Here is a 71307-nt window from a genome sequence, read left to right on the forward strand (position 1 = left end):
CTGTCATTGACCTGATTAACGACCAACTGGGAATCACTAAAGATGTTGACGCTGTCAGCCCCTGAATCGATGGCGAGGAGTAGGCCGGCAATGAGTGCTTCGTATTCCGCCATGTTGTTGGAGGCTTTGAAGTTGAATTTTAGTGCGTATTCCACATTCAGCCCCCCAGGGCCTGTGAGGATGACTCCTGCGCCGCTGGCCTTGGCGCTGGCGGAGCCGTCCACATGCAGGTTCCAATCTGATTGTAGGGGAGCTGGCTCCTTAGCGGTGACCATTTCCGTCCCGGGCTCATTCTCCGTGCTGGGACTGGGCTGGCGCTCAGTGAGCTCGGCGATGAAGTCCGCTACCGCCTGACCCTTCATGGCGGTTCTTGGCTTGTAGTCTATGTCAAATTCACTGAGCTCGATGGCCCACTTGCTGAGGCGCCCTGAATGTTCAGGGTTCTGCATTACCTGTCTCAGTGGTTGATTGGTCAGCACGTGGATTGTGTGCGCTTGAAAATACTGGCGGAGGCGCCTGGCGGCAACGATGAGTGCAAGAGCTAGCTGCTCTAAGGGTGGGTACCTTGTTTCTGCCCCGTTCATGCCCCTGCCGGCGTAGAAAACTGGGAGCTCGTCCTGTCCCTCCCGCCGGACAATGGCGCAACTCACCGCTGATACCGATACCGCTAGGTATATGAACAGTGTCTCTCCTTGCACAGGGATAGAGAGTAGTGGGACTGCCGCCAGATAATCCTTCAAGCCCTGAAACGCCGCCTGACATTCTGGGTTCCAGTTGATGACTTTCTTGTGAGTTGTTTTGAGGAGTTTGAAGAATGGGGCACACCTGTCAGTGAGCCTGGAGATGAATCGAGAGAGGGCGGTTAACTTGCCTTGGAGGCACTGGACGTGTACCTTATACTCAGGGTCTGCCAGGTCGAGTATGGCCTGCACCTTGTCCGGGTTAGCCTCGATGCCTCGTTCACTGACGATATAACCCAGAAATTTGCTGGCGGTGACGCCAAAGAAGCATTTTTCTGGGTTGAGGCGCATGCCGTAGGCCAGGAGGATGGTAACTATGATCTTGAGGTTTGCCACGTGTCCGCTGGCCTTTACACTCTTGACCAACATGTCGTCCACGTAGACCTCGATTATCTTGCCCAAATGTTCAGCGAACATAGCATTCATCAGCCGCTGATAAGTTGCTCCGGCGTTCTTCAGACCGAAAGGCATAACATTGTAGCAATAGAGGCCCTTGTCGGTGGTGAAGGTGGTACACTCCTGATCGCTGGGATGCATCTTGATCTGATTGTAGCCGGAGAAAGCGTCCATCATGCTGAGGAGTTCATGCCTGGCGGTTGCGTCAACCAGCTGATCAATGCGTGGGAGAGGGAAACTGTCCTTTGGGCACGCCTTGTTGAGATTTTGAAGTCGACACACATCCGCCACTTGCCGCTAGGCTTCTTGACCATGACCAGGTTGGAGATCCATTGGGGATAGATTACCTGGCGGATGAATCCAATGCCCTGGAGTTTGGCGACCTCTTCTCCTATGGCGCGGTATTTCTCCTCGTCGAAGGCCCTTCGCCTCTGCTTGATGGGATGGAAGGATGGCTTAATGGTTAGTTTGTGTGTGATGATTTCGGGAGAGATACCTGGCATGTCCGCATATGACCATGCGAAAACGGCGGCGTTGTCCCGCAGGAATTGAGTGAGTTCTGCGGCTACTTCTGGGTCTAGCTGAGCTCCTATGCGGACTGTCCGCTCTGGGTGCTCGTCAGAGATGCTGATGACCTTCAACGATGTTTCAGGATTGACCGGTTCCTTCCTTACGTATTTCTCCTCCTCATCCCTAGGATCCTCGAAGATATCCGGTGGCGGTGCCTGATTTCCTACCGTTAGGATTTCGTGGCGGCGGGTTGACCGCGCAATGGTGGTAGAGTAGCATTCTCGTGCCAGTTGCTGACTTCCCCTGACACAGCCTGTGCCGTTGGGTGTGGGGAACTTCATGAGAAGCATGTATCCGGCGATGATGCATTTGAGCTTGTTGAGTGCCGGCCGTCCTATGATGGCGTTATACGAACTGAAACAGTCCACAATTATAAATTCGGTATGTACCTCCGCCATACATGGACTGGAGCCGATGGTTAACCGCATGTAGTCAGAGCCCAGCGGCTGAGTGATATCGCCGGAGAAGCTAAGCAACGGCTCATGGTCTTGTAGTAGTTTCTTGTTCCGCTTAAGGTTGTTGTAACAACCGCTGAATATGACATTGACAGCAGATCCGCTATCCACCAAGATTCTTCCTACTGACCATCTGTCGAGAATGGCATCGATCAGGAATGGGTCGTCATGGGGTAGATGCACCCTCGCTCCTCCTCCTCTGAGAAGGTGATGGGCTCCCAACCAGACTTTGGGAGTTTGGTGGATCTCTCGTAGCGGATGTTACAGACTTCCTTTGGGTGATTGGCGCGTGCGTAACGCTTTCTTGCCCTGTGAGACATGTTGGTGATTGGAGCCCCGCCGTCGATGGTGTTGATGCGGCCCAGTGGCTCAATGTTGGCAATCACAGGTGGCGGTTGGCGCACCTTGAATTGATCCATCTTGCCGTCCCGGTATAGGGTCTCAATGGTTGTTTTGAGAGCGTTGCAACTGTTGGTATTGTGACCGCTGTCCTCGTGGTACTTGCACCACATGCCGGTGTTTCTTGGCTTACCCTTTTTGGGGAATCTCGGCGAGGGTGGCGGTGGTATCTGATCCTTGCACTGATTGTAAATCTCCTCGTACGAGGCTGTGAGGACGGTGAACACTGCATACCGCTGAGAGGATTCCGTCTGCTTGTTGCGATTGTCCCCCTGGGATTGGCGGTTTCCCTTGTAGTGGTTGTCTTTCTGCCTCTTGCTTTGGTAACCGCCCTGCTGCCACTCCCTCTTCTTGTCAGCTGGCGGTGCAGTGGGGGCTTTGCTGGCGGTCTCTTGATGGCTGGAGGAGGGTTGAGATGACTTTGTTGGTGTTGCTGGTGGCGGTGGGGTTTCTCCATATGTGATAAACTCTGCCTGGGCATGAATGACCGCCTCACTCATAAGGTGATCATACGCCGCATTTGGATGATTGTAGTTGAGGTGATATAGGAATGGTCCCTTGAGGAGTCCCTGCTTGAAAGCCGCCGAAGCCATTGTTTTATCGAGATCGCGGCACTGAGATGCTGCCGCTCGCCATCTTGTGACGAATGCCTTCAATGATTCGTCCCCTCCCTGTCTGACGCCAAACAACTGGCTCGTGTTGTGATGACCGGCGGACAACAAGATGAATCGAGAGAGGAAAGCATGAGATAATGCGTGGAATGAGTCGATGGACCCTGGCGGACACTCGAAAAACCAACTCATTGCCTCACTATCCAGCGTTTCGCTGAACAAGTGGCACAGGGTGGCGTCATCAAATCCCTTGTTGTTGGTGACCTTCTTGAACGTGTCCATGTGGACGAAGGGATCGGTCTTACCGCTATAATGTGACATTTTTGGGGTCTTTGCAAACGCTGGTCTGACGGCTTGCAAAATTGTGGCGGTGAATGGGCCTGGCCTGGACGCGAAGAGTGGGTTTGGGGCTGGCGCCGGGGTGCCTGCCTCCGCCAGGATTAATCTCCGTTCTAACTGCTGCATCCTCTCCAAAATTTGGGTGGTTGCGTCGCCCGCGGGGCCCGCTCGGGCGTTCCGCGGAGCGAACCCCCGCCCGGGAATGGGTAGATTACCCTCAGTCCTTGTTCTAGTCCTCGAGTGGTGGGTGCGCAGCGATGACTCCGCCTCCTGCTCCGGCAGGTGTGGGATAGGGGGTGGTCCCATTCCTGCCAGCTCAGGTGGGCTTAGCGGTACCTGCATTTGCACGATGGGTCCTATACCAGCGGTAGGCCGGCTGTGTCTGGTGCTGTGTGACTGCTCACTTCGTGCAGGGTTGGCGTTTGCGTCCAGCGTTCGCCTTAGCTCGTCGAAACGTGTCATCAGCGTGGCCACTTGGTTTTGGGCCTCCGCCTTCTCCTTGCGTTCCTGCTCGCGCTCTCTGTTTGCTTTGTGGAGGTCCGCCAGCGCCAATTCATACAAGGCGGTGAGGTCCTGACCTGGGGGACGGCTGCTGCTTGGATTTGTTTCACCGCCTGGGTTGACCGGGGTGTTGAATAGTGCGCGGTTGATGCTTACCGCTGGGCGGGCGGGTTGGGGAACGGCGGACTGGTCTGCCTGCTCCCCGATATTTCCCCGCTACCGTTAGTCATGGTAACTGTGATGGGATGACCTTCCGTTCAAGGATTCCCACAGACGGCGCCAATGTTAATGTCTAAAAGTCTAGCGGTAGTTGGACCCTAGTTAACGCTGATCCGGCAGGCGGATCGATACCTTTGTTGTGAATGGTTCCCGTTACCTGTCAAATAAAATACAATGGGCGTCAGAGGGAGACCGCGCCGGGCGGTCTTCAACTCTCCGATGCCTAAGTTAGTCAATGTATTTATGTTGACAAAGTAACAGTAGGTAAGTATTGAATGCGTAATAAATGAGGAGAGAGGAGAGGACCTTTTATAGGTGAGGAAGAGGATGATCTTCTCCTTGTTTTCGATGTGGGACTGATGGTGCTTCAGTTCCCAGTTTCAGTAGCTTCTGATGCCATCTTGACACGGCGCGTGGCGGCGCGTCGGCGGTGCTTTGGGGTTGATCCGGGGCTCAGGCGGTAACCCGGCTAACTGTCTTTACGTCAGTCACTCATATGGTGGGCGTTGGTACCCCCGGTGGTACCATGAGCGTGGCTCATTATAGCTAATTATGCTTGCAAATGGACATGCATGTACACTTTGTAATTGTCTACAGAGTGAGTTATTTTATAGACGTATTAGAGGATTCTAGAATGATTATTTTGAAAATCAGTTGTCCTCATTCTATGTGCCTTAGTAGTTTTCATACTCTTATTTGGATTCAGATTTCAATTCCATATATAACTGTATTGCTTTTGAAAATTGTAAAGGAATCATTACACTTATTTTATTTATATTTTATCTATTTTACTTTATCTCTCCAAAATTTACCCTCGGTATTGCCCCACTTAATTCTTTTTCTGATTTCTATGTGTTTTTCATAAATAGGTTTTTAGTGCGGCCACCATGCCACAAGCCGGTGAGTACTTAGCAAGATATGGATGTAGCCATGTATAGGGATACATCTAGTATTCCTCCATGCAATAGAAGTGTTTTTTGGATATTTGAATATGATATGTCGCACTCTCATTGTGCATGACACGACTACTTTACACAAAATTATCTCGTTTTTCATACAAGGTTTACAATGGGTTAATTTGCACATCTCAAACATCTATCCCTTTAGTAACAAACATCATACTTTTTGTAATTTTGGTTTGCAATATTTTAGTCAAACTCTTTTATTTGATAGTCATTACCACCCAACCAATTTTTGTCTGGATTCTTATTTTTGGCCTCTAAATAAACAAAAAGAATTAAAAAAAATTGAAATTCATGAATATTAGAGTTGCTTACGTACTGGACAATTTTAAAGACAATTTTTTAGGAACTTTAAAAGACAAGTATAAATACGTTATATCTCATAATTTCTTAAAACTGTTTTTTAGATGAGTAAGTCTGCTATGAATATGTTGTGTTACAGTTTACTGAGTTTTCATCTCAAAGAAGGTCAGCAATGCTCTCAATTGAGCCATATTGTGCAGAGGAAAGGCAAGGGAAAAAAGTGCAAAGGTATACATCTAATTAAATACTACTTGATTAACAGCACCAACTACAAGGTACGTAATTGTCATAATGGCAGAAACCAGATAACACAGGAGTGGTAATCATCTGATGTAGAAGCTGCGCCCAAGATAAAAGATGCCTGTCAACACTGAGTAGAGAGCAAGAAGTCCTTTTCCGAAAGGCATAGAGAAGAACCTGGTGACGAGGTTGGTGCTCTTTTCGTCCACGGCGTTTGATCAAGAAGTCAGGTCAAGGGATTCTCCGACGACTGCACCCTATGGTGCTGGCACGCCTGCGCACACGCTCAAAAGAGACAGTTTGCACCCATACTGGTTTTGGAGCCAAACATTTTGGCACGCCCAGTGGGATGCATATCGTTTCTTTGTGACCGCAACCATTGGGAAATCAAATGCAAACCCTTACCAAAAGGTTTATGTTAACTGCCCAAACCACAAGACCTCCAGTTACAGACCGCACTCTCGTGCCGACTGTCATGGTCTTTCCGAAGAACAAGTAACACAGAAGTTCTCACTCGACCCACCACCACTAGACATGTCAACAGGACAGGGTGAAACTCTGCAGCCCGCTACTGAGGGCAACAATAATCCTCCTGTCCATCCTAATGAGGCTGGCACCGCGGCCAACACTGCTCAAGTGGCCGCGAGTAAGGGGACAATTGATTCCTTTATTGCCATTATCGCCCCGGAGAATGCGAGCATTGAGGAGCGGCTCGCCGTCTTTCAACAGAATAACGCTGCATATAATGAGAGGATGGAGAAGGCCCTCGCGGAAAAGCGCCGAAGGCTCGACGAGGTTTCAATATCACTGTGAAATCTTGAAGCAAGTTCGCGACAGACACTGGGATAGTGGCAAGATACGTACAAGAAAAGCCAGGAAAACCAAAAGGAGCTTGTGGATATGATGACTGACCAGGCCGCTTAGAGCAAGCGTATCTCTACTGACATCGCGAACCAAGCTAAGCATACTGCGTCAGAATTGGCAGTGCTTCGCAACGAAGGATCCAATCTCACGACCCAAGTCGCCATGCAGAGAGCTGAGTTGGACCAGGCTAAGGAAGTGCTGAACAAAGCGTTAGGGGATCCTAATGCCATTCTGGGCTCACTTGGACAACCTTCAGCTACTGGCAAATACATACCTCCTAATGCTCGGGAGAAGACTAGCTGTAATACCATTACCCCAGCTGCAGCCGCCTCTGCCTCAACAACAAAAAGCAAGGACAAAGCCTTGGTAATTGGGGGTAGTAAGGCCACTCCAACTCCTGCGCGAAAGAGTAAGACTCAGAAGATAGGGGAAAGCACTCCCCCCTGATCCTGCTGCATTTACGCAATACGACAGTGAAGAGCTTCCAGGGAATTATTATGGAATTGACCAGACTGGCACTCCGATCAAAATAACGGCCTTGGTAAAAGATGTGGTCGTACCCGCTATGACGTTGCTGCCATCCACTAATCCCCAGACAATTCGCCTAGGGGAAGGCACCGTAGCCACTAGCCAGGTTACACCTCTGCAGAATACTCGCCAGAACGTGGCGATACCTCCCTTTCTTCCGGGCTATGTGAGACGTGAAGAGGTAGAGGAGATGATCAGGTTGACTAATCCTAGGGCCCACCTAGATGGGGTTTATGAGGGACCTTTCCCGCTGCATATAATGCTGGCGCCTTTTCCCAGAGGCTACAAAAATATTATATTCTCTACCTTTTCAGGAGAGGATAATGAGGACGCGATAACCCATCTGGCCAGGTTTAAGGTGCAGTGCGGCCAGTACCAGAATGATGACATCCTCAAGTGCAGGATCTTTGGCACTTCTCTATCTGGCGCGGCTTTTAGATGGTTTTCTAAACTGCGGCCAGGGTCAGTGATTGATTGGCCAGCCATGGAGAAGCTCTTTCGAGAGACTTTTGGAGCTATTGAGCCTGAGGTTGACTTGACCTCTCTCACCTAGATGGCCCAACAGCCCACCGAGTCTGTTGTCTCTTATCTCCAATGCTTCCAGATCTAGAAGGCTAGACTGAGCATGATATTGCCTGAAAGAGAGTTGGTTAAATTAGTGATCAAAGGATTGGGGCCTCGCCAACGAAAGAAGCAACATGGCAGCATGATCCAGTCAATGGGAGAGCTTATCACAAAGGTCGGTAGCTTTGAGCATCTCCTCAGAGAGACCGATGCTAGGAAAAATGCATCCAAAGGGACGTATCTACCAGGAAAGCATCGTACAGTGGCTGCTTTGCACTTCCAGCCAACTTCCTATGATGCTTACTACCATCATCAGGGGGAAGAAGTTTGCCAGGAAGGAGAAGATGAAGAGGAGAATGAGATCTCCGCATTTGAACTGACAGGGAGGAAGAGCTCAACCCTCAAGCAATTGAAGATATCTAAGGAACCTGTCAAACTTAAGTCTGTGGCCTTCACCAAACCTGAGTTCGCGACGTATACATATGATGCCAATAAGGCACATGAGATTTTAGATGAAATGATCGCCGCGAAGATGGTGAAGACAGACTTCGGACCTTTTCCTCGTCCAGATCAGCTAAAAGGAAAGAAGTACTGCAAGTTCCACAATCTGTGGAACCATAACACGGCTGACTGTGTGACGCTAAAGGACCAAATTCAGGTATGGCTCAATAATGGTAGTTTACAGGTGGAAGCTCCGACGACCGCAGCAGCACTAGTAGACTTGAACCCTTTCCCGGACACAGAGATCAACATGGTTGATGTGATCTAGACCAGGAAGAACCAAAGAAAGCCAACCTTGGATCTGACTACAAAGGGCCGAGAAGAGAGGACAGAAGGGGACGAGACCCCTGCAAAGGAGAAAGCTAAACCGGTCAGCGAAACCTCACCAGTGGTTCTTTGCTCGCTATGCAAGGAAGAATGTGGCATCCAAGTGTCGCATGAAGAAGTCGAGCGGACATTTCGGTTCGGCTCTTTCCCTCCAATCAAGTGGGTCTCACCGTTGCGAAACTATCAACCGTCAAGCCCAAGAGCAAGAGACAAGATAGAGTCACCGTCATCCCCAAGGCACTCCAACTTGTTCAAGAAACTGAAAGCAGCTGCAGCAGAACAGAAGCAAGATGACAGGGCAAGGAATGAGCACAAAGATGTCTTGACCAAACCGTACATTCCAACTTCTTCAACGTCTTCCATCAAAGAAGGCAAATGGTACACCAGTGAGAAGGGAAAGCAGTGGAGATTAACCCTTCAAAGAAAAGGAAGCTGCAGCGAAGGTTCGGAGAGGCTAAGCGGACACTAGAAGCTCTCGATCAAGTCCTGATTAAACCTTCGCAACTGGTCAAATCACCTGAGCAATACCAGAAGGAGATGGAAGCGCTAGCCACTAAGCCATTGGTGGCTCCCAGCCATTTTCAGAAGCATGCACGCTCGGAGTCAGGGGTTACTAAGCCTAGTGTTTTCTGTAGGATCAAAAAAGAAAGAACACCTTTGCCAACCAGGAAGGAAAGCTCGCCTACTAGGCGGCCCCATGTCAGGCGCAGGTTGTTTCGGGAGGAGCCAGAAGCCAAACCCTCAGTTTTTGGGAGACTGGGGGGCAAGGACAACACTGTTGATGCCTTACATTGGAGACCTAAAAAGGTTCAAAGTCTGGTAGTCGCCCCCCAAAGGCGAACCCAACGGAGGAACACAGGTCAGACTCACCAAAGCAGATTTCCACGACTCAGGAGCACAAGCAGTGCTAGGTAAAAGGGCTTGTAGATGAGTCATTAGTTGCCTCGTTGGTAAAACAATTCAACACTGACATACCAGCTGATGAACCCAAACTCAACCTGGACGACACAGAAGTGCTAGATACCTCCTGCAACATGATTTATGTCCTTCCCGCGAGGTATGCGTTACCGGTTGCCGCGCAGGAGTGTGTGGAAGCTGAAGGAGGCAGCGAACAGCCTTTGCAGATTACCTCAGCAGCCGCGATACCTGTGGAAGAGGCTGCGATCGTGAAAACAAAGGATGCCGACCCCATAGAGTCCCTCATGAGCTTTACAAGACGAACACCTGCTATGGTCCAGCACATGAGACCTCTATATATCACAGCAGAAATTGGCGACACCAAAGTTAGCAAGATCATGGTCGACATGGAGCGGCAGTTAATGTCATTACTACAAGGACTATGCACTTGCTGGGAATTAAGAAAGAGAGGATTCAGTCTACATTCCTCACACTTAAGAACTTCGCAGGGACTGTAACAAAGACTTTGGGCTTATTATTCCTGAGTATCAAGGTCAGCCCGCGGAGGGGGTATATGCTTTCTTTGTTACAGACTGCGATGCAGCATATAGCACCATTCTAGGCAGAGACTGGATCCCAAGAGTTATTGTGTTCCGTCAACTCTTCTCCAGGAATTGATTATGTGGAAGAGGGCTACGAACAAGGCTGAAGTGATTAAGGCTAATCCTCACCCATTCTCTGTTTCTGCGAATTACGTAGATCCAGGTACTACTTGGAGCCAATCACTCCATTACAGGTCAGTGGCACGATGACAAAGGCTTCCCCACAGGGGTGACGGGCTCTGAATTGGCACAGTGGGGGCTTACGCTCGCGAAGGAAGGCCTGGAAAGGCCTGGCCACGCTGTGCCCAAGCCTTTAAATAATTAATGGATTACGACCTTCCAGAGGAAGGGATAGAGGCCTTCCACTCTTTGTAAGAGAGATTATCCTCGTATATGGTGGAAAAAGAGGCCTATGATCGAATCGAGACCTTGGAAATGGTTAACGAGGAACTCTCTGACCATGAGGAGGAAGAGGAAGACATTCACTCGCCCCGACGGCGTTGGACGACACAACACACCTCCCAAGGTCAGGGACCCTACTGAGAAGGTCAATCTTGGAACAAAAGACGAGCCCATGGAAGTGGCTATCAATGCATACTTAGAGCCTAGCGAGAAGGAGAGGCTCATCGACTTATTGCTGGAATTCAAGGACTGCTTTGTGGAAAAATACGAAGACATGCCAGGCCTGTCACCGGACTTGGTATGCCATCAGCTGCCAACACTCCCTGAAAAGAGGCCTGTGAAGCAAGAGCAGGAAGAATGAATTCAGAGACCCATGTTTTAGTTAAAGAAGAAGTCGAGAAGATGCATAAATGAGGCATCATCAGGGTGGCCAAGTACAATAAGTGGCTATCTAACATAGTACCTGTCCGAAAGAAGAATGGCAAGATGCAAGTCTGTGTGGATTACAGAGACCTTAATGTGGCTACACCTAAAATGTTTATCCCATGCCGGTCGCGGATATGTTGGTAGGCGCAGTAGCAGGGCATGAATTGTTATCCTTCATGGATGGAACTGCAGGGTACCACCATATTCCAGTCGCAGAAGAAGACAGACATAAGACCGCGTTTCGCTGCCCAGGCTTCGCAGGAGTTTTCGAGTATGTGGTCATACCTTTTGGTCTGAAGAATGCAGGGGCCACATATCAGAGAGCCATGAACCTGATCTTCCATGACATATTGGGGAAGATTTTGGAGGTTTATATTGATGAAGTGGTCGTGAAGTCTAAGAAGCGAGGGGACCATATCGTGGATCTCAGAAAGGTTTTTGAGCGCATGCGGCTACACAAGCTCAAGATGAATCCCGCTGAATGCGTTTTCGGAGTTCAGGCAGGTGACTTTCTGGGGTTTATAGTCCATCAGAGAGGAATCGAGGTTCCAGAAGATAATGCAAACGCGGTCATCAACGCCTCTCCCCCCGCGAACGAAGAAGGAGCTACAGCGACTGTTGGGTAAGATCAATTTTCTGCGACGATTCATCTCTAATTCTGTAGGTAAAATCTAGCCCTTTTCTCCAATACTGAAGTTGCAGGGACATAACGAGTTTGTATGGGAACTTCAACATCAAGAGGCTTTTGAAAAGATCAAGGCCTATCTGGCAAGTCCGCCGGTGCTAGTTCCCCTAGAGCTGGTTTTCCATTAAAATTATATATTTCAATGGAAGAGGCTTCCATTGGCAGCCTCCTCATAGGATGATGAAGCAGGAGTCGAACATGCTATCTTTTACCTTAGTAGGACCCTCACAGACTGCGAAACTAGGTACACTCCCATGGAAAAGTTGTACCTCACTCTATACTTCTCCGCTTGCAAGCTGCGGCTTTACATGTTATCCTTTACTACTTGCATCATCGCTCAGACCGATCTGGTAAAATATATGCTGTCGCGACCTATCCTAAGGGGACGCATCGGCAAATGGGTGCTTGCTCTGTCAGAATTTTCGCTACAATATGTCCCTCAGAAAGCAGTGAAAGGACAAGCCATAGCGGACTTTCTGGCGCATCACCCCATGCTAGACGTTCCTGCGGTAAGAGACTTAGAAGTTGCTACTGAAACTGTAGCTCGCCCGAATCTGGCATGCTTACCTGAGTACACTATGTTATATCAAGCCACAGTTTCACTCCAACCCTGGGTGTTATATTTTGATGGCTCGAGAACGGAGACACTGGCCGGAGCAGGGGTCGTCTTGGAAAATCCGGCTGGCGATCGTTTCTCTTATTCCTTCCAGCTAGAGTTCTGGTGCACCAACAACCAGGCAGAATATGAGGCCCTTATTATTAGCCTAGAGATATTACTCGAACTGGAAGTCAGAGACATCCAGGTACGCGGTGATTCTTTACTCGTGATCAATCAGCTTCGCGCGAAGTACAGATGCTCCAGCTACTTGCTTGCACCATATTTGGATCGCGCCCTTGAACTTCTGGCACAATTTGAAGATGTGGATTTGGAGTATATTCCTCGCGAGAGCAACTTCGCAGCCAATGAACTCGCCAAGTTGGCTACCGGCGTTACTTTGAAGTATGGGGTTCTCGAGCGAATTCTCAAGGTTGAGCGACGCATGCTACCTTCGTGGCTTGCACGACCTGACCCACCAGACGAGCCCACAGTGGCGGCTCTCGATCCTGTTGATGTGGATTGGCGTATCCCCTTAATCACTTACCTCACGCAGCCAGATCCCACTGCAGACAGGAAAACCCGTTTTCTGGCATTAAATTACTTCCTTAGAGGTGACGAGCTGCGCCGACGTGGCGAGGATGGCATCGATTTCAGGTGTGTCTATGGCCGCGAAGTGAAAAGATTAATGCGAGAAGTGCATGAAGGCGTGTGTGGCGCTCATCAGGCGGGTCCAAAGATGCGCTGGCTCATCAGGAGACATGGTACTATTGGCCCAACATTTTGAAGGATTGTATCGCGTTCGCAAAAGGCTGCCAGGATTGCCAGGCTCATGGACCATTCCAGCACATTCCTAATATTCCCATGCAACCCATCATTAAACCTTGGCCTGCGCGAGGTTGGGCTTTGGACTTGATTAGCATGATTCACCCACATTCTTCACTCCAGCACAAGTTCATCATCGTCGCTACTGATTTCTTCACTAAGTGGGTGGAAGCTGAACCTTTGAAGGAAGCCTCCGGTGCCACCATTCGCCAATTCATCTTTCGCAATATTATTTGCAGGTTTGTGATCCCAGAGGTTTTGGTGTCTGACAGGGGGGCAGCATTCATGGGTGGTGATGTCGAGAAGCTTGTCAATGATTATGGCATCCAGTTTATCCATAGCACGCCTTCTTATGCTCAATCCAATGGTCAAGCGGAGGCCAGCAACAAGATCATCATTACTCTATTGAAAAAGTTGCTCTTGGAGAATCCTCGCCAGTGGCACGACACATTATATGAGACGTTATGGGCTTATCGTACTTCTAAGTGGAACCCTACTGCCACCACCCCTTATGCATTAATGTTTGGCCACGATGCGGTTATCCCTTTGGAAGTGAATGTTCAATCCCTGCGTGTCCAAGATCAGCATCACCTGATCGGTGAAGACTATGTCCAGGCTATGTGGCAAGAGCATGAAGACCTTAGCGATAAGCGTTTAGAGGCGTTGGATAGCTTAGTGATGGAAAAGCAATGCATCTCTCGTGCCTACGATAAGAGGACGCGTGGCCGCAGTTACAAAGAGGGTGAACTAGTTTGGAAAGCAATTTTGCCTTTCGGCGAGAAGCTGACTGGCCGCGGTAAGTGGACTCCGCTTTGGGAAGGACCTTTTGTCATTCACAGAATTTTGGAGCGCGGGGCGTTTCACCTGAAAGATTTGGATGGCGAACTCCACGCAACCCCATAAATGACAGGTTCTTGAACAAATATTACCCCAGTGTTTGGGAATTCGAAGATCCATCAACTCCACCTATTACTGGGGGCCAAGAGGGGCAACCATAGTCTTCTATGGTTTGCATCCTCCCTTCTTTTTCGGCCTTTTCAGTGGCCTCATTCTCCTGTCTTCGCTTCACCTACTAAGACTAGGGGGCAACACTCTACACATCAAGGGCTTGTTGTAGCGGCCTTATGTCTCCCTTTCTTCGTTGTAATGTTTTACAAGGATTGATTAATTTTTACATTTTTCTTTTGACAATAAGTGTTAGAAGTATGTAGCAAGGCCTATACCAGAGGCCATATTATATAGAAGGATATTGAAATAGAGAAAAAGAAATATGCTTGAATTCATAAAGTGGCTTTGCGGCCAAAAGCAATACAAACATATATGCAAATTACAAAGCCAACAGTGGCTGAATATCGTAAGGGTTTCACATCTTCTAAAAATTTCTGGATTTCTGAGTCTTTGTCTCGGAAGGGTCAGTGAAATGATCGCTCTTCCTCTTTCTCTCTTCACCCTCCTCTGATCTGAGTCGACGCTGCTACCATTGGTATTGGAAGAGGAGGGAAGGAAATAATCCATCGCAACCCTTCCAATGAGTTATCCTCCGGGATGGAGGTGGTCATCAGAGCAGAGCGCGGCCCAGTCGCCTCAACTCCCTCAAGGGGAAAAACAGAAGCCTGTCCTTCAAACCCTTGAGGTAGGGCGCCGAAGAAGAGCGTAGGGCCCAGAGTGGCCTTCCACCCTTCTTTGTTTTGCTCCACTCGAGGGAACATAGAGAGAGAGACTCCCTGGAATGTGGTACCCCGCGTTAGGAGCGCCGTGTGTTCTTCAGCCTAACTGGAACCGGTGGATCCCGTCCAGATTTTTTGGAGCTAAAGACATGCGGCTGGACCTGAGATTAGGCCATAAGGCCTACCCAGGAAATGAGATTAAGCCATAAAGCCTAGGATATAGGGGCTAAAGGCAAGAAGAGGAGATGATTTCAGGAATAGGAGGAAGAGAAGTATGGAATGCAAGACAATTTCTGGAGGAATCATGTTTGCGTGTATTTGCACTCTTACGATACAAGTATTTATAGGGGGCCAACTTTAGTGGCCCCAACCCTTCGGTCTTGGCAGTTGAAGAAGATTCAACGCCATCAATGGGGTCATCAAGGGAATTCAATGATGTGATCTTGGAAATGAACAAAACCGAATACGCGTGGACAACAGAGTAGTTTCCAAAGAGGTAATTGCCCCTTTTCGAGATTATCCTTTTGAAAACCGTTTTAAAACAGTTAAGGCAAAATAGTTATCGTTTTGCTATCTACGAAAAGAAAACAGACATTTGGGCCAACGAAGTGGGCTAAAAGATAATTGATAATAATAGTAATATTGTTCATACAAAAATAATGGGCCTAATACTAGAGGCCTAAAGTTTTCGGCCTGCATAAGTTAGGCGGAGAAAGTGCTCGTCCAGGCCAAAACTCTCATCGGCAGCAGCTTGGGCAGCCTGTTGGGCTGCCACACGGGCTTGGGCCACTTCCTGTGAAAGTGCCTCAAAAGCGACTAGGGGTTGTTCCAGTTGAGGTTCCTCAAGGGAAAGCATGGCCATAACAGTAGTCAATTGGGCCTGAAGATCTTGAATTTGGGTCCGGAGATGGTCTCTCGCGAGTGTTAGCTCCCGGACGAGATTAGCCCGATCACCCAAGGAGTCGCGGGAGGTGTCCATCTGGTGGGTCAGGGCCTGATAATGTGCCTGGGTCTGCCTAGCTTTCTCGGTCGCGGCCGCCTTCTCATTCAGCCATTCGGTAAGATCCTGCAGCAACTGGTCAATCTCAATGAATTGAGCTTCAGTAACGGCTCCTTCATGAAAAAGCACCCTCAAGTACTCCAAGACTCTCGTGGGCGCGCCGGGTGTCAGGATGTCAGGACCGAGGAGGCGACGGAGGCCTTCCCTAACATCATCTACCACTTCAGGTGAGACTACTTCAAGTATGCGAGCCAACCTTTCTAGTCTCGAAGGAGGCATAGGTGGTAGGTTGGGATCCACAGCAACAGGAGCCTCAAGTGGTTCCGCGACAGGAGCTGCCTTCGGTACTGGTTCATGAAATATCTCTACCTCCTCTTCAGGCACTTGGGGGGCATGGGGGGCAGGTTCCTGGTCAGCCGGGTTTCCACCATCTGGTTCAGCAGGGTTCTCGATAGCAATTTCCTCGACAGCTACTGCCATTTCCTCATTAGGAGCGACATTCGGGGCCTGACAAGAGTTGTTAGAATGTAAGAAGGTTGAGGTGGGAACCAGAGTGGAAATATTTACAAGGAAAAATACCTCGTCAACAGGTGACTCGTGAGAAGCATCGATTGCCATTTGTTCTTGGGCAACCTCGAGAAGACTGGCCGAGTCAGGGGTAATTTTCTCCTAGACGGGGTTTGCAGTTGGCTGCTCGCGAGAGGTTTCTATAGGTGGCGCTCTTTCTTCAACCTCAGGTGAGCTGTCATCCAAAATCTGCACCGGTACTTGAGGCAGCTGCGAATCATTCGCGGTGTTGACAGGAAGTGGATTATTGGTTGAATCAGGCCGCACTTGGGCTTGAGAAGGAGATGCTGCGTCGCCAGCAGTGGACGACCCCTTCACCCATCAGCCTTAAGGGCCTGCGACGGACCTGCAAGAGAGGGACGTTAGGGACTCAGATATAATGATGGAATGAAAATTTCAGTGCTCGCGTTAGTATGAAGTACCAATCGAAATGAGAGTGGTTCACCTTCTTCCCACTGGTCGGTCCGGGGATCAGCGCGATTGCGTTTGCGGGCCAAAGCAGCAGCAAGCTGTCGGGGTCAAAAGGGGGTTAAGTTAGACTGTAGATAAAATGTTGCAATCTCAGACTCTGGGAGGGAAGTCCTTACACTTTGTGGGTCTTCATCATCAGAAGAAGAGTCTCCAATTTCAGGCTTTCTGGCTACAACTTTCTGTTTGGCAACCTGACCAGTGGCTGGAGGAACATCTACTGTGCGGTCGCCAGAGGGCGAGCACGTCCCTGCTACATTAAAGTTTGAGTAAGGGGGAAAAGAGTGAAGCTAAGGCGAAAGAAGAAATAAAAACATTCAAAGGGCAAGTTACCTCTTGTGGTGGCTCGCGGATAACAATGCCAGCTTGAACAGGACGCGGGGCTCCCGTGGGTCGCGGAGCCGGCTCGGGTACTGGAGGTCGCGCCTCAGCTTCAGGGAAGCGAGCAAGTAGTTAGGTATCAGCATCATAGGGATACAGCAGATCTTGGAAGATGGTTGCGAAGAGTTCATCATCCCGTTGTCTCCAGTAGTTGACAGAAACTTCTTCCCACCATTGATCGTAATCTTCGGAGGTCCCATCAACAGGAGCAAGGTTGTTGGCCCATTGAGGGAGATCAACCAATGCAAGCATACTTTGGGCTGGCGGAGGCCCAGTTGGGGGACCAATTCTGCGCCAGGAGGTGTTGTAGTTCCAAGCGTCAAAGAGGGGGAATGGCACTATGTTAAACACTCAGAGTAGGGCGGGGATGTGTACCTTGCCTCGCGGCAGAGCCATCGGCCACGAAGAGTGTCAGCTGGTGGTAGCGGTGGAATGTCATCGCAGCGGAGGAATGGGAAGTAAATTTGGATCCAGAAATCAAGAATCCAGAAGGGGCCTGAGATATTGGTTTCGAAAGGATGCATAGTGGCCTGGTATAAAATGCGGTAGAGGGCGCCCAAAACCAGTTGTTTGAGCCCTACGCGGTGGCCGTTGTAGAGGGCCGTCGCGAGAGAAGTCCAAGGTCCAGTGGGCTTGTTGGCAGAGGTGCAGATGATGAACTTGCACAGCCAGTACTCTAGGAAGGAAATACCTCCGGTCGCGTTGTGTTCTCTACAGTAATGAGACAGCCACCTTGGGTAGGAGCTGCTATGAGAACTGCAGCCGGTTTGTGCCATTGTTAGAGTGAAGGTGACGGAGTCAAATTGGCCATGTACATAGGGCTCGTCGTCAATGGGTAGCCCAGTAATCGTGAGGATGTCCAGCAGAGTGATGCCCATTTGGCCGAATCGAAAATCGAAAGTGTTGGTGGTGGTAGTCCAGAAACAAAGGAAGGCGGCCAGTGGTGAACGATTGCCACCGCGCGGAAGGCTAAAGAAGAGATCAATAGTCTGAGTAATACCTGCCCCGTCCCAACGAGCCAGATCTCGCTTTCAGAGTTCTGCCGCGGTAATGGTGGCGGGCCAATACCCTATTTTGGCTCTGTGCTGATGCGCGCCCCAGCTAGTGAAATCTCCAGTCGTTCTTCTGAGGACCGGAATGGGTCGTCGGACGGGCAGGCCGTAGAGGGCGAGTGCGTCGTCCGGGATGGAATCTCGCGGTGAAGGTCCTAGTCCGGCATGGTGGTTTGGAAGTCTGAGGAGCAGGGGTCTTTGGATGATCGTGTGGATGAAACAGCGGGCACCTACGCTAGTTCCCCAAGTATGGGCGACTTTCTCGTTAAGTTCCTCTTCCTGATCGATGATCATCTTCTTTGGGGGAGCCATTTCTTGGTTTCTGTAGGGAGGTGTATGGAATAAGGAGTTTTCGGGGTTCAAGAGACCGGAAGGGTTTCTGATGTGACAGGTCTGAAGTGGCTGCGGGATTTAAATAAGAGGTTTTGTGAGGGAAACGATATGACGAGAAGAAGTTTTACAAAGCGAATGGACGCGATCCTCATTAATGGCCTCGTTTCGATCGTCAGGCGTGTCGTTTAAGTCCCCTTCAACCAGTTACTTCTCGCGGGCCTGATTTTGGGGCCTGAGGGGGGGGCAATGTTTGAGCCCAAAAGTATTTTTGGCAAGATCCCTTAGGGGATTTAGCACAACGGGCCGATACCTGCTGCCCAAAAATAAGCCTACTTGGGTTTAGGCTATAGCCATTCCGTGATCCATAAGGAAAACGAGCCCTTATTGGAATCAAGTAGCGGAGATTGAATAGGAAACTTCAATCAATAATCCTTCTATGGCAAGGAACTGTCGAAGCCCTAGGTATAAATACCAGGTTTCGAGGACGAATTAGGGACAACTCTTCAATCAACTAATTATACAGATTATCAAAGCCTCTTCGGAGCAAACCTACCTGCAACCTAGTTGCAACCCATCGAAGCAAGGGTAACACCCTCGCGACTCAGCGAAGCTAAAGTCACGCTTTAGCAAAACCCGTGCTTTCTCCAAACTTCCCAATGATTGCTCTACTCAACCCACAACGTTGAGTATCGATTCGGTGTCGCAAAGAGATCACAACCAAAGTCCTTATCCGTAAGGCAAGAAGTCCTTTTCCGAAAGGCATAGAGAAGAACCTGGTGACGAGGTTGGTGCTCTTCTCGTCCACAACGTTTGATCAAGAAGTCAGGTCAAGGGATTCTCCGACGACTGTACCCCACGGTGCTAGCACGCCTGCTCATACGCTCAAAAGAGACAGTTTGCACCCATACTGGTTTTGGAGCCAAACAAGCACGATTCACCAATTGTCCAATTTCAATATGTATCTCCATTGAATGAGTATTGCAGCGTGAAAACAAAATAGAAGCTAGAGAGGCTTCATGTCTACGCCAAAGATATAGAGGAGCTCTTGAGTGCCATAGCACTATAGCAGTGGAAAAGACATTGAGTAACTGTTAACTCGCCACCTAGTGTTTAATCTGCGAACAACAAAATTGAAAATTGAACTAGGTACTATACCAAATATGAACTTCATAGCTAATAGATATGTTCTCTTAGCATCAATATGCAAAAACTTTGATGTACATACATATTTGTATGATTCCATTTGAATTATACAAGCTATTATTAGAACGAGACCTTTCCACATCTATACATTAGCAACTTCGATCAAAGTCTGCTGGAGAGAGGTTGGCCGCTCACCTTCTTTTTACAAAAGAGATGCACAAAGCTCTTCGTTTTGTTTATTGTTTCAATCTACATCAAGAGTCCAGTTGTTTATCAATAATTCAATGTCTTCCTAGGACATTGCCTTAGGCCCTTAAGTTGTCGCTTTCATTACAATTCAATCTATATCATGCGATTTAGAAACAAGCTCACTGAGATTGATGTACTAAAATTATCGACAATGTCGTAGAATATTGATTTGAAAGAGCACACTACAAAGTGTTAGGACTTTGATAGCTTCTACTTTGTATTTGAACAAAATATAATCGAAACCACAACTTAGCAAACTGAGTTGAAGTATCCTAGTTGGGCCAGGAAAGCATTAATTCCAACACAAAGCATACTGCGTTTTCTGATGTTGTGGAGTACAAATAAGTCAATCTTGATAACACAAGACCTAGATGAGGTCATACTGAAGCACCAACATTAACCCAATTACATGTGTTCATGCATCTCTAGCTATGTAATCCCATTCATTAGGCTCGGTTTTCATGTCTCTGTTTTTAACCCTAAGAAGGTGGCGTTGGAACAAAAGAACTGTCAAATCTAGACCGTGTAAAGAAATTTAGGCATGAAACCAACAAATATTGTGACAATAGAAGACATAGTTGATACATATTGTACTGTGTACCACTTGGTTTTTCAAGCAGTTTTGTAGACTTTGGTAATTGATATGTATTAGTTCTGTACCACATAGCAAACATGAGGAAAGTGGGGAGGCAAGAATGGGTATAAAATAGCTGGACCTATGCAGCTGTAACATACTTACCTGGACGGGGTTTCTGGGCGATCAAGAAGGCCCATGGCCAAGATTGGTGACCTCCATTGCACTTGGGAGGGGTGCCCATCTATGGTCTCCCATACGTGGGAGAGCCAACGTCATAATTTGTTGCAAGGGGGCCTGCGTTCGCGCAACCCCCACCAATTCTAGTCCAATTTCTATTTTTTTGCCTTTCGGAATGCTATTTTGTTATTTTTTAGGATACTTTTTAATTTTGGTGTTAAAAATATTGTGATTCCTTGGTGAATGAAGAAACTTGACCGAAAATCCGAAATCTACGACTATTAGCAGAACTCTTCTCTAGCCTTCTCCAGCTGTTAAACTTGAACACCTAATCTCAATATTGATGGAATCCATTTTAGTTTGTCCAGCAACATCAGCATTATTTCTGATTTTCTTTAGGTTCATTGATGATTGTGTTTCCACTGGACAATGCCTTTGATTTAGGCACCAGTTTTGGTCTCGCCCTTTGGGTCAGGTTGCGATTCTGGTTTGCATATGACTGAGTAGGTGTTCATCGTTGTTTTATGCACTATAACGTTCTTTTGTGTAATAGTTGACATGTTGTCACGCTAGACCATGGTTCTGATATATAGCTTTCTCAGTATGACATGCAAAACTATGCCAAGAGAAAACTGCTGCTATAACTTCATGTAGTTTCTTATAATGGCCATATGCATGTCTAACATCATGATGTTCATCACAGTGGGCTAGCTTTCGCAAGTACCATAACATAAACATAAATTGGATCCGGTTTGAATACAACAAAATCAATGGGACATAAGGTCTTTGATGTATGGCAAGAAATGCTTCGGATTTTATGACATCTATAATAGATCAGAATATTGTCCCTTCTGTTACTTGAACTAGCACAAAGGTAATGGTAGCAGTGAATTTGTAAATCCATTAAAATTTAATAGCTGATAATGAGTGACAATTTTTCATGAAGAATATCAGTTGCTAAATGTGCAGTAACTTACTGCACAAAAGTCGGACGTGCAGCTTCGTTGTAATGGCGCGGGGTCTGTCTGTGTACTCATCTCTTAGTTGAAGATAGATAGGAGTTATTTCTATTTAATAATAGCTAGCTTGGATCTATGACTCTATCAATATCCAAACTAAAATTTCATACGCCTGTATTAGTAAAATTGATAGCGATGGACTATAAGTTGGACTGATTAAGTGAAACCTCATATCTTGGTATAGTCTAATACGAGCAATGGACATATCCAGAGTTGAGCATCAAGGCCTAAATGATGAAATTAACAAGGCATTACGAAGAATTTTAGTACTTTTATTGAGTTTTTTTTTTCTTTGAATCCTCTTCCTCTTTTAAATTAAATTGCAGAAGTGCACTGGATTTGTAACAAATTAAATCATTATGAGGCTATTTGGATTTGTAATGGATGTTCTGAAACCCCGTATGGTTTTTTTATGCAAGTTGACTTGATGTGTAATAGGCGCAAAGCATCCAACATCGAAGGATAGAGAAAGCGCTGGCTACAGTGAGGGATATAAAATAAAGCAGCTCAGCAATGTTCAATTTACGGAGCCATGCGTTGAGCACAGAGCGAACTATTCTTTCGCCTTTTACTAAAGAATACCGTGTGCGCGGCTCTTTAAGTGGCATACGCCTATTTTTGTAAGGGTGCATCTTTGTGGGTGCCCCTAAAAATTTAGTTTCAACTGATTATTACCTGCAAGCCTCTTGTTAAGAAAATTATCCACAGAAGATTGTTACCTTGTGATGCCTTTTAGACCTGCAAGTGGATGTGGCTTAGGATTGTGATTCAAATTTGATTACCAGATTATAAACTTAAATATCCCACTGTAGTTGCTATGATTTTTCTAATTAAGAGAGTAAAATTTTTTAAATGAGACAGTAGCACTTGAAGCCAACTATCAGAATGTTGTATCCTCTGCGCGACAAGCAATATGAGTCTATGATTGTGAATGGATCGGCTGTGAAGCTACCAATCTGAATCAGCTGTAGCTGCAAATCAATCAGATAAAGATCGATGAAGATGAAGGTGGAACTAAAGAAACCTATGAGGTTGTCAGAAGAAGAGTGGAAGAACACATTTTGTACTGTTTTCTCTGTTTAAAGCGTTGCAAATCAACTGTTGTATTATATCCACTCTGATTTAACATTTCAGTTTTTTATCTGCTATGTTTGTGGATAGAAAGTTGTTCATAGTCAATTAGTTAACTACGGACTCAGTTCAAGCAACAGTTTTAAATGCAGAATATTCAAATATTCAATCGTAGAAAAATACCAAGGATGGAAAAAAATTAGTTGCTGGAATCCCTTAAATTATAGAATATCTTTTAAAAAGAACTCGTAGAAGTGTGATTCCTGTACTAAATAATTTCAAGTATAATTGCAAGCTATAGAGTTTATTTCCATGAGTTGAGATTGTCCTTGATGCACCGGAAGTTGTTGCAGTATGTTGGATTGAAGATGTGAATTTGAGTGTACATGCTAATTTGATGGTTGAAACTCAAACTTTGTTGCTGCCTTAATTGGCTGATTCCTACTCTGGCAACAGAGATATCGCTACCAAAGTTGGATGAAATTGCGCAATGGCTTTCGGAGACCAGCCATCTTCAGTACCTTGAGAGTCACTACTGTTCTGCTAACTTGAGACGCCTGAAACAAAAGCTGCACTCCATGTCTTAATTTTTTGTCATATAAGTGGGACTCTCATTGGCCCAAATCTCCAATTTACGTTGTTCTTTGCAGAAGGCAGAGATGGCCAATTGCCCTGGATTTTATTTGTATAACGATCTAATATGGGGTAGAGTACAAGTGAAGTTTAATGCCAGGACTTGGGTTAGTGTCAGTGTAAGCAACCACAAATTCATCAGTAAAATGCTTAGCCCCTTTGCAATTATAAAAGATGAATAAGTATACCACATCCTTTCTGACAAGAAGAACAGAAGTGTATAGCCATATAAAAAGAGAAGAGCTAGACTAAACAAAGCATACCTTTCTCGGCCTTTTGGCTAAGATCAAGTGTAGTATCTGTTCTTATCAGTTTAATATCTGATATGTGGACCAATGGTTCACACGATATTAAATTAATTTTTTGAAGGGGTGAGTCCAACACAATAGCTTGCTATTGGGGCTCACGCGTGTCATCCTTGTGTTGCACTACAGCAAGGTTTGGCGCACCCTACCAAATCCAGTTTAAATCATAACAACTCCACTATATTATTTCAGACGATGTTACTGGAAGTCTACACAATCAATTTAGGACTCTAAAGTACAAGAATCTTCTTCCTACTTTCCAACTTCTTACCTACCTACTTGTTTTTTCTTCTTTTGGTCTGAATTTTCGGTTGCTAGTTAGTTACTGTAACGGTAAATGTATCTAACGCTATACTGAAATTGATGAAACTAGGTGAACTGAGACACCGGAGATCCAGTGATTTCCTGGAGAGTTAGCCAACGATGTTGATGGTGCACTGATGAGTGTTGCAATGTTATTAGGTGCTGCTGTTAGTTTAGATGTGTTTGGTTGAAGAAAATAGAAGTTTGTGCAGGCATGTTTATGTAGGTTGTTTTTGCTTTGGGACTCCCATTCTCGTCTCTTTTTGCTCTTAGAGATGCCAAAAGGGTTGGTTATTTAGGGGGTTAAATTCCTGTAAATGGGTAAGAAGGTTAAGTCACTGTTGCAAATACTTGAAAAAATAGTTATATAAATTGATCGAGTTTCGTAATCACTTCAAATAGTATGTTTAGTGATGATTTTTGAAGCTATGCATCTAGCTATCCTCAAGAGGATAATAAGGAGTTAAGGACTAATATGTACATAGGTGGCTGCTTCTAAAAGAGTGCTTTCAGGTTTCAAATTCAAGTGATTGGATCTTTTTTTAAGAAGGAACTGGTAGAAGATGCATGTTTGATTTTGGTCTGTTTAGCACGATAGAAGAGGATGAATATTATGCTCAATCTCATATCAGAAGTACCCTAAAAGTTTCTTCATCAATGATCCCCAGGGTGAACATTTCATCGAAAATGTTGGCGACTCTAGGCTAGGCTGCTGCAGATGACCATATATTAATAGATGCATACAATTGATAATCGTATAAAGACATTGTCTCGATATATGGCATGCAATGCTTCTAATGTGAAATTTGGTGTGTGAAAACATTTTCATGGTCAATGTTCTCGAACACCTACTAATATTTCATGATTTTGCCCATATATGTAGCACATTAATGGTTGCAAGGAATTCTATTTTGGGCTTATTAATTAGCCATCTACAGGGAAGCTGAGTGACATTTACATGAAGAACAGCAGTAGTCAAACCTGTGAGCAATAAGTCTGCAGCAACATTATGCTGTGCAGGTCCGCAGTTCCTTGTGAGAACATACTAGTGACACTAATTATGAACCACACAAGAAACTTGGACGCTGCAGTTTCAATGTAATAGGGGCGGGCATCCAATGTACTCTTAATTCTCTCGTTTTTTCGACATTAGGAGTTTAGTTTGGCTAGAGGAAGTCCTGGAAGCTTGAAGGACTAAAGGAAATCATTATGGTGCTGTTACTTGGTTCTTTTATTAAGTCCATTTGGATCTCTCAAATGGATGTGAATAATAATATGTGACAGGCGCTATGAGTGATGAGTCCCATACCTTATGAGAGAATGAGATGTTCTAGTGTCAGGGCAATAAAATAAAGCAGCTCAGCATTGTCTAACTCACGGAGCCATGCGTTGAGCACAGAGCGAACTATTCTTTCGCCTTTTACTAAAGAATACCGTGTGTGTGGCGCTTTAAGCGGCATACGCCTATTTTTGGAAGGGTGCACCTCTGCGGGTGCCCCTCAAAGCCTATGAATGAAAGGTTCCACATGTAATGGATCTCATCCTAGTTGAGTTCCTCCTGGCCTATGAATGAAGGTAATGGATCTCATCCTAGCTGAGTTACATAGAGTGCATCTATACAGTTCAAAAGCATTATCCAGGGCATTTGAATTGGCTTCCAAGAAAATGGAGAAGCAAAGCTTGACTGTAGTGAAGATTACTGGACAAGGTTGGAATTTTATATGAAACTTTATGGAGCCATAGTTCAGACAGAATGAAGTCGACAGGGTCCAAAATGCACACGGCCTGAAAGAAGGCTGGGCATGGCTTGCTTGCGAGGTTTTTCAATGTTCTGCTTCCTGCCAACGAACATAGAGCCGTTGCGCCTAGGAAGTTGCTGAACACGGTCGAGTTGATTTGCGTAATTGAGGCTATTGACAATGAATTTCATGAGCCCGAGAGAAGGCACTAACAGAGCTCTTTGGATTCTGGCAAATATGTCCCTGATTTATTTATGTTCGTATAAAATATTTTTGTTTGATGTAGTATATTTGTATCTGAATCCATGTATGTATAGTTTGGTATATATTTAGCAGAAGTGCATGTTATGTAATTTTCCATGTTTCGTAACAAATAAACTTGCATCAGATCAGTAGTAAGGTAATTAGCTAGAAAGAGAATAGTACAACATATTCAGCTAGAAATAGAACACACACCAGTAGCAAGGTATGTACTATTTAGCTATATTTTGCAAACAAGTAATGGCAGAATAAAAACTTAATTGTTTTTATGTAGACATGATTGAATCAACAAAATAAATACTGAACTTAAAAAAAGATGGCTGTTTTATTCTTTACGGTAACCTTCATCTTGTGCCATAATTATGATTGAAATCAGAATTGCGGGTTAGATCTATGGTACACGGCACTCCTCGATCTTCCAGATTTCCTTGGCATACTGAGCAATTGTCCGGTCGCTGCTGAACTTGCCGGACCCTGCAGTGCTCAATATGGACATCTTAAGCCACTTCCTCCTATCCCTGCAGGTGAAACGAGAAATGCAAGCATTAGTTTTGCACGCTTGTGGTTTTCCATAACCACGAAGATCTAATATATCCCTTCTCAAACACAATCAAATAAGTAATCAGATGTAGAGGCTAAAAGGTGTGGGATCTTACTTGTAAGCTTCATCAACTCTTGCTTGAGCATCTAGATATCCTGCGAAGTCATGGCCGACAAGAAAATAATCAGCACGACCATAACCACTGTTCCCCTCCAGAGAGTCAAGAAGTGGATTATAGTCGTAGCTACCAAATGCTCCACTCCTAATAAACTTCTTTGCTTCTTCGAACCGAGGATCTGGTTTGAACTGAGTGATCCACAAGAAGGGTAGAAAGTAAGAGGAGAAAGAAATATGCTTGATTACTAGTTAGCACCACCAAAGCTATTGTTTCCAACTAAGATAAAAAGACATCTATTTGTCTTTGAACTACTTGGATAGATATCATACCAGTCCGTTCTCTCTATCCTTGCGGAGCTTAGGGACTTCATCAGCTGTGGCACCAAAAAGGAAAAAGTTTTCCTGTCCAATTTCCTCACGGATTTCAACATTAGCTCCGTCCAGTGTTCCTATTATGAGGCAACCGTTCAAAGAGAACTTCATGTTGCTTGTGCCACTTGCCTCCATGCCTGCAGTGCTGATATGTTGTGACAGCTCACTTCCTGGGATAAGTAGCTCAGCCACAGATACATTGTAATTTGGAACAAACACAACCTGAAGAATTAGTGATTATCAGCTCAGGATCAATCGAGGTCCCAATTTTTGACATCTTAATCTTATATATATGAAAATTCATCTCTCTAATAGTATGAAAATTTCCAAAGAGATACATACTAGCAGTATAGCAATACTGCAAGCCATATCAAGTACCAAACAACTTTGATATATGAACTAACCTTCAAATAGCTATTGACCTCAGGATCAGTATTGACCACCGCACCTACATCGTTCACCAGCTTCACTATTCTTTTTGCATTTGTATATGTTGCAAATGCTTTTCCTCCAATCATGACTGTGCGTGGAGTTGCTTTCTTCCGCTCTTCAGGGCTCATCTCCTGTCACAATTTAATTCAAGTTCTCAACCACAACATAATACAAAACTTTGAAAAAGAAAAAACAACAGAACTTTTATCAAATTCCTATTTATTCAGTGAATAAGGTTTTAGAATTCTTTGGGTTAACATGTGGCCATGAAACTCTATAGGATAACAAGCAGGTGCAAATGTAATGAACAAGTTCATAAAGACATACATCATATATCAAGATCAAGTTGGAAGGTCATGCAGGTAAATTCAATGGGTAGCGAGGCATGCAAGGAAGATAGACATATAATTAAAAGTCAAGTAACATGTAAATGGCTTTGTACCTTTAGCTTCTTATATCTATAAATTGCACCCAGAATATTAAGCAACTGTCTTTTATACTCATGAATCCGCTTCACTTGTATGTCAAAAAGAGTGTTTGGGTCAATCTTAACACCTGTCACATGCTCTATGTACTGTGCCAAACGCTTCTTATTAGCCATCTTGGCAGACGCCCATTCCTCTTGTAATTTTGCATCATCAGCTAACTATTGGAGAAAGCATCAACACTGAGATTTAGTATTTCAACTGCAACACTCCTATAACCACAAGCAACTGTAAACACTGGAAAACATAAATTATACCTTTCGAAGACCGACAAGTAGGTCCAGGTTGGTTGCCCATTCATCCGTTTTTAACCATTTGGTGATTATATCACTGAGCTCAGGACTGCAGAACTTCAGCCACCGCCGAGGAGTAATCCCGTTAGTTTTGTTCTGGAACTTGGATGGCCATAGTGAGACATAGTCTGCAAATAACTCATTCTTTAAAATGTCACTATGCAACTCAGCAACACCATTAACCTACAACAATATGGGCAAATAAGTTACTAAAACATTTAAAAAATATCAACAGCTCAAATGTGGAGGGAAAAAGGAAAAGAAATGCTGGGAATTCCTATATGGATTTCTTACCGTATGTCCAGACACCACACATAAATTAGCCATCCTGACAACAGGCTTTTGGGGATTGTTATCCAAGACGCACATAGTGGGAATTTTACTCTCAAGATCTGTCCGTGTAGCATGCACCATGTCAATGAACTGCAAGGAGGCAAGATTTTACACTGGGAAGATGAAATTGAAATCATAAACAGAGTAAAGAAACATGTGAGAAGTATTACCCTTTTGTCAATTTCTTGTATGATTTCCATATGGCGAGGAAGAAGCTTCCACATGACAGTCTGTGACCATTTCTCAAGTGCTTCAGGAAGGACTGTGTGATTAGTATAAGCAACAGTCCTGTTTTGATATTTAAACTTAGTAATTTCAGCATCTTGTATCAAAAGCCCTACAATATAAGCTGAAATTCCATGGAAGAGGAAGAAACTGAGGGAAAAAAATCTGAAGAAGAACAAACAAAAAATGTAATCCACCTTGTTGTCACATCCCATGCCTCATCCCACCCAAGCCCTTCCTCATCCAAGAGCAATCGCATTAGCTCCGGAATTGCAAGTGTAGGATGAGTATCATTCATTTGGACAGCAACCTTGGTTGGAAACTCGGACCATTTCAATTCCGCCCCTTGTTTCCTCTCCTTGAATCTGAAAATAATGTCCTGTAATTTCAACATTAAAGGATATCAGGTTGCAACTTCTTAATGGTATGACAAACTAGCAACTGAAAGTGTCACAAGAGCAGTTTTCTATTTATCCCAGCTTGATAATGAAATTCAGATTGCTGAACCAGACCTCAATTGTTGAAGAAAAAAAAAATCTCTCTAAATGTTTACGATTTCTATGACGTTTTCAACTTTTTTCAAATTCAAAGTTAAATGGTCATCAGAAACATCTAATCAAAAAAAGTTGGGACAAAAAATGATTCGATGTTAAAATGTTAATCGAACAACCTGAAGTGATGCACTGCAGAGGAAGAATTGTTGCTTCAGACGTAAAAGTTTCCCTTCTTCTGTAGCATCTCCAGGATATAAAACAGCACAAATCTGCAATGCACAATTTCATACAAACTGATTCAAGAAAACACTTGAGCATGTAGAACTGGTGGATACACATCATTAACTATATTTGAATTCTCATACATTGCAACTTGTTTCAAAAGGGTTATGAATAGAGATTGATTACTTGATCTGTAACCCAACATATTTAAATCCATGATATTTGGTTATCCCTACATATTTTTAAAACTATAATTCTTCACCAAAGCTTATTTAAATGAAAAAGATCAGACAGCATATGTTGTGTAAAAGACGTGGCAAATTTCAATACTACCTTGCTAAGTTGCTGTAAAGATATTACGAACCTGTTGAGCTCGAGAATGAAGCTGAGCAGCAGGTTCATATTGACCATCATTAAACTTAAAGAGGTTAAAATCCTCGGAAGATGCTTTGGCGTCCCATAGACGAAGACTAATAGTGTTCTTGGTTTTGTATCCTGGAATTGGCACATCATAAGCCAGAGCTTGCAGAACCTCTCCGTCAACCCATTTTCGCCTGTAATACAACCAATTGCAGTTATTTTCTGAAGATGTAAACCATGTGATTCTTTTTTTAATTTTTTAATAAAAAGAACACTTGAAGTGCATTACAGTCTTTATTAAATGCTTCATTTTGACATAAATTCATTGTCAAAAAAAAAGGAAATCCTAATTTGATACTTACGATCCATCAGGATTAACATGAACATGACCAAAGAACCTGACTGGATATACAACATCATGCCTGACTACTTCCCAAGGGCTAAATTTCTGCATAAATTCAAAAGTATTGGTGGCAATTTAGAAAATATGCAAAACTTCACAGAACTTGAGGTGATCTAGGACCTCTCACCTCTAGCCAATCCTCAGCAGTTTCTTCTTGGCCATCCTTGCCAATCCGTTGCTTGAACAGCCCGTATCTGTACCTCAAACCATACCCCCAAGCCGGCAAATTTAATGTTGCCATGGAGTCTAGAAAGCACGAAGCAAGCCTTCCCAGGCCACCATTTCCAAGTGCAGCATCTTTTTCCTACAAAGAAGTATTTCTAATGATCATTGCACAACCAAATCAACCAATACAGTTAATCTCTATAAGAGTATGCCATATACAAACACTGAAATGCATATTTCAACTATTTGAAATAACACAAACTCAACACGAATACGAGAACATGAACATTTAGAGGCCAAAGGTCACATATTACAGAACCAATTGCAAAATTCCGAAATTACCTGCTCGGTTATATTCTCGAGCTCATGCCCCAACTTATTCAAAGCTTCAGCATAGGCACTCTGAACGTTCAAATTCCCAATGGCATTAGTCAAGGCTCGTCCTTGAAGATACTCCATGGATAAGTAGTAGGTCTGCTTCGGATTCTTCCTGTGGAAATGCAGGTACGTCTCGTTCCAATTCTACACAAAATCAACCAAAACCAAAACAACATTTCAACACTAATTTCTCTACTAACCGAAATCAAAACCTAAAGCTGAGAAAATCAAACGGTTGCTTGGTGCTTACTCGGATCAGACGGTCACGGACGCTCTCGGCGGTGGCGTAGTAGGCTTGCTCCGGCTCGAACTTGAACGGCGAGAAGTGAGGGCTGAAATTCGCGTGGTAATTGATGTTGGACGCAATCTTCGTCGGTTCCTCGGCCAGAGGATTCGCCGCGGCCGGAATCTTCGAGGCTTCGCCTTTCGGTTTCTCCATGGCTAACAGAGCCTCCTCAATTCAAACAACAGTCTCTGAAATCCAAAGCAAAATCCACAACAGTTAGAACAAAATCACAAAGCGGTTAAAAGAAACTAAAAAACCAAAGAGCGAGTGATGATGATGCGCATTACATTAGCGAAAGCGCTTCTTCTGCTTTCGATTTTCTGAGGCCTGGAACTCCTCAGAGCAATATAAGCAGGTACGGAATTTAGAGCATAAGGGAATATAAAAGAGAATCGGAGATATTTTGAGAAAGGTCCGAGATAGAGAGAGAGATGAAGACAAAGCGAGAGAGAAATATCAGAGAGAGATTTATAGGGGGGAAGAAGAAGAAGAAGGGGAGGAGGCTCTGGTTTGATTGCAGATTTGAAAAAGGTAGTTTGAAGTGAACGTGAACGATCACGTGGAGATGGAGCCAAAAGAGAGCGGGGACTGTGGCTGTGGGAGTGAGTGAGAGTGAGTGACGCTAGTGCCACGCTTTGCTTGTTTTGGGGATCAGATTTTGATATTTTCCATTACCTTTTTTTTTAATCTTTCTTTAACTCGATGAGAAGGTGACACGTGGCTTCTTACCAAGCGTGAATTTCTTACCAGTGACCAGTGAACGGTACTCCCATTGTGCCACGTGTGTGTGGTGCGGCCGTTTAGTTAAGAGTAAGTGAGAGATAGTTTTGAAATTTTGCTGGACACATGTCATGGCAGTATGAGCATAAATTTTTAAATGAAGGATTTTGATTGGTGGGCACATCATGACACGTGACACGACGGCGGCGTCAAAAACTTGCTTATGAATTAGAGGTGGCAAACGGGCCATTAAGCACGAGCACGGCACGGGCCCGGCACAGGCACACTTAAAAGAGGCCCGGCACGGCCCAAGCCCTTTAGTGGCCCGGCACTACCCGAGTACGTTAGAATTACGAGTCGGGCTGGGCCTAAGAATATTGGCCCATTGGCCCGGCCCGAGCACGACATATTGTGGGCCGGCCCGTTACAACACACAAAAATTTATTTTGTTTTTAAAAATATAAAAAAACTACAATAATGAGATTTGAATATGAGACATTTTTATTTAAAATCTTATGACAATTTCACTAATGCTTTCTTTTATATTGTCAAAATAATAAAACAAAACATTATATCCTTGTTTTGACATAAGTATTTTTTCTAAATATTAAATATATGTTTATTAATAAAGACTAATCTCATAATAATACAACTATAGAATGAAGGAAAAAATAATAGATACTAAATCTCATTATATTAATAAAATTAATCTCACAATAATATACTAAAAACAATATATTTTGAGTTTTTTTTTTCTTTCTTTCTTATAGTGGAATATAAAAAATTATTAGAAATCTAATCTTAAAAAGCTAAGATTAAGAAAAACGTTGTAGAACTTAATTTATTTTAATTTTCTAAATAGTTAAATAAAATTAATTTTTATTTGTTCAAATTAAGATTTTAAAATCGTACTTTATAGTGGGTAGGCACGAGCACGGCCCGTTATTGACCCGGCACGAGCACGGCCCGACACTATATGGGCTCGGGCCATGGTCCGGGCCGGGCTTAATATTTAAGTAAATGGGCCGACACGAGCCCGGCACGATAATAAATAGACCGGCCCAAGCACGGCACAAAGCACGACTAGGCCCGCTTAAAATCGGTTGGGTCGGGCCGGGCCGGCCCGTTTGCCACCTCTATTATGAATGTATGAATTTTTCACGTAATCTTGCCTAAGCAGCTGAGTGTCGGAAAAAGTCTTCCCTATTAGAACAAGTCCGGCGATTTGGTCTTGATCGGCCTCCACATAGGAAAAGCTGAGGTGGTGACCATGAAAGCCAAAAACTCACTTCCACCAATGGGCTTGTGACTGGTCAAAACTTGACATTTCATGACCCAGGTCAAGAAAAATGTCATGCTCTTGACAATTTTTTTTGACCCAGTGTGACCGTTTGCCAAGCTGGCCCAAGCCCAGTCGGCCCACGTCATGGCTGATGATGGGAGAGTTGGCGCGAGCTGCATGGCGAGTCGGAAGCAATTTCTTGTCGTTTAGCGTTGGACGGTGGGGACGCAAGTTAGCTAACTCGTTTGTCGCATAGTGGTGTGGTCTGGTGCTGAAATGGGACATGTGGAAGGCAGCCATGTGGTTTTTTGGAAGTTTGAAAGCAACGATCCTTTAATCTGGATCTTTCAGTACAATTAATGAAGCAATCTAACAGGTTATAATTAACTTTTTTTGACTTTGTCAAGGGGAACCCAAAAGCTTCCTAGGCCCAAGATAAACCCCTTCGGCGCATGTGAAATGCTCCAACTGTGCATTGCAGCACAGTGCCTAGCCACTTTGACAACTTCAGGGTTCGAACCTAGGTTGGGGAGCACACCTAACTAGGCAAGAACCACTAGGCCACTTGCAGTGGTTAGGTTATAATTAACTTATGTGTGTGTGTGTGTATATCTCCCAAAATTTTTAATATCCAAACCGGATTTTCCTTCGATTATTGTTGTAATCTGTTCTACATCATTTATTTATAAATGTCCATTATTACCATTTATTTACATTAAATATATTTTAATTTTACAATAAACAAATTTTTTTAAAAAAAATCAGTGAACAGTAACTAACCGGTCAAGAAACAAAACAGGTGGAAACCCGTGTCTAGTGTCAGTGAACAGTTTCTTGACCAGGACTTTAACATTTACCCCCAACGGGTGGACTTGCTCTTACCAGATGTATATAATATATTTAAGACTTTATATGAAGACTTTTGATATTTATTTGTGTGCTCATGTAAATATCTGAGGTTAAATATTGATGTCTTGTTCATGGAAAATGCTAGGATTAGTGGCACGGGTTGTGAATGTGTTGCACGACGATTTATTGATGCAGATCCGAATGTGAGTCCTTAATTACAAGCGACAATGTTTGACTAAATTTGTTTACTAAATAAGGTATTTGTATGCGTATGCTGCTGTAAATAGACTTATAGAGTTAAATAAATGAATGAAATACTGTCACATAATTTGGTGAATAAAATTTGACTAGTACAGAGTACGGATCCACCCTCACATGATACAACTGGGCATTTAAGACCTTTTTCAAATAGAAGCCATTTACAGAATAGTGCTTTCCAGAAAATGATGAATGAATTGAATGAATCACAACAAATTTGTGTTTGGGTTCTGCATGTTCTTAAAATCTGATGACAGAAAGCGCAGGATCTGACTGCCATCAAATTCAGGATGATAACACACAAGTGACAAGACTTTACATAGAGGTATCAATCCAAGAACAAAAGAAAAGGTAATATGCATGCGAGAGTAAATTCCCTCCTTACGCTGAGATAAATTTATAGCTATCACCATCTTCAATTCCAAAAGTCTGCTGCCTAGTCACCTTAGCATCTCTCACAGGAAAAGTGTCGGAGTAGTGAGAAGTTGAAGGAGGAGCAGGGAAGGCTTTCTCTCTGAATTCCTTGCGAATCCCCCATAATACTTCAGCACATTTTTTCATGGAGGGTCTTGATTGTCTTAAAGGTGCAAGGCACTCGTGAGCTAGCTTGAGGATTTTCTCCATTGCCATGGTTGATGCCGCACTTCTCCGTAGCCTTGGATCCATGACAAGTATAGCTTCTCCTCGTTTCAATGTTTGGATTGCCTGCACAGATAAACATCAATTATTTCTGCTTGATAATCTAATCACTGGAAGCTTCTTTGATTGATGTACTCATTTCTTTCCAATAGTTTTAGGTAAAAAAAAAGATGGACTTGGGCATTTGATATTAAACAAGTACACAACATATGCATTTCCATGTTTACATGAAATATTGTCCTTATGTTTCTAACATGGTTGGGCTGATTTTTGGTTCACACTTTCAATACCTAATTTTTATCAATCATACATGGGTACAAGCCATCTGAAGAGGAACATGACAGACCATTGCTATGCACTACAGCGGTTTAATTTGATGAATGTTTCATGTGCAACTGGAACACCAGGAGCAAGGTGGTTGTTACTAGAGCTGGACTGATGTGACTCGATCAGCTTTATGCTCTACACAAACATGTGAAGACTATCTAAAGTAAAGGATCTCCAGGAGGGGTCATTCTTAACTCAAGACTAAAAGCAATGATCAATTAACTACCTAAGGTGGAGACTTGGGCTAAATATCTAAAGCAATGCATAGCTCACTTGATCTGCATTTTTATGTTTGTCTTATAATTTCAGGATGCTCAGATCGATACTGAATTCTTACCCATCTTGTTGTTAATCTTTCATTGTTTGGTTTGGTGGGTTCGATGGGTCGTCTTCCTGTCATCAGTTCTACAAGCAACACACCAAAGGAGTAAACATCACTCTTTTCGGTGAGCTGATAAGTCTTGAGGTACTCAGGATCCAAGTAGCCTGCCGTTCCTTTAACCTGAGTTGAAATATGAGTTGCATTAGGGTCTGCAGACAATCGTGCAAACCCAAAGTCTGCTACTTTCGCCCGTAATTTCTCTGTGATGAGGATGTTTAATGATTTTATGTCTCTGTGGATTATTGGAGGATCTGTCAAAATACATGAGACTGTTTTAGGTTTTTCAAATACCATACAATAATATGAAACTGTGTCACAAGGAGTTGTTTCTTAACTAAGATAAACACATGTTAGAACAGGTCTGTTTTTACTTGTTTCTTCACATACTGTAACAAAAGGAAAGCTATGGGTATATGGTCTCCGCAGTGAAGTCCATAAACTGAAACGAAAAACGCCGAAGAAGCTACCGAACATAAACTTTTGGACAATAATTTGGTCCAAGTACTTCGGAATGAAAATGAAGTGCATACCTGTGTACGTGTGAAGATAGGTAATTGCATGAGCCACATCAATTGCGATGTCTAACCGTTCTGCAATTTCAAGTCCATTTCCGCGTGTACCTTCATAAATAGTAACTTGACTAATCAATGCCAATATCAACTTCTGCAATTTCTAGATTCTTATTATATTTAGAACTTCCAACAGTGGTGGTATTTAGACTCCTGAGATCCTTTGCCGGTTGGGGTAAGCAGAAGTTGATCAGATGGATCAACGATCAACTATTCAATTTATTCTTAGAATGCATTTTCCATCAATTCTCATTTTAGTTTGGTTTAACCCAGGTTCTTTTGAAATATGAATTTTGACAAAAGCTCAGTTGAATGTCATGGATTATATTTCCAGCTTCTCAGTAGAATTTTACTCATTCCGCCTAAAGTTGAGTTTACCATATACCCAAGTACTTTCGTTTCTGCTTTCCAGCTTCTCCTGACTAACCCTATAGATTTTCATAACTATTATGCACAAGGCTTACCATCCAGATGTTCCCGTAGTGTTCCGTTGCCAACATATTCAACCAAAATAATCCGCTCGTCCCCATGCTCCAAATATCCATATAATCTTACCAAATTCAGATGCTCAATCATGGACAAGGTGAGTACTTCATTCTTGAACTCCAATGCTAAGAGCTTGTCAGATACTGTCTGCAAATGGTTTCGAGGCATTGTGCAAACTATTAGCAAATGATCCTAACTATTGTCTAAGAAATGCTCAAGAGATTTCAAAGAGTTCTATCTCATTCCTGTAATGCTGTCATTTACTCATCATATCCATGATTCTACTGATACATTCTTTAAACAAATGGGAACTTTAAGCCATAGATGGTACTATTATCTCGATATTTAGTAAAAGCTTCTATCATAAACTGTCTATACCTTCTTGGCACGCTTTACAGCAACAAGAGATCCATCCCCGAGCCTTCCCCTGTACACTGTCCCAAAAGCACCCTCACCAATTTTATTTGCTTGAGAGAACTTTTCGGTTGCCTTAGAAATCTCTTCGTAGGAGAAATTTGTCGTCTCAATTACTCCAATCTGAGTAGTAGAAGAACCAGAAGACCCAGATAACTTGAGCTTTGATGAGTTCTTAGTGTCAGTACTCCAACCATCGGTTGAAGCTGCAGAACATTGGAAAATGTTAACAAAAACAAATTCTCAATGCAAGATTTGACTATTGAAAGAATCCCACCAATTCTATCACCTATATATAGCTTTTCTAAGTAACCTGCAATATAGGTGATGGTAAAAGCTTTGTGCAGAACAAGAAGGCAATAGTGAAACTTACATGAAACTCCTCTGATTCTATTACTGTTTCTTCTTGGATCAATTACAGAAGCAGCAGCCTTTGAGTTGACCTTTCTTCGAAAGAAAAGAACTGTAAAAACTTTCTTCACTGCAGCCTTCATATGCTTCAGGGCAGACCGGCTTCCACTCTGTTGCTTGGTTTTATTATTCTTTTCATCTTCAAAGTGAAAATTGGAAAACTGATTCCTCTGGTTATGAGGACTTTGAGCTTTCTTCATTTCCTGAGGTTTTGGCCGGCTGGTGTTGTTTTTATCATATCTTCTGTTGAAAAACTGAAATGAAATGAATGTTTGCTGGTTACAGGTACCCCTCTAACATTAATTGTCCTCACCCATACATAATTTAATAATTGCCAACGCTTATTGTAGTTTACAATTCTTGGACTTGCCCAAATTTTTGTGCTGAAGACTGATTCAAGTTACGCTTCCATTTCAGATAAAGGACAACTGGAAGCAGGAGGAGTTTCAATTTTGGTTTTATATGATCCAGTCAATGGAAGATTCTTATGTGGTTTAGTCAAACATAGAAATATAAATATTCTACCAATTAAAGGCCCAGCCCAAGAGAGTTGGCCAACTAAGAACACATGAAACTACGCTTCATTCCCTCCATTTTTCTTATTTTGATTCACACCTCCTTCCCGTGGTACTTGAGGAGGTATCCCATAACGTGAAATTATAGGTCCCGTGGCCGAAAAGCCGCTCAAATCAACGCTCTGTCGATTTTCATACTGAGCGAGGGAGACTAATATATATCGAAAGGCAGTAGTAAGAAGAATGAATGCAGCATCTTACCTCTTTGAAACACATTTACAGATATCTTTTACAAAATTTGGTTATCAGGATCCCCATATGCACCTGAAACACATTGTCGATGCATGAGGAACACTAATAACATCCACTGTACAAGCTTCAGATTCAATTACAAAAAGACAAAAGAGGTTATTTATGATACAACGGATGATTTCCAATGGTCTGTACCATTCCTCTAGTTTGCCTTCCTTTCTGTACCATCCACTAGTTACGGTTGAACACATATAATCATCAACAAGCAATGCTGGTGCCAGCAGTCTTAGAATCTCATACTGGAGCTGTAAAGCAAAAAGGTAATGTTAGGGATATAAAAGTATGATTGCTGCTCAACAGGAATTTCAATGCAGTAAAAAGTTAAAATCTCCACAATTTGATGCATGAAACAGATTTGATGAAATTGATCATGTTCCAAAATCAAAACATTTCCTCAAGATACTGCCTAAAAGTTGGACATATTCCAAAATTGAAGTCCTTAAAGTACTGCCTAGATATTAAAAAAGAAAAAAGAAAAAAAAGTACTGCCTAGAAAGCTAACATTTTCAAATACTAATCCATATAATAATCCATATCACAGACATTATCAAATTACAATCCTGCAACATCCAAGTAGGACAAGATCTGAAGCCAACAAGAAAGGGTGGGGGTTGTGGTTATATTATATATAGTTCACAGAAGTAATAGAATAAACTATACTTACTTGGTTCATCAAAATCTACTCTCTCCCCGGTAGAAAATAGGATGTAGAAAAGGGCAGCAAGAATATATAACAGTGACGTGAACAACAGAAATCCTTGGAAAGAACCCACCAATTCGACAAAAAAACCAGCTCCAACTGTTCCCAAAATAGCAGCAAATGTACCGGCAGTATTTGATATTCCTATGATGAAAAAAAAGGGGGTCACTACCATATCATTCATCAGATGCCAAATTTACTAGTCCATATTTACTGATTGACATCAGGCTCTGAAGCATTTAGTATAACGAAAAAAGACAAAAAGAAAAAAAAAGTATATTGAAACGACTTAGTTTGATTAACCATACCATGTAAAACACCAGAGTACTGGGGAGCGATCTCCTGGTTAAAGAAAAAAAAATTACAGCTCACTTATTATTGAACAATCAAGTATAAGTTACTAATCGATATCTGACTTGAGCATATACACAAATGCTGACCTGAAGATTCACCAGAAAGCCAGAGTGACTAAAGGATTTAAGTCCAACTGCTAAAGTAAGCCAAGCAGATGTAACTGATGGACTTTTTGCTGTAGTTAAACCTACAAGAGCAATCCCAGGACCTATGAAACCGATCGACTGCACAGAAAGAACAAACATTGACACTTCATAAAGCATGACCAGAACATTATGTCATATGGTAAACAGAGTTTTCTCTTCAAGAATATCTACTTTGCCGGGTACCATTCTTTTGATTGCAAAAATAGGTTGATGATGAGAAATCTTATATTGTAACTTAACTCCCAGATTACAAGCAAACAATATACTGTTTCCAAATAAGCACAGATTAGAAAAGTGTCTTTCCCATCTATCCTATCGATTAATCACTTTGTATTTCAAGTGAAATCCTTCAGACTCCATCCCTCTTTCAGTTAGACTTCTTACAGTATAAACTGCAATATTAATGTAATTCTTTCACATACCTGCATGATCTTTCGAGTCAAAGTGACACTTGTACCATTTCGTATCATTATGTCCGACCACAAACCACCAATATATCCCATGACTGCCATGACAGTCCATGGAACAGCACTAAACCAAGCTGCTTGTCTCAGGTCGACATGATACACCTGTAGTAGAGTCATAAGCTATATAAGTCTCCATCCACATAACAGAAATACAGAAGAAATAGCTAGGATATTGAGCCTCACGGAGTTGAAGTAGATGGGCATCCAGGAGAGAAAAACGAAAAAACCCTGCAAAATATGAAAAATGAAGATGATAAATTAATGACCCTGTTGGTGGACACATACTTTTCATACAAGCTCTACATAAACATGAACAGACAAAACAAACACATGATAATATATTCTACATATGCTAATTGACAATATGATGCTCAGAGTAGAATATCCTGGCATGAGATGTGTATGCATTACCCAGCTATGCATGGCATTTGCAACTATTAAGGCCCAGGTGGGCGGTTTAGAAAGCAAGCGCCTGAAAGGAGGGATCACGTTGGTTGGCTTAGGTTTATTTTCCCCCAGAAAGGATTTCTGCCTCTCGCTCTGTATGTAATCCAATTCATATTTTGATATCTGAGGACTGCGGTCAGGAGTACTTGATGTTGCAGATAACCATACCAAAACCCAAAGAAATCCAGATAAACCAAAAATCACAAATGGTCCAAATACACCACCTTGTGACATGAGAATCGGAGATAGCATGAGTCCTACTGAACTTCCAAGCTGAAATCCAGCCATTGCAATTCCAACAGCCCTGGATCGTTCTGTCTTAGGAAACCATCTGAAAACAAAAAATCAAAGAAAAAAGAAAACCGTTCATACCATCATTTTAGGTTTAGCTTTAGCAACTATTGGCCGAAAAATAAACTGTTCAAAAGCACATCTTAACTTAACAACATATTTTGTAATTGAAAAAGGGAAGTTGTAGACCATATTTACCTTGCAACCATGTTGTTCATGCAAGGAAGAGCCACGCCTTCCGCAATGCCAAGGAGAGCTCTCATTGCGAGGAGAAGCCATAGAGAAGTTTCAGCAGCCCACGGCGTAAGGAAGGTAGCCATAGACCACAAAGCCACCCCCCAAGCCATGACTACCTTACCACCATAGTAGTCCACAAGAGTCCCTCCAGCTATCGGAGACACAAGGTAGCCCCACAGGAAAGACGACTGCATAAGTAAATTTTACATTTTCAAAATTTCTATACCAACAACTCCTTTGGTTATTGAACAGCCCTCAGTACACTGCTTTAGCTCAAAAAATTGACAATTCAACATTGAGAAATCTGAACAGATCCTTCACAAGAATGAGCAAATTTTCCATACTGAATTGGTTCAAACTCTTTTGTAACAAAGAATCACTTACATAACTCATTTCTCATTTTCAATTCTAAGCAAAATTTCAAAGAAATTCAAACTTTTTAAGCTCATAATTTCAAAGAAAATAGAAATGAGCAGGAAAACCACCTGAACAATACCAGCAAACGATGGGCTCCAACCATTAGAGAGCGATAAGGGCACAATCGCCACCGACATCACAACACGGTCGGCATTGCACAGAGCCAGAGCCAAAGCGAGCATCGCCACCACTTTGACTCTTTCCGATGTAATAAACTCCCCGAAGCTCGGCGCCTGAGCTTCGTTCCCGTCCGAGAACGAGCCGAACTGAGCGTTCTTGGAAGAAACCCTAACTCGTCTCGATTGAACACCGCGGAGGTCAGCCGAGTCATGCCGGAGTCCAATTCTCAGCAGCGAATTGGCCGACGAAACGTTTCGGAAACCGTTGCAACGGTTCGGCGAGATGACGGAACGAGGAGGTAGTTGGAGGTTCGGCGATTCCGGTTTGGGAATTTTCCGGCCGCGGGAAAGAGAGAGATAAGAAGTGCGGATTGTGGAGTTCATGGCGGCTGAGAAAGTCACTGTCAGTCGTCACCAGAGTCACGCATCCACTGAAAGTGACGACGACAATCCGGGTGGTGGGTGGGTATACTTAGTACTGGTGAAATTACCGGGAATGCCCTCTGAGGTCGTCGAAAGTGTGAGGAAGCTCGAGGGTTGGAGTGGAATTTTGTATGGTTATTAAATTATCAACAGTTTCTTCATCAAATTATAATCATTTGTATTTGAAAAAATAGAAAATTGTATACAACTGTCATTTTGAAACTCTAATTAGCCATAAGGCCACACAACTCTTTTTGTCTTCTTAAAGCCACTCTCACCTTCAAATTATTTTATCTCTGACAAATTTACCCTTCTATTTAACAAAACGTCGAAACCAACCTGAGATCCTATTCAATCCATTCTCTTAAAAAAATAATAATAAATAAAAAACAGACCCATCGTTCTCTCTTTTCTCTCTCTCGTCGGCGATTCAACCTTCTCTCTCTCCATGGCGTCGCCGACGAAGAACATCTCCTATGTGAGAAACTCTCCCTTGGCGGCAACCGACGATTGCTCATCGCTGGCCGAACGATCTTGACGGAGAGAAGCTTTGTTACGGATCAGAGTGAAACGAGACGACATCGTTTCACCACCTCCTCCTCTTTCTCCCATGTTTTCTCTAATCTCAACGCCGATTCGAAGCAGATCTGAGCTCGAGAGATTTGTCAACGCATCGATCGGTGACGCTTCTCCTTCAGATTGTTCGCCTTCGGTGACCTCCAGCTTTGTTCCTCGTCGATGACCTCCAGCTCTGGTTGTCCTCATCTTCCTCTAGAAAGTCGTTCAAAATACACCAACTAGTGGTCGACTTCTTCGCCGGGGTCAAACTCCAGGAGGTGAAGGCCAACAGCCGCGACCGGAGGAGGATGTCGTCGACGCATGTGGTGTCGTCCTCGAAATTGAGCGTGTAGCTGGGAGAATTGTGGCTGACGCTGCCGTCCTTCGCATTTGAAAATGAGATTCCGGCACTGGTCCCTGATTCGATTTCGTTCGGCTTCTTTCCGGTGACGAGTTGTCCTCAATGCCATTCATTTTGCTGAGTTTTTGATTTTGTTATAGATTTGTGGTTTTAATTTTGCATTGTTACTGTTTTTGGAAAAGGTAGAAACTCATTTGTTCCATATGCCTGATTTGATGCATTATTGGCTTTTGTCACTAGATTTTGTGGTTGATTTATGGACATGTAGTGATTAGCGTTCTCTGTTGGTAGATTTGTGTCACTAGATTTTGTTCTGTTTGGTTATAGCTTTTAACATTTATGAGAGTAGCTTTTAGTGATGGTGAAAGTAGTTTTTGTTATTGGTGAGAGTAGTTTTCTGGTGTTAATGACAGTAGCTTTTAGTATTTGTAACAGTAGCTTTTGTTGGTGGGGATAGTAGATTTTGGTTTTGAGGAGTGTAGTTTTTGTTGGTCATAGTAGCTTTTATTACTGATAACAGTAGCTTTTTGTGACCTCACCGGAGGTTGCCGGAAATCTCACAAGAATAGTTTTTGTTCCTAGTAACAGTAACTTTTGTTGTTGGTGACAGTAGCTTTTGTGATCTCGTTGGAAATCTCACCAACGTAGTTTTTGTTTGTGACAGTAGCTTTTGTTGCTGGTGATAGTAGTTTTTGTGACCTCACCGGAAATCTCACCAGCGTAGCTTTTGTTGCTAGTGATAGTAGCTTTTATGACCTCACTGAAAGTTGCCGGAAATCTTATCAGAATAGCTTTTGGTGTTAGTGATAGTAGCTTTTGTGGTCGTCGGAGTTGGCTGGAGATCCGCCGGAAGTTGGCCGGAGGTAAGCTGGAGACCTGCCGAACTTGACTGGAGACCTTGCCAGAGAGGAGAGAGAGAGAATGATTGTTGACTTTTTACTCTAACGGCATTTATGTAAATATGTTAGTTTTTATATCTAAAATATAACACCCTTTTTAATCTAGCGGCCTTATGAGGAAAAAATTAATTGGTGGCCTTATGCCTAAAAAAAATTGAAAGATGCACTTATATGTAATTAACCCTTAAAAAAAAAAAGGGAAAATGATGGAAAATGTCACATTAGAGTGTAAAATAATAAAAAGGTTATCTAGTTTCTCACTTGATAAAAAGATCCATTATGAATTGTTAGTAATATTAATTTAGTCTTTATTAATAATGAAGTGATGTTAAAAAAGGTCAATTTTTAATTTTTCTGATTCCCATTCTACCCTTATGCTTAATACACCTTTATAACCGTGCATTCAAATATTCTAGAGGTCAAATCCATTTTAATCAGAAATTCCAAAACCTAAAAGCTTGATTCGATCTTGATCGGGGCTCTCTCTCTCTCTCTCTCTCTCTCTCTCTCTCTCTCTCTCTCTCTCTCTCTCTCTCTCTCTCTCTCTCTCTCTCTCTCTCTCCTGTTCCACACAGACACAGACCTTGCCTGCACCAGTCACCGGATCTTACTCCGATCTCTTCATTTTCATCACCGACGGCGGAGTCGATACCTGCTTCTACAGTATCGACACCGACTCGCTGGTAATCGGATTGCTTCAGATAGTTCAAGTCGATCCGGCGTCGACGTTGAAGGAGATGATGAAGGCTGTGGTGTCCGGGAACTGCTCCATTATTAGCAGCTTGGCGTTGCGGTACTCGAAGAGGAAGAGCAACAGTGTACCAAATGATGCACTGGAGCACGATGACTTGGACCATAAGGCTACCAGACTCCGGGATTTGGTAGCCGTACATGGCGATCAACAAAGGAATCCCTATGACCAGAGTAATCGAATCGCTTAATTGAATCCAATACTTCTCATTCTGTTCCAATTTTTATATGTATGCATCATTCAGACTTGATATGTGATGATGAACTAGTACCACTAATTTCTGCACTAGCTTGCTTGCTTGCTTCAATTTGTATTGGTTGGGATTTAAGTGGAATCAGAGACTTGCTTACAATCGAAGTTAAAAAATTAACTTCGCTAGTGCTTTCATAGTGATCTGAGAGAAGAATTAACTTTCATGTAAGTGTGTTCTGATCCTGCAAATCAAACAGAAACATCTCAAATTAAACAGATCAAGCTTTAACATGCATGATATAAATTAAAGGGAAAATTCTCATAAACCCCAAATCCACTAATCTACTTCCCATACACCCCACTAACTTATTTTTCTTCCCATTCACACAAATCTTTTCACTTTTTCCACTACTGTCCAAAATATCACTTCCTATTCATCCCACTTTTACCCTCTCTTTTATCTTTTTGTTATCTTTTATAAAGCGTGGTGGGCCCATCTTGAATTTATTTGTTTAGATATAATTGCAGCTAAATTGCATCCTCTATTCGACCGTAAACAGTAAACTTTACTATTCATAATTTCGATCGTTGATAGACTTGAATTAGTTGCTATTTGTAAAAATACTAGCAAAGAATTGAAGAAAGAAAGAGAGAAACTGAAAAAATTGAAAGACTATAGAGAAAGTCTTAATAGAGAGACTCCCAATTACTGGGATATTGTTTATAAACTCCAAACCAGGATCTATAAATTAGAAGAAGATATTGACAATCTTTTATATATACTTGAAGAAGAACAAAAACCTCTTGACTATTTAAGTATTGGTTAGATCCGCAAAAGACTGGTATCAAAGCTTGTAAAATAGCTCAAAGGGGAATCCCTCCTAATGGGGACAATGTCAGAATTGCTATTAGAGAAAATAAATTCTCTATTAAATTCCTCTGATGAGAAATATCAGAGGCTGTTACTAGAATTATCTAGATTTTAAACTCATCTAGAAAAATTACCTGCTATAATGCACCAATTGGAAAGATTGGAAAACAAAATGGATTATATCAAAGAACTTCCAAAAACGGAAGAAGAAAAGCTAACAGTCGTTAGTAGAAAAATCAATGAACAGCAAAAAACGCTGGATTCTATGAAAAGTATATTGAAGGACAAGAAAGTGCCTACAATAAAAACAAATTAAAGAAAGCTAATGGATTCAAACCATTAGAAAAACCAGATAAGAATCTTGTTCCAAACATGATTTTTCTGGAACCATCTACTAGTCAGACTAGTATCCGGTATGAAAACCCGGAAAAAAGAGATATCAAGATGTTAAGCATCTTCGGAAAAAAGAAAGGAGTACAACTCCTAAATGCTAAAGAATTCGAATTCAACGAAATCGAACAGGAGGTAAAAAACTCCTTAATTCCAAAATTAGATTTTAAACAAATCTACAAAAGGGAAACGTTTGATCTAATGGATAGCCATTATTTTAAACTACTGGAAATTACAACCCCCGCTACAGCAGGAGGAGAGACTGATCTTCTCATGATCACTCCTTCAGAAGTTGCCAGAGCTCAAGCAAAAAAATAGAGCAGTCCAAGTAGGCATAAATCTGCTTGCTCCTGAAGGAATAGACTGTTCGGTTCTATGTGTTCTACAAGACAACAGATTAACAGACTTCCAAGCTAGTCTGTTGGGAACCCTTGAAGCATCTCTATGTGATCAAGTAGCATATTTCAATTGCTTCCCAAATTTCACAACCAGCTTGAAAGATGCAGCTCACTGTCTACGACTGAGTGTCAAGACAGATGGCATATCAATGAAAGAAGATATGCAAGAACTCGCAATAGTATACAGAATATACTATAAATTGATGAGCACTACAGTAGCCCCCAAGACAAGAATAACAAATATTCCAGGTCTTACTACTGGTTTCCTCACCAATCAGAAGAACCATTCACAACAGATTCATAAAGTTACTTGGAATGAAGTGACTTTTCCTCTTGAATGGAAATTATCTAGTCCCAAAAAGCTACCAGAAAGAGCGAAAGCAAAAATTTATGAAAGTAGAAAGACTGGAGAAATCAGTCTCAATTTTGACAATCACAGAAAAAGTGATGTCTGTCCTGAGAACCTCAGGATAAATAAAAATCTTCTCAGAAGAAGCTATAGCACTAGAGCTATAGCACTAGAGAAGCTAGTGTTAGTGGTACAAAGCCCACTGCTGAAGAATCAATATCTGAAGAAGAACTAGAAGCTGATCTAAACAGACCAGTCAATATGTTCAGAGCAAAAAGGCTCTATGAACTCTATAAAGAAGCAGAATCTTGCGAAAATCCTGAACGATTAGAAAAACTAATCGAAGAAATGAAAGAATTCAAAATCAGAAAGACGAGAAAAGTCTTTCCTTATCAAGATATTGAAATGGAAGAATGAGAAAGCTCCAGAACTTTCATTAGCAGAGAAAAAGGGAAAACAAAACTCCCAATTCAGAAAGCCCCCACGGGTAAAAAAGGGGAAAGAAATTCCCAAAGATTTGTCCCAGAGGACAATATGCCTAGAGTTCCAATCACGAACTATGGCATTTGGCTAAATCTAGACAAGAGTCTAGATAAAAGAAAAACCATTGACCAATGGGTAGATAGCCTGATGATGGCTTCTGCACTTACCCTTGGAAAGTTTGAAACACCTGATTTGCAGGTGTACTATGAAACTACTCTTACTGGGGTAGCAAAAAAGTATTACCTATCTTTCAAAGAAACTGCCAGAGGAAAAGACTGGCTAGAAGAAATCAAAAATTCAAAATCTCCGTATGATTTTGCAGTACCCCTGTATGATCAGTTCTGTGGAGATCTCTCAAATCTGAGTGAAAAGGCTAAAGAAACGGCCAAATCAAATATCTATGTTCTCAAAATCTGTGACATGAGATATTTTGAAGAATACTTGAATGAATTTCAAGAATATTACTGTACAATTGGTGAACTAGAGAATACTGATCTAGTTAATCTATTGCACAGAAAACTCCCTGAACCATGGAGAACAGCTGTGAGAGAAAGCATAGCTGAAAAACCAATTGAAAGATTTTCAGTTGGAGGAATTGCCGACAGAATCCGGCAATTACTAAAAGAACAATGCAAAGCCAATCTTAGAGCTAAGATGGCCAGGAAACAACTCAAAGGAGTTGAAAATTTCTGTTATGGAATACTGGATATGCCCACAAATTGGGGATGTCATGAATCCAAATTCCACAGAAAGAAGAAAGAAAAATATTACTCTAAAAAATTCAAAAAGAGTAATCAGAGAAAAGATTGGAAATTCAAGAAAAGTTCCGATTACAAGAAACAACAGGATGAAGATCCAAAAAAGAAATTCTTCAAGAAAAGGAAGAATACTAATACTCATCAGCATAAACAGCCAAGCAAGAAAGCTTGTAGATGTTGGTTATGCAAAGCTGAAGGGCACTATGCCAATGAATACCCGGAAAAGGGTAAAAGATCTACTAAAGCTCTCTTTGAAGAATATGAGCAGATAGTAGAAACAACAAATATGAAAGGCTACGAAATAGCTTATTCTAATGATGAAGAAGACGACAGGTCAGTTTACTCTGCCTGGTCTGAAGAAGAAGAATCATCTGAGTCTGAGACAGATTCTGAAGTAGAGTACTTTGAATCCAGACAAATGAATGTTTTGAAAATCAAAAACTGGGAAGAAAGTAAGACAGAATCCTTAATGTCTTCTTATCAGGTGAACCCTGGTACATTCGTTTGTGACTACTGCCTATGTCACGAAAAGAATGGTCTCCCAATGTTTTGTGAAGAGTCAAAAAAGACTTATCACAAAGAATGCTTCATAGCTGAAGCAAGAAGAAAAACCAAGAATGGCCTTGTCAGCCAATTGGTAGGACAAGAATATGAAGAATATTTCTCTGAACAAAAAGAGAAAAAGGTAGAAGCGTTCCAAGAAATTATGGAACCATCTTCCTCAAAAATAAAGGAAGAAAGCATTGATGAAGAAAAAATCGATGAAGAGATCGAACTGGTTGAACCACCAGAAATTATTCCAGAAGAATGTAAACCATTCATTCCAAAGGAACAAGCTCAAGAAAATGAGCTTCAGCAATCGAAAGTCGTCTCTACCAGTAGATACAGCAACTACATAGAGATTGGGCTAAAATTCCTTGATCACAAAAAATATCATCTACATGCCTTTGTAGATAATGGATCAGGATTTACTGTTGCAAAAAGATTTGCAATTCCAGCTGAACTCTGGAAAGAAGAAAAGAAAAGAACTGCTACTGGTGTCACCTTTGATGGAAGTCACCTCACCATGAACAAAGTAGCAAAAAATGTTCATATCACCATTGGTGGAGGAACATTTATCATCCATAATGTTTGGCAATCTGAGGGCCAAGGATCAGATTTCCTGTTGGGAAATGATTTTATTCTCCAACAGTGATTCATTCAGGATGAAGAAGCAATTGGCTTCAGAAAAGGCGAACGAGTGTTCTGGGCAGACAGACTTACACAAGCAAAAAGTGTAGTAGGTCCTGGTTTTACTACTCAGTATCAGAGATCGCAACAGAATAGTGGTGATCTTACCCCCTACAAACCCAAATTCGAGCCTATACTCCAGATCAAGCAACAAGAAGAATTACTTGTTGAAGAATCTTCTGAAGAAGAAGAAGAAGAAGAAGCTAGTTTCATCCATGAGCATAACCTCAAGCACTTTCAGAATAAGCTTGAGTCTTAGAAAATTCCCTCTTGAGAAAATCAAGAAACTACTTTAACAGAATATTGATGTAGATCCTCAGAAGTTTTGGGAAAAAGACCCAGTGGTCTGTGAATTAAAATTACATGGTATGAATACCATCTGTCATGTCAAAGCTATTCCTCACTACAAAGAGAAAGATAAAAAAGAATTCAGAGAAGATATTAAAGATCTCCTGAACAAGAGATTAATTCAACCTTCCACTAGCCCTCATCATGCCCTAGCATTCTACATGAGAAATCATGCAGAAAACCTCAGAGGAAAAGCTAGAATGGTGATTGACTACAGAGATGTCAACAAAAAGACTGTCAAAGACGGTTATCAAATTGCTCAAGTAAGAGTACTGATCAACCAGCTCAAAGGAGCTAAAGTCTTTTCAAAATTCGATGCAAAGTCGGGTTTTTGGCAAGTCAAGATGCATCCTGAGAGTATACCTCTCACTGCATTTGGAACACCACAAGGTCATTACGAATGGCTGGTAATGCCTTTTGGTCTCAAGCAAGGTCCCTCAATCTTCCAAAGAAAGATGGACAACATCTTCAAGCACGTTGCGGAGTTCTGCGTCGTCTACATAGATGACATTCTAGTCTTCTCCAAAAACAGAGAAAAACACATGAAACACCTCCATGAGGTTGTAAAGCTGATAGTTCAGCATGAAATTATCCTAGGTGAAAAGAAAATCTTCTTTATCCTCGATGAAGTTGATTTCCTAGGAATAAACATCAAGAATGGAGTCATAAAACTCCAACCTCATATCCTTGAGAAGATCTGGAAATTCCCAGATAGAATTCCTAATGCTAAGAGTCTAGAGAGATTCTTAGGTGTCATAAATTATGGGAGAGATTTCATCCCCAAAATATCAGGGTTAACAGCAATGTTATCTCCAAAGACAAGTTCCAAAAGAAAATGGAACTTCACAGAAGATGATGAAAAAATTGTGAAGCAGATCAAAAATCTCTGCAAAAACCTCCCTCCTTTTCAACAGCCAGAAGAGAATGATGAAATTATCCTCCAAACAGATGCGAGTGATAATTATTGGTCCGGTGTAGTTCTGGCAAAAACGCCTGGAACTAACATTGAAAAGATCTGCAAATTTTGTAGTGGCAAGTTCAGCCCTGCAGAACTGAATTATCCCACAGGGGAAAAAGAAATTTTGGCTGTCAAGAAAACAATTTTGAATTCCCCAGCTTTTCTTGGAAAACTCTTTACTGTCCGCACCGATTGTGCTAGAGTAAAGAATTTCAAAAATTTTAAACTTGACAAAGCTGCTGATAGAGGAAGATTAGCAAACTGGCAATTATTTCTTAACCAATATGATTATAATGTTGAATTAATTGCAGGAAACAAGAATTATCTTCCAGACGCATTGACCAGAGAAATGGCAATGTTCAGCCAAAGAGATGATGACGAAGGTCGTAATCCCAGAAGCAGAAGAATTGGGAAAGAACATGAGCCTGAAGAGGATCCCAAAGAAACCCAAGAAAAAAATCCTTAAAAGGTTTCTGCTAAGTCCAAAAGGACTAGCCACAACTGATCAATCCTAGGGTAAAGGATTGGCTAGCCCATCTCAAACGGCAGATGGTAAAGGCTCATCAAGACCGTTGACGGTTGCTGCTTTGCCAAAAAGCAGACCAACTCCAACCGGAGTTATAAATGTTTTTAATTATGAATTAAGAACTTTTGATGCTCCTGTATTCAGAACTGGCAGGAGACTAGCCTATCATCAGAAAGCAATCCTAGATAATCTCCTATTTGCTTTTCAAGAAAGAAGCAGTGGTCTGATGTTTCCAGCACTCTTTGCACTTGCTGAAGAACTTTATGAGAATGCTAGACCACAGTTTGAAGAAATACATACACAGCAGAGTGCTGTAAGAAAAGAAAAAATTCACTTTCTTGAAAGCCCAGAAAGTGCTAGGGTCCCCATCATGGCACTCAATGAATCCGACTGGCTTGAATTCCATAGTCTGATAGGAAGTCATAATTCTGAAGACCGAGTTCCTCCAACCCTCTTTATCATTGCAGGACCTTATGTTGGAAGATACTTAGTCAATGTTCAGAGTGAGCATCCTCAAGAACACAAGTTTTGGCTTGTTGAAAATGGTTTTGTCCATAATCGTGGACTAAAACAAATGATGATCTTAAAGGTTTGCCGCTTATTATTGTCAACACAGTAAAAAACATTAGAAGAAATGACTGCATGCTTTGACTAAAGTTTAGATCCACTCCTCCAGAATGGATCCAAAAGGCAAACGGTGAGGTTGAATATATTGCTCCATATCATTATGTGAGAATTATTCAAAGAAAATATCTTCAACCTGCCTGTGTTGGGTATAATGGCTAGCCAAACTCAAGCATCCCCTGGATGGAGGCCATGACCCTAGAATACATTAAGAAGATCATCTCTGAAGATATCAACAATACCTTCCTGGCAGCAGGACAAAAAACCATTATCACTGCTTACGATCATCCTGACGTAGTCAGCAGTGACCTATTCTTATCTCTTACCAGAAAGGAGATAGATTCGACACTGGCATGCTTACAGTGGGTGGAAAGGCTTGAAACAAACAACCACTACAAGATGTATGTTGATACAGATGTCGAAGATAATGCAACAACTGTTTGAATGGCCCAGGCAGATAACGACTTGTTTGTCCTTGGTCACAATTCAGAAACTGACTAGAACATGTGAAGCAGCAAGTGTAGAAAACACCGAAAGTACTTTTGGACTTTTCCCAAAAGTAGCTTTTGCTTTTCAAAAAGCAGGTGAAAAATATTTCACCTAAAAGAATCTGCTTTTCTCCGTCCGACCTCCACCAGCAGGAGCACTCAGGAAAGCAGGAAATCACGGGGTCCTCCTGTACATTTTGTTGTTTTCAATTGTAATTTGAGTTCCGCTCCCTATATAAGGAGCTTTAGCTTCTCTTAGAAGGCATTCGAAGAGAGAAAGACGAGTTAGAAAATTCGATATTAGAAAACTGAGCAGAAGAGTCTTCTCTCAAGTAGTAGTAGCAATGTGCTTCCCTTCCTGTCTAAGTGTGAAGTAGTGTACTATCATTACAAGTAAGTATCTGTTCTCATTCTTATGGAGAGCTAAACAGCCTTTTGCTGTTTACCTGAGAATGAGGCTCTGAATACCTCTTTAGTCTGTATTTATATTTAAATAAATAATTCCAGATTGCTCATCCACCTTGTCTTTATATATATATATATATATATATATATATTTTAATGTTTGATGTTTAAAATGTGTATATTTGTCTCTACTCCTATACTAGTTTTAAGGTCTAAATCTTCTTTTTTCCAAAGAAAAATTGCCTAAGCTTAAGATAGAAACAAACAGCAGTGATTCCGTCTGTTAAAGTAACCGCTAGGCAGGGAGCCGTTAGGTGAAAAACTTGGGCATGTTGAAGGCTAGATTTGTTTTTGTTAAGAGTCTGTACAAGATTTCCTAAGAAAAGGCAAGGGTTGGACCTAAAAGTCAGCATAGGACATATTAGACACTAGTTTAGAAAAGACTACCCTTATAAGTCTTTTCCCCAAAAGAGTTGTCTAATTGGGCACAATACAAACTTGTTGGTGCAAGTGGGCAAAAAACTTGTGAATTCTGGGTAAACAGGAATTAACCCTAAATTAAATTCCCATTAAATGTAGCCTACATTTGATATTGGAATTCATGAGACCATTGGTATTGATTATGCGTGTATGCAATTAGTAACAGTTGTGGTACTCTGTAAGCTTGAGTTTGTTTTTGGGATGATCAAGTTATATGGTGAATAAGTGACTCATATCTTTTGTTGGTACTGATGGTGTGGGAACTAAACTTAAGTTTGCATTTGATACTGAATTCATGAGATCATTGGTATTTATTTGGTAATGCTAATACCCAAGATGAGTCATGTGGTTGTGTACGAGGTCGGAGGTTGGCTGGAGGGCGAGGTCTTTCCAAACAGAAATTTTATGAATGTTTGTTACTGTGCTAATAGTATAGTCTTCCATCAAACGGAAATTAATGATTGTGAATTTGATTTGGGTATTCATTATTTTATTCCTCTACACTTCATTCCATGGATTTGGTTAATTGTGAATTTGATTGGTTGACCTGATGAGAGAGTGCCTAGATCAGATGTGCACAAAGTTGAGGGAGATCAATGAGTTGGTCCAGACACCAGACTAGGAAATTCAAGTGATCAAGGAGCCCAGGATTGTGTGGACCAATTTTGCGCAGTTGAAGAATAACAGTAAGCCCCAGAATTTGGAGTCTTTTTTGGTAAAACTTCTTCTGACAGATCATAAGTGTGCAAAGTTTCTGGGAATAGTGGGTTTTCTAGGATTCTATTTAACAATGACCCTGATCAAATACTTTGAATCCGAGGGTACCAAACAGAAAGAAGGTAGTTTGGTGTAGTTTCTGTAACATACTTGTCTTGTGCTCTTGTGTAGTTTGGTGCTATATTTCGACTTTGCATCAAGATATTGAAGTCTCTACTCTTCATAAATGAATTTCTTGACACATTCACCGTACTTTCATCTTAGGCATCAGTATCACTACTCTTCCGGAAGGTGCTTTCACATTTAAGATCTTTTTTGTTTTCTCCAACTTTAATTCGTTTCCTGCTGTACTTTCTTTTAGGACCAATACCCGATGTTGCTGATGCATTTGTTCAACTCGAGATCAATTAGTTAATGTCTACCTCAATTTTCATGTCTCTGTGTGAGGATTTATCAATGGAATTCAATCGCTCCATGAAGAACCAAATTGTCTGAGATCACTACATATTAATTTAAATAGTTTTTCTGTCCAACAGTGGAGTTGATCGATTTAAATGACAATTTGCCCATCTTGAGTATCAGTTTGGATAAGGTGCTTTTGAGCTCTACAATATGACATTTAGTGACTTGATCAGTGACATGCAATATGACATTGCCAGTGACAATGATTTGGTCATTTTAGAAGATGTCTAAAACTTGAATTGCTGTAAAAGATCTATAAAATAATATTTCATTAAAGAAAACTAAACATAAGAGTGACATCATAAAAAATATAAAAAGCTAATTGTGTTAAAGTAAAATTGAGATTGGAATTGGTCTACTCATTTCATTTCATAGCCCCTTTATGTAGAGAGAGAATTACAATGGAAAGAACAATTACAATGATGACATTAAACGCTAATTGATCCGTAATTGCGTTTATTGATGGTAATCACTGATTCCTTGATTCCCTCTCCGTGAGTCGCTTTGACGAAGGCACATAATGTGTTTTTCCTTTTACACTCCCCCTTGTGCCAAGTCAAAGACTAAATGGTGCATGAGTTGTTGCCTCACTAAAAACCTTGTCAAGTAACAATAAAAACCCTGTGGGACAAAAAATACACTTTGGTCGAAGGAAAAGTGCACAACGCACCTTCTACATTTGAGTATGACATGTGTGTGTTAGACTCCCCCTGATGTCTACACCTCCCCCTGATACTTACATTAATCAGGGGAGCTTAGAAAGTTTTCGCATTCCTATGCTTTTCACATGTTTCTCAAATATGGCATTGGGCAATGATTTGGCGAACAAACCTACCACATTCTCCTCAGACCTTACTTGATTCTCTTGAATCTTGAGGAGGGCCTATTGTTGCTGATTGTAGAAAAACTTTGGCGATATGTGTCTTGTATTATCACCCTTGATATATCCTAACTTCATATGTTCGATACAAGCTGCATTATCTTCATAAATGCAAGTAGGCTCTTTAGTGGTAGAACTCAAACCACTAGTCCCTCGAATATGTGTGATGACAGCTCTTAACCATACACACTCACGAACCGCCTCATGTAGAGAAATGATCTCTAAGTGGTTCGAGGAGGTAGCCACAAGAGTTTGCTTGGTTGATCTCCAAGATATCACCGTGTTCCCAATGGTAAATACATAACTAGTTTAGGATCGATCTTTATGTGGGTCAGAGAGGTACCCAGCATCAGCAAAACCAACCAAAACGTTATTTGGCGTTTCGGTGTAGTGAGTGGCGCTTTCGCCATCAACATTTCCTTTAGGGATTACAGTTCCATCTGCAGTCCCTCTTGTCTCTCTGTAGGGAAAGAACAGTCCCAAGTCAATGGTTACTTTTAGGTATCGGAAAATATTCTTGATACCATTCTAGTGACGCTGCGTTGGCGTTAAGCTAAATCTAGCTAACAAGTTCACTGGAATGTAATGTTTGGTCGAGTACATTGGGCTAAGTACAATCATGCGCCTATTGCACTTAGATAGGGAATTTCAGCTCCCAACACCTCTTCGTCATCTTTCTTTGGACGAAATAGATCTTTCTTTGCATCCAAGCTTCGACCGATCATGGGAGTGCTAGCAGGATGCGCTTTGTCCATGTTAAATTGCCTGACTTTTGGACATACGCAGACTAGTGGATTAGTATTCCACAAACTCGGTGTTCTAGTTCAAGGCCTAGACAGAATCGAGTTTTCCCAAGATCCTTCATCTCAAATTCGGATTTCAAATAGCTCGCGGTTTCTCTTATTTCCTCAAGAGTACCTATTATGTTCATATCATCGACATATACTGCTACAATTACAAATTCGGAACTTGTTTTCTTTATGAATATGCAGGGACATAATTCATCATTCTTATATCCCTTCCCAATCAAGTAGTCACTTAGACGGGTATACCACATCCGCCGTGATTGTTTCAATCCGTAAAGTGAGCGTTTCAACCTAATTGCAAACGCACTCCGTGGTTTAGAGTCACTTGACTTGGGTAATGTAAGGCCATCAGGCACTTTCATATATATCTCTGAATCTAGATCCCCATAGAGATATGCAGTAACCATATCTATTAGCTGCATTTCCAGTCCTTTGGAACCTACTAAGCTAACTAAGTAGCGGAGCGTTATAACGTCCATTTTGGGAGAGAATGTCTCCTCGTAGTCAATTCCAGGGCGTTGTGAGAAACCTTGCGCCACAAGGCGAGCCTTGTACCTTAGGACTTCATTCTTCTCATTACGCTTTCTGACAAAGGTCCATTTATGTCCTACAGGCTTTACACTTGGTGGGGTTAGCATTACCAGACCAAATACCTGTCTCTTTGTCAGAGAATCTAATTTTACCTGGATTGCTTCTTTCCATTTGGGCCAATATGCTCTTTGTTGACATTTTGCAATAGAGCGTGGTTCGATATCATCGTGATCTATGATTCCTTGAGCAACATTATATATCATCAATGTGTATGGAAGATCTTTCTATCAACTCATACGCACTCTCATAATCCCCTGAGATTTCTTTGTTCTCTGGAATCATTTTTAACATCGGAGCGTCCTCCAATATTGATTCATGGACATAACTATAATCAGAGACAATCTCATGAGAGGGATTTTATACATTGATGATTGATTTGTGCCTTACTCACCCTCTTTTTCCTTGGGTGAGTGTCAATCGAACCAAGTGACCTCCCCCTCTTCCTTAGGGAGCCACGGCCTCAACCACACCTCCACTAAGTGTGGTTGCAGTGCTTTTATCTGCGGCACCGTGCCCTTTGTTGGGGGCTTCTAACCTTGCATGCACATTTGCAGCTAGTATGTGTGATCTCGTCACTTTTGCAATATCAGTAAACGCATCAAGCATCGAATCTGCTACGTTCTGAAGATCGATTATTCTTTTCACTTCACTTTCACTTTGTGAAGTGCGGGGATCAAAATGAGACAGAGTGGGAACAAACCATGCACGACAATTCATGTCGTTACCTTGGAAAATCCTTTTCCCTATCTTCCCCTAACGACGGGAAGACTGTTTCATCAAAGTGACAGTCCGCAAATTTAGCGGTAAAGAGATCGCCTATCAAGGTTTCCAAATAGCGGATAATTGTTGGGGATTCGTATCCAACATAAATATTTAATCGTCTCTGAGGACCCATTTTGGTGCGCTGTGGGGGCGCAATAGGCACATATACTGCTCAATCAAATATGCGTAAGTGTGAAATGTCAGGCTCATATCCAGTTACCAACTGGTACGCAGAAAATGGTTGGCTAGCTGTGGGTCTGAAACGAATAAGTAAAGCTGCGTGCAATATTGCATAACCCCAGGTAGATATAGGCAGGTTGGTACGTATAACCAATGCCCTAGCCACCATCTGTAGCCTTTTGATGGTGGCTTCTGCGAGACCGTTTTGTGTATGCACATGGGGTACAGGATGCTCTATATCGATCCCAATAGGCATGCAATATTCATCAAATGCTTTTGATGTAAACTCTCCAGCGTTATCAAGCCTCATAGACTTGATAGGGTTATCAGGGTGGTGTGCCCTTAAACGTATAATCTGTGCTAGGAGTTTTGCAGCATTTCTTGTGGACAATAAAGCGACATATGACCAGTGTGTCGAAGTATCCACCAGAACCATAAAGTACTTAAAATGGTCAGCATTCTGGATGGATAGGTCCACAGATATCTCCTTGTATCCTTTGTAAGAATGGAATGTTTTATTTTATATCTTTAGCATAGGAAGGTCTCGATCATGTTTTGCTAAAGAGCAGGCTTTGCAAAACGAGTGATGTGCCTTTGAAATAGTCAATGAGGCATAATGGGAGAGTGATAGTGTTTCTGGTACTTCAGAAGGTAGTTACTGCATTTGAGCAGTACTAGAACCGACACAGTGCAGTGTAAATGATTTTTGTCCCATTTTATTTTTCACTCGAAAGAAGGGATGTCTATATGAGTTCGTTAAAATACGAATCATCATGTCACGACCGGGGTGCCCTAGGCGGTCATGCCAAAGCCTATATGAGTCAGTGTCCCACATTTCACTGTTGGTGACAGTATAGGATTCAATGATCCGAATCGTAGTGAGGTACGGTCCACTAGATTGACTCATAAGTTTCTCTAAAATGCGTTTCCTTCCACATTCATTAGAGGTAATATAAATGTATTCAGTTCCATTCTCACAGTGTGTTTTTACATGATAACCGTTGGCACGAATATCGTTGAAACTTAACAAGGTTCGATTAGCTCTTGATGTATACAGAGCGTCTTTGACTTTAAATATATCTCAGATTCTTTAGAGTATTTCTATTTTAGTAGAATGATAATCTTTTCATTCTAATAATAATTTTTTTCTCTAGATGTATTGCTTTACATCTTTATATTGCAATTTCGAACCATGTAAATATGTGTAGTAAATAAATTTGAATAAATTCAGTGCTTGAGAATAAAATTCAAAATTTATTAATGAGCCAACGATAATCAAATCAAGGTCTTGTTCTAATTCATCAAACCATTATTGAAATAAACTTTAAGACCAAGTAATAGTCTAATTAAAAATGAGGCATTATGCCTTCACAACAGTTTTTGGAAAATAAAGTAAATAAAGCAGATCAGTCAAAATCTGGGGCATCGGTTGACTGAGTAAGTTCCTTGTTGCCATTAAAGTCTGCAATTATGAGGTTGACGTCTAGGTCATGGCCTCCTTCTTCCATATAGTGAGCCTCTTGTTCTTTAAACTCCCTATATCTCTTGTAATTGGCTGCTACTCTGTTGCTTACTTGGCAGTTCTTGTACCAATGCCCAATGACTCCACACCTATAGCATGGTTCATTGCCAACTCTATTCTGTTTGACCGAAGGGTTCTTAGGTGCCCTTTGCACCTTGTTTCCATGACCACTAGGGCCAGCACCACCATCTCTGCGCCATACATTGGGAGGGCCTCCATGACCCATATCATGATCCCCATGTCCCTTGCCACGTGGGTAGGGATCAGCACGTCCAACCCCCTTTGCATTGGGGTTCTGTCCACCTTTCACTTTGCCATAATTAGCCTCAGGAATTTTCTTTGTCCCAAAAGGCCTGGCATTGTTGTTCAAAAGATCCTCATTATGCCTCTCAGCCACTTGCAGTAAGTTGATCAGCTTGTTGAAGGTTGTGATTCTTTTGTTATCATACTCCAGCCTATACTGGTTCGCTAGTATAATTGCTGAAGTAGGAAAAGTGGAAAGAGTCTTTTGGATCATATCATCGTCTATGAGTTCATTTCCACAGAAATTTAGACGTGTTTTTAGGCGCAACATATCCTTGTTGAAGTCATTTACCCTTTTATAGTCAAGCAAGCGGATTTCATTCCACTGAACGGTCAGTTCTGGGAGCAATGTGTCATGGATGTTCCCAAAACGTCCCTTAAGGGCATCCCACAGTTCTTTGGGTGTCTTCAACTGAAGGTATTCCCAGCGGAGGTTAGGATCAATATGTCGCCTCAGAAACATTAAGGCATTTGCTTTCACCTTGTCAGACGGTCCATTGTCTTTGGGGTCGGTAATGGTGGCAGTGTAATCTCTTGCCACCAAGGCAGTTTCTACATCGGAAACCCAACGGTGGTACTCAAGTCCGTCTGAGTCCAAGATGTCAAACTCAGGTCGAGTTGGATCAGCCATCTACATAAAACAAGAGAGAAGAAATAAATTACGCAGTCATAAAGACATCCACGTGAATTATTTTCCAAACTTATGAATTAGATTTCAAGACCAAGATTGTAATGATCACACATTTTTTTCCGATGCTATGTGAAAATACTTTATCACAGTAAGTGTGTGTGTATAATGCGCATGAATTTTCATTATCATGGAAAAATGCAATTTTTGTATATTGCATTCTAAAAATAGCCATAGCATATTTAATAATAAATCATAGCAAATAAACGCATGCATAGGAACATTATATAAGCGTAAATAAAATAAAACATGCTAAAAATTGCATAAATCACAAAATATATATGGCATGCTAAAAAAAATATATAAGCAATAACATAATGAAAATGCATGTGTACGCATAATTATAAAGCGTAAATGAAATTCACAGAACATGTTTGAAATTTTACTAAACAGTAAAAATATATAAATCATGCTTAAAGATAATCATATAAAACATAAATGACAAAGCATGCTTAAAATGATTAATATAATCTAACTAAACATGTTCGAAAAATTTATAATAAAAGCATAAACAATAAAATATGGGGAAATTACTGGTCACTCCCTGTACTTTTAGGGCGTCGACAGTTCAGTCCCTGCTATCCTAATTTCGACAAGTTACTCCTCAGACTTTCAAATCTCACACAATTTGGTCCAAAATGACTATTTTGCCCCTCCCTTCCTCTTTTTGTTTTTTATTTTTCTCTCCTCTCCCCTCCTTTCTTCTAAAATTCATAATTAATTCATACGAACTCCGATATTTGCGTTCCATATATGTACGATATCGTATCGATGAGCTCCACAACTTTTATGAAGAAAGTTTTTCCAAATTTTGTATGTATAAAAAGTCAATTTTCACGACCGCTCCAAATAACATTCGTTTCGAAAATCCACTTTCTTCTAAAATTCATAATTAATTCATACAAACTCTGATTTTTGCGTTCCATATATGCACAAGATTGTATCAACGAGCTCTACAACTTTCATGAAGAAAGTTGTTCCAAATTTTGTACATATAAAAAGTCATTTTCACTACCCCCCTAAATAACGTTCGTTTCGAAAATCTCCTTTCTTCTAAAATTCATAATTAATTCATACGAACTCCGATATTTGCGTTCCATATATGTACAAGATCGTATCGAGGATCTATATAATTTTTATGAAGAAAGTTTTTCCAAATTTTGTATGTATAAAAAGTCAATTTTCAGGACCCCCCCTAAATAACGTTCATTTCAAAAATCTCCTTTCTTCTAAAATTCATAATTAATTCATACGAACTCCGATATTTGCGTTCCATATATGTACGAGATCGTATCTATGATCTCTACAATTTTTATGAAGAAAGTTTTTCCAAATTTTGTATGTATAAAAAGTCAATTTTCACGACCCCCCCTAAATAACGTTCATTTAGAGAACATACTTGAAATTAATAATGAGAATATACCATAGTATGAAATTAAATAAATTAAAGAGAACATACTTGGTTTCGAAAAAATAAAACAATCCTATTGCACGCGCGTGTTGATGCAGGCGTGTGTAGTGATGTTTTTGGGGGTGAGAAAAACTGGGCTGCTTCCTTTTTTTCAGCAGTGGGCCTTGTTTTTTGTTTCTTTTGCTTTTTTTTTCTTTTTTCTCTCTGGGCTGCAGGCCTACTTTTTCTTTTTTCTTGTTTGGGCCGGATCACCCTTTTTTTTTTCTCTCTCTCTCTCTCTCTCTTTTTTTTTTTTTCCTTCCTCGCGTCTTCTCCTTCTGGTTTTCTGTTGCGTTCTTGTTTCTGGTTTACAGATGGGCAGCGGCTAGGCTAGGTGCGCCCTAGGATTTGCGGCCGGTAAAGGGCTGGGGTCGTGCGTGCTGCTGCAAGGGGCTGTTGGGCGTGAGACCGGAAGTGCTGCAGCTCGCGGGACTGCTGCTGTCAGATGCGTGGGCTGCTGCAGACGGGGTGGGGCCGCGTGGGACTGTTGCAAGGAAAGATCTGCCGCAAGCTGCGATTTGCAGGTGGGAGGCCACGATGATGCAGCGCTGGGAGGTGGCCTGGCTTGCTGGCTGATGCGCGGGTGGTCAGCGGAGGTGGGCTGCGTGGCTCTGCATTGCGCTGGTGTGCAGCAAGAGGTGGGAGGCTAGGTGTGCAGCGCCGGGCAAGGCTGAGGCAAGGAAATATTTTTTTTTTTTCCGACGGAAATAAACTAGAAAACTAGAGTTTTTTCTTCTTAGCTATTGGCTCTGAGCGTGCTGATAACGTATTAAAGTAAAATTGAGATTGGAATTGGTCTACACATTTCATTTCATAGCCCCTTTATATAGGGAGAGAATTACAGTGGAAAGAACAATTACAATGATGACATTAAACGCTAATTGATCCGTAATTGTACTTATTGATGGTAATCACTGATTCCTTGATTCCCTTTCCGTCAGTCGCTTTGACGAAGGCATATAATGTGCTTTTCCTTTAACAAATTGATTTAATAAGCTAGAGTTTACAATTGGCCATTGAGCTATCCAGTAACTTGCATCCTAAGCCATAAATAAATTTCTAAAATTTCTCTGTCCTTGCTACTCTTCTTCATAACCTTTTTCTTTCTCGCTGGAACTTTTGCTTCTTCTTCGTTTCCTTTTGTTTTCTTTTACCCCAGCCCATGTCTTCTGTTTGTATATCCTGTACAAAATTGTGAAAATTGTAAAAATGAGAAGATCATCAGTGATTTTGACAGTTACATGATTAGTTACATGTTCATGACTGTGACATGGCCGATAACTTGGCCAGTGACTTGAGGAAATCCCTGACCATGTCACGGACCTTGATTTCAAACTCTTCTTCGAATTCTTCTTTCTCTGCATCGTTCTATCATCTTCTTCATCTTCTGATTCCACCTCTCGGTAGTTTTCGTCATCGTCACTTGTTTCCCTTTCTTTTCTTTTTGGTCTTGCCATTTCTGATGTTTAAATTCTGTTCAAAATTTTAAAATAAGAAGGTTAATAACATTGAGTTTGCAAGTTACATGACAAGTAACTTGGCCAGCTACTGATTTGGCCAGTGAAGTCACAAGCCATGTCAATGACAATGTCAGTGACATAATCAGTTACATAGTCAGTTACATACATTGTAAGTTACATGGTCAATTACATACATTGTAAGTGACATGGTCAATTACATAATCTGTGACATGAGGTTAACACACGTTGCCAAGGAGTTGGCCTTTTCCAGTGACTTCTTTGGCCAATGACTTGTCTAGAGACCTGGCCAGTGACCTCACTGGCCAGTTTCATTATATCATCCTATAAAGTATGTATTTGAACTAGCAGCACTTCCATTTTAGTAAAGCATACAACCTAAACAACGTCACACACATTCATTATCTCCATATAAATGGCTATGTTACTGTCCATGTCTCTATATCAAACGAAAATGAAAACACATCCACAGCAAGGGAAGGATCTTGACTACGGTCACTGACCATGTCACTGTCAATCCCTGACCAAGTCACTATTAACCTCAAGTCACTGGCTAAGTTGTTGGCCATGTCATTGGTCAAGTTACTTGCTATGTCAGAGTCAATCCTTGAACAAGTCACTATTAATCACAAGTCATCAGCAAAGTCACTGACCATGTTACTGTCAATCCATGGCCAAGTCATTGTTAACCTCAAATTACCGGCAAAGTTACTAGCCATGTCACAGTGATGAACATATCACTGTTAATCCATGATTATGTCACTAGCCAAATTACTGACCATGTCACCATTATTAGGATCTTTTTCACAATTGTCATAGGGATTGAAAACAGTGATCATGAAGATCGGAATAGATTCAAATTCTACTACGTTACAAACTAGAGAAAATGTAGCTAACCACCACAGCAACATTGAATGACATAATTTGTCTAGACAACCATTTCACAATAGGCAAAATGAGGAGCAAAAAGTTAGCTTCTTTTCTCTTTAACTAGGCAGAATAACAATCTTAAAGCAGGAACTGAAATACATTACACTCATATTCCAATTTCATGTAGATCATGAGTAGCCGTAGAAGGAACAAAAAGGACAGCGTTGAATTCTACATCAACTTCAGTGGTAAAGTAGCTCCATGACAAAGGCTTGTCCTCACTAAAATCCTTGGCAAGGGTCTGATAGAATTTGGTGTACTCTTCTTCGGTCACCTCCTTTAGATTACGCAACTATATTGCTTTAACATCATTTAGAAGCTCCCATTGACTAATTGTTACATTTACTGTCTTTGTCTTTCTTTTCTTCTCAGCATCTTCATCTTCACTTCTCTATCAAAGAGAAAAGGGCAAAATAAACCGATCCAAATATAAGATTATATAAGTGCATCAATTTGAAAGAAGCTTCATGAATCGTTTTCTAAGAACTAATCCTCTCAACTTATCAAAACATCAAATCCCATACAAATCCGACTTGATCAACAATAGAAACCTTCTAACAATCTTAACACCAATTCAATACGCATCTGAAAAGGCACAAAAGCAATTTCAAAAATTCAATCTCTAACTACCTAGATGTTGTGATCTTTCCAGAACGAGGGGTCTTTGTGGAAAAAGCTCTAGTTGGACGACATCGTAGTGGGGTGCTGACTCTTCGGTCGTCGTCGTCGTCCCAGTCACCGGAGGCGGAGTAAACGCAGTAGACATGCTCCTTGAAGGTGCGGACGGAGGCGGGGCAGAGAGAGAGAGAGATTCGTTAGGGTCGAGAAGGGTTCAGACGTCGGGATTGGATAACGAGAGGGAGAGAGAGCTGTAGTGGCAATTTTTGTAATTATTTGTATTCTCAGTGGCATGTTATTAAGAGGTGACCTTAAGTATCATGGGGACATTTATGTTACCTGAATTATAATAAGACACTTTAAAATAACCTCTTTTATCATTGTCCCAAAAAAAAAAAAAATATATATATATATATATATATATCGTTCGATTTATAGTAATTAATCCTAATTACATATAAGTGCATATTTGAATGGTTTTTTAGTCATAAGGCCACAAACTAAATTTTTTTTCCCTCATAAGACCACTAGATTAAAAATGGTGTTATATTTTTGGATATAAAAACCAACAGATTTACATAATATAAATTTACATAAATGCCACTAGAGTAAAAAGTTAACAATTATTCTCTCTCTCCTCTCCGGCGAGGTCTCTGGTCAACTCCTGCCGACCTCCGACCAACTCTGGCAAGTCTCTGGCCAACTTCTGGCGGGACTCCAGTCGACCTCCTACCTACTCCAGCGAGTCTCCGGCCAACTTCCGGCAAGCTCCGGCCACCACAAAAGCTCACTAACACCAAAAGCTATTGTGGCTAGTAACAAAAACTACTCTGATGAGATTTTCGGCCACCTCCGGCGAGGTCACAAAAGCTACTATCAGTAGCAATAAAAGCTATTGTCACTAGCAACAAAAGCTACACTGGTGAGATGTCTGGTGAGGTCACAAAAACTACTATCACTAGCAACAAAAGCTATTGTCACAAACAAAAGCAACGCTGGTGAGATTTCCAACGAAGTCACAAAAGCTATTGTCATAAGCAACAAAAGTTATTGTCACCGACACAAAAAGATACTCTCACCATCACCAAAAGCCACCATCAAGCAAAACAAAAACTATACTAACCAACACCAAAACCTACTCTCACAAAAACAAAAAGCTACTACCAAATAGAAACAAAGCTACTCTCATAGACTAAGAAAGCTATTCTCAAAGTCTAACAAAGTTATGAAAATAACAAAGTTAGTTCCATATTTTTAAAAATCTACTACCACAGTTGTGAAAATCTATTACAATAGATGTAGAAAGCCAGTGTCAATGTGCTAAAAAGCCATTATAACAAAAGCTACTAACATCATCTTACAAAAATACTAACAAAGACATAGAAAGATACTATCACTTTGTTGAAAAACCACTATAACAGTTATAAAGAGCTACTAATGTGAAATCTATCAAAATGAAAACATAAAATATTAACATTAGTTTGAAAATATACTAGCAAAGAAAATAGAAAGCTACTATCCCTTGGTTAAATAGCCATTTATAACAATTGTAAAGAGCATCATCATTCCTTGAGCATCAACATTTTGATGAAACATGAAATTATTCATATTGACATATCTAGTCAATCCCACCAGCTTAATCACTTACTAATAAAAAAAACAAATATTCTAGTATCAATCTTTCTCTTTCAAGGTCAGAACAAGTAGCTTTCTCTTCAAGGTCAGAACAAGTAGCTTTCTGTGCATAGGACATGGAGAAATCATTCAACATATACTCAAATTCATACACACAAAATGACGTTGTTCGAGAAAGGGGCTTACGAGACGGAGGATAGCTCTCTGACCAAACGGCGGATTCGAACCAAACCTCGCCGTAATCTCTTAGAGCACCTCGCCGTAATCGTCATCGAACCAACAGTTACATCTCACAGGAACAAATGCTTCTGAACCTGCTCCTCCACCTCCTTCTCCACACCTTGGAAAACGCTGTCTCCGGCGGAGATCACAGTGCTGGGCACTGAGAGAGGAGAGAGAGAGAGAGAGAGAGAGAGAGAGAGAGAGAGATCATTGGTCGCATTTAAACATCATTTTCCGTCACTCCAGATCGCCAGAGCCTAGCTCCAGATCCACGACCTCAACTCGCATACCAGATCCACAACCCACGCTCGCATACCAGATCTTGTGGATGACAAGGATGATGATCTGTTCGCGACGGAAGATGGAAAAGACTCTGACTATGGTCAATGAAGCCATTCCCTCCGGTGATGCACACCACCTCCGGCCCGACCCGCATAAGAAATCTCGACAATTAATTTGAACTGTGGAGAGGCTCAATCACTCTCTCCCGGCAGCCTGAAGACCAATTCGAACAGTGGAGAGGCTCGATCACTCTTTCCCGGCTTGTGGAGAACCAGATGCTTTGGGCTAGGTTTGAAATCTGCTCACCATTTGATGATCGGTACTTCGAGATCGAGATCGTGAGGTCTGCAACGTTGTCGTGTCAGTTTGTGAAGGGGAGGGAGGGAGAGGGAGAGAAAGAGATGAGAATGCGATTTATTTGTTTTGCTCTATCGAAGAAGAGAGAGAAAGGGGGTTGAGAGCAAAATAGGAACAACACAAAAAGAAGCTGATGGTTTTGAGCTCTAAAGTGGCCTTATGTGTACAAAAAAGTTTAAGTGGCCTTATGACTAATTAAAGTCCTAAAATGACACTTATATGTAATTTGTTATTGTAATTAAAAGTCAAACATTTCTCTTGTACTTGATAGTAAACAATTTTACAATAGTGAAACTTACCATGTCATTATAGGTTTCGGTGAAAGGACCTCAATGACTTGTACAAAAAAAAATAAGGGTAGTTCTAGTTGGACCTCAAAATTTGATATTTGAACCTCCATCTTTTTTCAATTATCAATACACTTTGTCCACTCATATGAAAAGACAAATAAGGACAAAGAGAGAAAAAGAAAAAAAAAACAAATACTCTTCTTACCTCCCCTATTAGTATAACATTCAATTTTTTTTTTTCCTTTCAAAATTTCCTTATATTACCTATTGTGTTTAAGGAAAACAGATTTTGGGAGAGAATTGAGTCGTACTTTCATTGATAATAGGGGCATCTTTATATAGAGGATTAGAAGACATAGAATCAGAGTTGTACAAGGAAAGATAATAGTACAATTAATCGGATATCTATGAATATCTTCGAGAATATCTCTAATTCAAAACTCTATTACAACTAGGTTAAGTAACCTAGAGTTTGGGCCAGACACACATTCTGGATTTACTTGAATACTCCCCCTTGTGTCGCCCAAACGTGGCGCTCCTCTCGTTGCCTAATTAAAAACCTTGCTAAGTAACAAAAATCCAGTGAGACAAAAATAACATTGGTTGAAAGGGAAAAAGAGCACAACACACCATTCATGTTTCGAGACCATTCATGCAGACATTTCCCCCAGATGTCTGCATCTCCCCTTGATGACTACGATCATGGGAGTTCGAATAACTTCCGTAAACGATGCTACCAACATGTTTCTCTAAAGTGGAATTTAGTCATTGACTTAGTGAGCAAGTCTGCTACACTGTCTTCCGGTCGAACCTAGTTCACTTTGATCTTGAGGAGAGTCTATTGTTACTCATTATAGTTGGTGTTGTCACTTTTGATGTAGCCTTGCTCCATTTGTTCAAAACAAGCAGCATTATCCTAAATGCTCGTGGGCTCATCTGTGGTAGACTTCAAACCATAATTGTTCAAACATGCGTAATTATGGATCCAATCCATATACATTCATGAACCACTTCGTGAAGAGTAATAATCTCTGCATTGTTCTAAGATATAGTGACTAGGGTCTATTCTGTAAACCTCCAAGATATCACGGTCTTACCCATGGTGAACACTTAACTAGTTTGGGAATGACCTTTATGTGGGTCAGAGAGATATCCAACATCAGCAAAACCTTCCAAAACATATGTCATTTTGAGATGGAGATAGAGGACGCAGGCCAGTGTTGGCGGCGTTTCTAGTGTGTGATGGTTCTGAATCCATCATCTCTCTGCAAGGATAGAACAAGCCCATATCAATCGTACATCTCAAGTACCGAAAGGTATCTTTTACACTGATCCAATGGCATCGCGTTGGTTCAAAGTTATATCTAGCTAACAAGTTCACTGCAAATGAGATGTTTGGTCTTACGCATTGAGCTAAGTACAATAATGCGCATATTGTACTTAAGCATGTCACTTTGGCCTTTAGCACGTCTTCGTCATCATCCTTTGGACGAAGTGGATCCTTTTAAGGATCAAGACTGTAGACGATCATGGGGGTGATTGAAGGTTTGACATTTTCAAAATGTCTAAGCATCTATCAACACGATGCTTAAGTTCCAAACCGAGACATAATCATGTCCTCCCAAAATCTTTCATCTCAAACTCGAATTTCAAGTGTTCAGCGGTTCCCCTTAACTCTTTAAGGGCTTCCAATGAAGATCATGTCCAACATGAACCGTGATAAAACTTGTTATAGAAAAGCGTGGACATATCCCTTCCCAATCAAGTAGTCACTTTAGTGAGCGATTCAACCTTATTGTAAACGTGCTCCGTGGTCTAGAGCCACTTGACTTGGGTAATTGAAGTTCACCATGAACCTTCATGTACATTTCGTATCTAGATCCCTATAGAGATACGTAGTGACCACATTTGTAAGCTACATGTTCAATTATTCGGAAACTACTAATCTGACAGAGTAGTGGAGTGCAATGACATCCATTACGAGAGAATATATCTCATCATAGTCGATTCTAGGGCGTTTTGTGAGAAGCCTTGCATTGTAAGGCGAGATTACCATATCTTTTTCTCAACATGCTTTCTAACGAAGACCCATTAGTCAACATGTTTTATGTTATGAGGTGTTGGCATCACTGGCTCAAAAACCTTCCTCTTCGTTAGAGAATCTAACTTAACCTGGATCGCATATTTCCATTTAGGCCAAATCTCTCTACATAGGCATTCATTCATCAACATAGGGTGGTTCGATATCATCCGACTCAACAAACTCATGCGCAACGAAATGCGTAACTACATCATCAATTATGATGGAGTTTCTATCCCACGTCTCATGTACACTAGTGTAATTTTCAAAGAGCTCTATATTCTCAGGAATATGTTCTAACGTTAAGGCATCCTCCAACGATAACCATAATCTGAAAAATTCGCATGAGACAAATTTTGAGTCTTGATGATCGAAGGATTGGAATGTGCCAAAGTATCCTTCGAACTCATGGGCCTCCCACACATCCTAGCTGGGTCCATGGCCTATAACGCCAGAGTACCACTCTCTTTGGCTTTGGCACCATGTCTACCTCCGTGTAGGGTGGCGCTACGTCCTCTCGTAGGGACGTCCTACCTTACAGGCATATTTGTAGCAGATGTGTGATCTCGTCACTTTAACAGGGATCGAGATGAGATATAGTGGGAACAGACCATGGCAATTCCTGTCGTTCCTACTGAACATCTGTGTTCTTATCTCCCCCTAACGATGGGAAGACTATCTCATCAAAGTGACATCCACAAATCTAGCGGTAAGGAAATCGCTTAGCAAAGACATTAAGTGGTGGACGATTTCCTGTAAGGACCTATCATAGTACGCTGTGGCGGCGCAATTAGTACATAAATGGCACACTCAAATATGCGTAAGTATGATACTTGTACCCAATCACTAGCTATACGTAACGCAGAGATACATTTAGTGGCGGTAGGTCGTAGATGAATTAGCATAGCTTCATGCGATATTGCATCACCCTAAGCGGATATAAGAAGATTGTGCACATTACCAATATCCGGGCTACCATCGTAGTCGTTTCCATGAGACCATTTGGGTGTGTTCATAAGAATATGATGTCCAACATCAGTCCCAATGCAATAACCATCGAAAGTCTTCTATGCAAACTCTCTAGCATTGTCAAGTCCAATTAACAGAATAGAATAATCCGGGGAGTGAGCCCGTTGTCATATGATATGTGCTAGGAGTATAGTATACGCAACATTTATAGGTGGACAATGGCACAACACGTGACCAGCGTGTTTGCATGTCAACCAGTGGCGGACCTAGAAAATTAGTTTTGCGGGGGTGAATTTAAATTATAATAGCTAACGAAAACTGAAATCCTTGTCCACCCATTTTCAAAAAACAATTTATGCATAAAACATATGAAAATGAGTAGAAATTTTTATGATAGTAGATTAAACATGCATGAAATCATCAAAATCATGACACTTATGGGGGCAAAAGTTTCATAATACACTTTCAAATGCATAAAATTGTCCAGAGCTTCTATATATATCGGTGTGTATATGATGATGCAGTGTGGGCGGCAACCCCCACTAGCCCTATGCTAAGTCTACTAGTGGTGTCAACCAACATCATGAGATATTTAAACGTCCGTAAGTTGGTTGAATCAGTCCACAGAATCCCCATGGACTCTATGTAAGAATAGAATGAGTATTATCATATCCTTTGCATAGGACAGTCTCAGTCCTAATTTCCCTAAGGAATGAGTTTTGTAAAAAGAGCGTGAGGCCCTAGAAGCAACCAATGAGGATTTTGGTTGGGCATGAGCGTCTGAAACGCTATTTGTAGCAAAGTTGGTGATTGTAGCATCACCTGGGGGGCCATCACCATGATGGACACCATCCATGGCATTATGGATAGGGACTGTACTAGCCCTAGGCTGGTGGTGGATGACGGCGGTGCCCTAGGCAGCGGCGGCGGTCATACTTTGTCCAAGAATCAACCTTTGATTCGTGCTTCATTTCTCTCGAAAAATGAATGTCTGTGTGAAGTCTTTAGTAGACGGATCATCATATCATTACCAGGATGACCTATCATGTCATGACAAAGCCAATATATGTCTAAATTCATCAAGAGATCATCTCTTATAACTTTATTAGATTTAATAGCTCGAATAGTGACATAGAGTCCACTAGAGAGACACATAAAATTCTCTAAGATACGATCTTGTTCGCAATCATTAGAGGCATTGCAAAGAAACTCATTTCCTTTCTTTACATGAGTTTTCGCATGGAATCTG

The 71307-nt window shown here is 41.7% G+C and overlaps 3 protein-coding genes and 4 non-coding genes across 8 annotated transcripts; 4 read left to right on the forward strand and 3 right to left on the reverse strand.

The window, feature by feature from the left end:
- The first annotated feature begins 20542 nt into the window (after positions 1–20542).
- Positions 20543–20703, forward strand: LOC112168534. Its single transcript, XR_002924295.1, has one exon. It is a non-coding gene; the product is annotated as a U1 spliceosomal RNA (small nuclear RNA).
- A 1409-nt stretch (positions 20704–22112) lies between these two features.
- Positions 22113–22229, forward strand: LOC112168596. The gene has a single exon (XR_002924355.1). It is a non-coding gene; the product is annotated as a U5 spliceosomal RNA (small nuclear RNA).
- A 1318-nt stretch (positions 22230–23547) lies between these two features.
- On the forward strand, positions 23548–23742 carry LOC112168567. Its single transcript, XR_002924328.1, has one exon. It is a non-coding gene; the product is annotated as a U2 spliceosomal RNA (small nuclear RNA).
- Positions 23743–25276: 1534 nt separating this feature from the next.
- On the forward strand, positions 25277–25393 carry LOC112168597. The gene has a single exon (XR_002924356.1). It is a non-coding gene; the product is annotated as a U5 spliceosomal RNA (small nuclear RNA).
- A 629-nt stretch (positions 25394–26022) lies between these two features.
- On the reverse strand, positions 26023–31612 carry LOC112165721 (alpha-glucan phosphorylase, H isozyme). The gene is made up of 16 exons (XM_024302345.2): positions 31290–31612; positions 30967–31190; positions 30681–30860; positions 30301–30477; positions 30133–30218; positions 29775–29964; positions 29365–29457; positions 28892–29073; positions 28640–28757; positions 28431–28559; positions 28101–28319; positions 27801–28004; positions 27331–27489; positions 26885–27148; positions 26553–26743; positions 26023–26414 (listed from the first exon to the last, which is right to left on the reverse strand). The coding sequence occupies exons 2-16, from the start codon at positions 31153–31155 to the stop codon at positions 26288–26290; spliced, it is 2508 nt and encodes an 835-aa protein (XP_024158113.1). The 5' UTR covers positions 31156–31190; positions 31290–31612; the 3' UTR covers positions 26023–26287.
- A 2674-nt stretch (positions 31613–34286) lies between these two features.
- Positions 34287–38224, reverse strand: LOC112164873 (calmodulin-binding receptor-like cytoplasmic kinase 2). The gene is made up of 7 exons (XM_024301212.2): positions 38116–38224; positions 37302–37593; positions 36893–37134; positions 36493–36661; positions 35990–36079; positions 35415–35710; positions 34287–34816 (listed from the first exon to the last, which is right to left on the reverse strand). The coding sequence occupies exons 1-7, from the start codon at positions 38128–38130 to the stop codon at positions 34493–34495; spliced, it is 1428 nt and encodes a 475-aa protein (XP_024156980.1). The 5' UTR covers positions 38131–38224; the 3' UTR covers positions 34287–34492.
- On the reverse strand, positions 38090–41791 carry LOC112164872 (probable anion transporter 4, chloroplastic). Of its 2 annotated transcripts, none has more exons than XM_024301211.2 (9): positions 41294–41791; positions 40770–40996; positions 40245–40611; positions 40017–40061; positions 39789–39935; positions 39307–39444; positions 39175–39208; positions 38831–39010; positions 38090–38411 (listed from the first exon to the last, which is right to left on the reverse strand). In XM_024301211.2, the coding sequence occupies exons 1-9, from the start codon at positions 41726–41728 to the stop codon at positions 38401–38403; spliced, it is 1584 nt and encodes a 527-aa protein (XP_024156979.1). In that variant the 5' UTR covers positions 41729–41791; the 3' UTR covers positions 38090–38400. The 2 variants fall into 2 exon arrangements, with proteins under 2 accessions (XP_024156979.1, XP_040362303.1); XM_040506369.1 differs by having other exon boundaries at positions 40770–40959; positions 41294–41431.
- Between the last annotated feature and the right edge of the window lie 29516 nt (positions 41792–71307).

The sequence above is a fragment of the Rosa chinensis genome, chromosome 5 (genome assembly GCF_002994745.2).
Source record: "Rosa chinensis cultivar Old Blush chromosome 5, RchiOBHm-V2, whole genome shotgun sequence".
In the NCBI taxonomy this organism is placed as follows: domain Eukaryota; kingdom Viridiplantae; phylum Streptophyta; class Magnoliopsida; order Rosales; family Rosaceae; genus Rosa; species Rosa chinensis.

Bases quoted from the DNA above. Each gene is read 5' to 3' on its own strand.
- LOC112165721 (XM_024302345.2), bottom strand. From the start codon at position 31,155: ATGGAGAAACCGAAAGGCGAAGCCTCGAAGATTCCGGCCGCGGCGAAT. The intron at 28,758-28,891 runs GTGGATTACATT...ATATCAAAACAG, and splicing joins GCATGGGATGTGACAACAAG to GACTGTTGCTTATACTAATC. The intron at 26,415-26,552 runs GTAAGATCCCAC...TTTCACCTGCAG, and splicing joins AGAGTTGATGAAGCTTACAA to GGATAGGAGGAAGTGGCTTA.
- LOC112164873 (XM_024301212.2), bottom strand. The intron at 35,711-35,989 runs GTATGCACTTCA...GTATTTTGACAG, and splicing joins CTATCTTCACACGTACACAG to ATCCTCCAATAATCCACAGA. The intron at 34,817-35,414 runs GTAAGAATTCAG...TTATCTGTGCAG, and splicing joins AAAGATTAACAACAAGATGG to GCAATCCAAACATTGAAACG.
- LOC112164872 (XM_024301211.2), bottom strand. From the start codon at position 41,728: ATGAACTCCACAATCCGCACTTCTTATCTCTCTCTTTCCCGCGGCCGG. The intron at 39,209-39,306 runs GTCAGCATTTGT...TTCTTTAACCAG, and splicing joins GCTTTCTGGTGAATCTTCAG to GAGATCGCTCCCCAGTACTC. The intron at 39,011-39,174 runs GTATGGTTAATC...TTTTCATCATAG, and splicing joins GTACTCTGGTGTTTTACATG to GAATATCAAATACTGCCGGT.